The following is a 72,089-nucleotide window of genomic DNA, read 5'->3' on the forward strand; positions in this document are numbered from 1 at the left end:
TCCCGTTTTCTAGTACACGTCATGGTAAAACCAATGATGTCATTCAAAAGTACAACTCGTCCCACAAAAAATAAGCCCTCACATGGCCAAATTGACGGAAAAATAAAAAAGTTATGGCTCTGGGACGAGGGGAGTGAAAAACGAACACGGAAAAACGGAAAATCCCAAGGTCATGAAGGGGTTAAAAGCCAATAAAAAAACACCAGAACACAGGCAGAGATGCTTACCTGTTCAGGGCCTCCAACAATTGCACTAACCAGGGTGCACCAGGCCCAAGTAGAGATAGCAAATACACAGGTGCAAATAATACTAATGCAGCCAACCTACAATCGGGAATTGGCCGCATGGAGCACCCGTGCAAAAAATAGTCTGTATGTGGCATGTTCACACAGGAATGCAAAGTATATGATGCAAAGCCTATTAATGATGCCATATGTATAGCGGGCTAACCATGATGCATCCTGTGTGAACAGAGGCCACAGTGTACAGAGCCATCTAGGGCCCAGTCGCACCCTGGAAAAATATACAGTGCACCAAAAACATAAAAGCCAATAACAATATCATCATCAAACCAGCAGACAAATGACTCAACATTCGCAGTGGGTCATTTTCACAAATTTGTCAAATATTTTTTGTTTAGCGCAGAATGCGAAGAAAAGACTGAAGTAAGCTGACTCACAATAAATCCTTCTAAATATAAAAATAATTGTTTATTATAGTATTTTATCAATGTCATCAGTCAGCTGTCCTTCATATGTTTCAGACCCCTTCACTATCTTCTTGTCACACATATTTTTTTAAATGGTAGGCTTATCAAGTGTCTGGAAGAGTAACAATCTCTTTGATCATAGAGACAAATGACAGCTCAGCTTTCATTCTACTAGATCTGTCTAGAGACATGTTTTTGTTCATTTCTTTAAATGATGATTCCAGGATATAAGCAAAACTTAATCCACAGTGACTCTGTCTCCTTCAACTAAATGAATGGCTACACCAGGATTCTTGTTGGAACACAGTGTTTTGGGGATTCCTATAGAAACCGCAATGCAATTATCAATGGAGAACACTCTATTAATGTGACCTAGCCTACTACTCTACATACTCTATTTTTACGTTGTCATTTATGATTTTTTTTTCCCCTGGCAATTAAGCACTAATACATTTGTTGGATAGATCTCTCCAATATTTTAACATATGCACAATAATTGCCATTGACATTCTAGGAAATTATATTATTCCCTTCTACAAGTGCAGGTTTGTCATCATCATTTCTATTGCTGCCAGTTTAAGAAGAATCCTGGTCTCCTTGTGCCCTTCTACTGGTTTCCACTGCTAGATTTACCCTGATTCTGAGTACCAGTATCATCATGGCTCCCAATTCCTCTACAACCACCATACTCGCTGCCAGTGTCCCACCACCCTGGCCTACAGTTGCACCCCTATTACCACTAACAACAGAGCTCAATGCTTGTGTCATGTCTTCCTCCTCCAACGCCTCTGCTGAGTCAAGGTGCAAAAGTTTTTAGTTCTTATCCAACTCATCCTCTGTTGTGAAATATCATCCTTAGCATCAAGAGTGCTGTTTCTTAAGAGACAAAGCACCTCATAAAAACTAGAAGTAACAAAAGACAAATACAGCTGTGTGAAAAAGTGTTGGCCCCCTTCCTGATTTCCTATTCTTTTGCATGTTGGTCACACTTAAATGTTTCAGATCACCAAGAAAATGTGAATATTAGACAAAGATAACACAAGTAATCACAAAATGCAGTTTATAAATGAACGTCTTTATTATTAAGGGAAAAGGAAATCCAAACCTACAGGGTCCTGTGTGAAAAAGTGATTGCCCCCTAAGCCTAATAACTGGTTGGTCCACCCTTAGCAACCACTACTGCAATCAAGCATCTACAATAACTGGCAATGAGTTGTTTAAAAACCCTCTGGAGGAATATTGGCCACTCATCGTGGTGGGGGTGGAGTTACACAAAGCAGGAGGACTAGGAGGCACAAAAACTAGTCCTCCAGTGATAATCTCCAAATACTGATTTTATTGAATCTACAACAAGCAGCCCAACAAGTGACACATAGCTGAAATCAGGGTCTCAGCCCCTACATCATATTGCTCTCAGATTGTAAGCAAAAATCTGATGGAAGATTCCCTCTTGGAAGAAGATAAGGCAAAGTGTAAACTGCAGTCAGTGTTCAGGTTTGGCTGCACTCATTGTTGTTGTCTAATAAATATAGATATTCTTCTGTGACGGTGATAGATCTCTTATACTTTAAGCCCAGTGTAGATGTCCTCAGTTTTGAACTGCAAATCCTGCAAGATAAATAGGTAGACATTTTGATTTGCCATAAAAACATCACAAAATATAAAAAAAATCTACAAGAAAATATATAACAAAACAATTCATACTAAGAAGATTTACGAGCAACGAGCGGATAAATTGCTGTCTGATTTTTGATCGGATAGTACACTGACCCATGTTATTCCATAGGGCTGTTCAGATGAAGAATTTTTTTTTCCAGCACGACTGTCTTTGAAAAAATAATCGCAGCATACACCACTCTTTTTTCTGAGTCTAGGATAAGACTCAAACATTAAAAGTCTATGGGTGCGTAAAAAAAAATTGGATCTCACACGGAACATCAAAATGGCATCCAATTTTTACGAATACATTTCTACTATAAAATATGTTTATGCCTTATATCGAGCAAACATCTGGCATCATGCATTGGATATCCTCCTGATGAACTGCTAAAGCGGGGAAACGCGTCGAGGAGAAGAGAAACTGACACACGCTAAGTTATCCTTATAACAAGGAATTTTCTACCAGCATGCCATATGCCCATTTGTTGTTGGGGGATGTATTGTTAGAGATGGATCGTTGTTATCGATCCTGTGAACATCGCTTTTTAGGCCATATTGCTTTTGTATAAGAGTATACTCCTTGTATATATTAATTTTATATGCAATATATGCGGTATGTAGTTAAGGTTATCTAATTAGACACACACCGAGAATAGGAATTATCCATTTGCATGCTAGAGACTTCTCTCTCTTTTTTGAGACGGGGGATACTCTTTCAATATGGGACCTCTCTAACATAATTTGTCTAGGCAATTGTCTGGGAATAAGAGGATATTAACGTATGCAATATATGCGTTGTGTTGGTTATACATTTATGATTATTTATGATGCTTTTTGGAGATCTAGGTTTTGATTAACTGTGTTTTCACCACTACTCCCACCTATATTGTTTTCCCACGTTTTATCTAAAGGGAAAGCGTAGGGGAGTAAGGGACAGCCTACGTTGAGCGGGGGCGCCAAAAAATCGCCTCTTAGGGTGCCAACCCCCGCAGCAAGGCAGGTGTTAGTGGTAGGTGTACCTAGAATCTTAATAGGTTATCAGGACATTTGGTGACTTATTTATCTTTGGTAAAATATTTCGTTAGTGGGTTGGGATTTTAATACAATATCAATAAAAATTGTTTTTAAGGGAATACATGTACGCAGATTTGATATAGATTCCTCTACATATATTTTTTTTTGAACTTACTATAAAATATGAAACTGTATTTGATCATTTACATTTTTTAGTATTGATGTATTAAAACATATCACACACAGACGTAAAAAAAAATAAAAAACACCCGGATGGAAATCGAATGGATGAAAATTAGAAAAAAATTGTCTGTGTTTTCTGGATGAAACTTGGCCGATTTTTCATACGGCCATTAGTAATAATGATTTAAAAAAACACAGTAACTTACAAATGTTTTATTTATTTTACTCGCTTATATAGCGCCATTGATTTCCACGGAGATTTACAGACATCAAAACTTAAAAAGTGTTTCTCTACTCACCATGTATGAAGATTCTTCCTTCGATTGCGCTGCCTGCAAAAGTAAAGTTACATACATGTGAAAGGGTAGACCACAAGTCATCACGTGTCTCTCTTACAGGAAGTTGGTGGGTATGTGAATGCTTATGGCTTAACAAATGTTTCTTTTAGTTGCTTATGTTTTGTTTTACATTATGTTCAATTATTTGTAGGCTTCATGCCCCCAAGGAGTCCGAACGGCTGCTATGTGTATGTGTGGCACCCCAAGAGTCCGGTTGCCACAGTGGCATTGCCTCCCTCACAGGGGGTAATGTCATGCCTGGAAGCAAGAAGGGATACCCTTAGCAGGTACACTGGCATCCAACACCTTTCCTGACTCCTGACCAGAATGGAGAGCTTTAAACACGGTTTCAGGGTAGCTTCCGTATAAGTTCTGGCCTGGAGGCAGGGTTCGTCAGTCAGTCAGTGAGAGACAGTGAAGGAAGAAGCAAGTGAGGAGAACCTGAGGAATTGGAGCTGCGACTGAGCTCACCCAAGGACTAAGCGCCAAAGACCGGACACCAGAGTCCGTGGTTGTGTGGGTACTGCAGGCCCAGCAACTGAATCCGGAGGACAGGAGATTGCAGGTCTCCTGGCCATAACTGACATCCTGAGGCACAGCAGCGAACTAGAGCCTGGAGTCACCACGAGGGAAAAGGCTCAAGCTGCCTGCCATGCAGGGAGTGTTCTAATTTTATGGACAGACAGCAATAGGGACTTGTGGAAAGCTTAAGGCACCAAGGACCTAGAGAGCAGCACAGAGGGAAGACCTCTAAATCCACGTGGCTAAGTGGATCCTGAAATGCTTCCAGGCTGCCCGGACCTCCATGATCACCTGTCACCAGTGCCCCGGACTGCACCTGCAATTAAAGGTAAAGAAACTACAGTCCATGTGCCCTCCAATCATTCCTTCACCCCAACGTCCACATCCCCTCATAGACTGTTCTGGTAGCCCTGGGGCCCTGCTCTGCCTGTGGAGAGCAGAACCATCTCACCTGCATCATCATTGACCCCAGTGGTCTCGTTAAGCAGCGTCGGCCATTTATAGCCAAACACCACAGGTGGCATCATGAACAATCCCCCACAAACATTTCCCTCATTCCTTTTATTGCGCGCCCAGGGCCACGGACAGGGTCATCGCTGCCATGACCACCCCTTTAAGACCCATTCGACCTGGTTCCGAGTACCCCGCAGCCCTAGCGGGTGCTACATATGTAGACTACACCAGTTGTGTCATTCTCCCAGGGAAGGTGGAGGTGTTGGTCAAGCACTGACTCAACGGTGAACATTGAGGCAATGTCAACGCTGAGCTGCAGTGTTGTGTGTGCACTATCTGCAAAATTGGATATTTATAGGCTTCATGTGCCCATGGAGTCCGAACAGCTGTTATGTGCATGTAGACTTCACCAGTTGTGTTATTCTACCAGGGAAGGTAGGGGTGCTGGTTTGTAGGGCCATGTTTTGGTGTCTTGCACTGACTCAATTGTGAACGTTGAGGCAATGTCAATGCTGACCTGCAGTGTTGGTGTGAGGACTATTTGCAAAATTGGATGTCTTTATAGGCTTCACGAGCCCACGGAGTCCGAACGGCTGCTATGTGCATGTAGACTACACCAGTTATGCAGTTATGTCATTCTGCCAGGGAAGGTAGAAGTGTAGATTTGTAGGTCTTTGTTTTGGTGTCTTGCAGTGACTCAATCATGAACATTGAGGTGATGTCAATGCTGAGCTGCAGTGTTGGTGTGCGGACTATCTGCGAAATTGGATGTATGGGTTTAAGCGAGTGAATGTGTACTGTTAATAAGCGAGGAGGTGGCCTACACCAGTAAATTAGTTGGGGGCATCTCAGAGTGTGATACCGATTAAAGCTTTTACAGATCCCATGCAGTTGCCATTGCTGATGGTGCATGTTGGTCTCAAGACCAGTGAAAAGAATAAAATTGTGAGACCTCACTGGAGATATCTGTGAGTCTGACTGGGGCTGTATATGCACAGGATATGGGGTGTGTATTGTGGATGAGGTCTTGGACCGATATTCACAGGGTCTGTCCAATTACTAAAGAGTTGGGATAGCTAGGAATGGAAGAACAAGGTCTGTGGTTGGTGGAAAGGGCTGAGACGAAACCAGAAGATTATTTTTTTTTCAGAGAATTAGCAGCCTAATGGTCAGGACAATAGTAAACAAGCAGAGGAAATATACTTTGAAAAGCAAGCTTTGCTAAGGGGTAGTCACTAGTCACCTATATGCCCAGAGAGGCACCATTGTTTGACTTAACCCATCATCACCTATCTTGATTGCAACATGACCAGCTTCTGGAAAATGAATGTTATGATGCACTGTCTTCTGGACCTGAGCAATAAATCAGCAAGCATTTCCAGATATGTTGGATCATTTCAGAGAAAACATACTTTGAAAGGCTGGCAGGGATTGACGTGTCTTGGATGACTGGTCCAATAGGCCAGTCCTCAGTGGCCTCACCCCACCAATGTGTCCTAGGTTGATAGACACATATTGAGAGAGATCTGACAGTCTAAGGGAGTGGAAAAGAGCAAAGTACCTAGGATCCAGCTTCTCTGACTAGTCATGCAACTCCACTGGATTTTCAAAAACATGGTCGCAATAACAGAGAAATATTCTTATTCTTGTTACCTCTGGTTAGACCTGGATGAACCTTCTGTCTCTGGACCTGTCAGAAACATTAACCACACATCCTACCTTCCCCCCTAAAAAATCATTTATATAACTGTTTTGCCCTTTAAAAGTTAAGCCAGTTGATTCTTTTATACCCCAAAGTGCTTCTTCAGCAGTGAGAAATCAAAATTTGAAGTTGTGTTTGGTGCATTGGGAAATGATGATGCACTTACAGCTTCTCAGCCTCATACTGTATTTCAGACTGAGCAAAACCCTCCCCCAACTGAGTGACAGGCCAGTGGCCATGTAACAGACCAAATGACCTTTCAAACAGCCGGAGGAGGGTGCTGCTAGGTAGGGAAATATTGCTTGAGACTAAAGGTACCTTCACACGAAACGACATTATAACGATATCGCTAGCAATCCGTGACGTTGCAGCGTCCTCGCTAGCGATATCGTTTCGTTTGACACGCAGCAGCGATCAGGATCCTGCTGTGATGTCGCTGGTCGCTGAATAAAGTCCAGAACTTTATTTGGTCGTCCGATCGCTGTGTATCGTTGTGTTTGAAAGCAAAAGCAACGATACCAGCGATATTTTACACTGGTAACCAGGGTAAACATCGGGTTACTAAGCGCAGGGCCGCGCTTAGTTACCCGATGTTTACCCTGGTTACTAGCGTAAAATGTAAAAAAACCAAACAGTACATACTCACATTGCGTCCCCTGCAGTCTGCTTCCTCCTCTGACTCAGCTAGTGATGTGTCGTTCGTGAACGAGCCGACACAAAGAGCCGGCTCCCTGCTGTGAACGATGGGAGCCGGCACACCAGTGAGAGCCACTAAAATCCCTGAATGGCTCTCACTGGGCGTAAAATCCCGGACTTCGGGAGGCGTAACTCCGCCCACCTGTGCAAAACCCCACCCACACTTCAATCTAATTGGGTAAAAGGAAGTGGGTGGAGTTTATGAGTTAGGTGGGCGGAGCTTCAGACGCCTGAATAGATATCCATTTAGGATCCAAAAAGAGCCGATTCAGGAGCCGAAAGAGCCGGCTCTTTTTGGTGAGCGGAGCCATGAGAGCCGGATCACCAAAAAGAGCCGGACTGCCCATCACTAGACTCAGCGCCGCAAAGTGAAAGTGAAAGCAGCACAGCGGTGACGTCACCGCTCTGCTCTCACTGTACGGCGCTCAGTCAGTCAGGAAGTGGACGCAGGGGGACGTGAATGTAAGTATGTGCTGTTTGTTTTTTTTAGATTTTACGCTGGTAACCAGGGTAAACATCGGGTTACTAAGCGCGGCCCTGCGCTTAGTTACCCGATGTTTACCCTGGTTACCAGGGGACCTCGGCATAGTTGATCGCTGGAGAGCGGTCTGTGTGACAGCTCTCCAGCGACCAAACAGCGACGCTGCAGCGATCGACATCGTTGTCGCTATCGCTGCAGCGTCCCTTCGTGTGAAGGTACCTTAAGAAGCTGTAAGTGCATCATCATGTCCCAATGCACTTCCACTTACATGTAGACACAACTTTGATACGTGATATCTTGTTGCTGGAACATCATATTGGGGTTATAAGGGGATCACTTAGTTTATGGTTGGGGTGGTAAAAGATTCTTGCAGGTTCATTTTAAGACTTAGCTTATTCTAAAAACATCTGTGACATTCCAGAGTGGTTGCACAATATTTTTTTAAGGGAACATACAAATACAGAGACTAGAGGTAACGATATTACAGCTATTATATTTGCCCAGGACTTGGGGAGCCAGGCACAAAAAAGGGGAACAGGACGGATTTTCAGTAAATATTTATGTAATTATGTTTCTATGATAACATTGTTAGGACATTGTTATCTACCGTCACATTCTCATAAACATTGACGTGATCCTGTCTGTTCTCCGATGACTCTGGGGAAGAAAGAACAGATATAATATGAAGACAGCATCAAGATATCAGACTATACATTAAGCTAATGATTTTTTATCATTATGAATCACTTTAAGGTAAACCTCCATCTGTCTATACTGCATTGTTAAAAGCCACGGGGACTCAAACATATTATTCGTGCATTCCGAAGACACTCAGTTAGCACACAAGCATGCTAGATAAGACCAAATCCAAGCACATTCGCTCATCACTTTTAAGGACTAATCAACAGATGTATCAATAAATGTCAGGACTTGAAACCGAGCAGCGGTCAAGTATGTGCCCCACCTATGTAGAGCCCTATTAGAATGGAGTGCTGGTCCAGCATTTACACCGGTTCTCCATTTATTGTTTATAGGACTGTGGGAGATAGTTGAGTTCTTATTTTACCAGCAGTCCCATATACAGTGAATGAAACAGTGGTGATTTTCAAAGTTGACTACTACTCTTTTGGGATGAGGCTTTACAGAACCCCGTCCCCTTGATCTGTGGGGCACCCCTAAATGTCCCAATTGTTAAAAGTGTACATGTGTTTTTTTCTAGTTTCTATATACTGGAATAAATACTTGGGCTCCATCTTTATAGGGGTTCACTGTGATGTAATGCTGCAACACTTTATATCCTCATTAATTTAGTGCCAAAAATGCGGATTTGCAAAAATGCATGTAATTCGCGCATGTACAGTATGTATCAATAAGATTTTGTCAAAGCCAAATACCTGGGAAACTCAAAAACAAAATTAATTTATTTAAAGCATGACATGATACCAACAAGAGACATAAAAGGCAGCATGAATAACGAGAAAAACTGATTGTAAAAAAAACGCAAGTAACCTAATTTAAATAATAGGTGCAAAAATTGAGAAAATCTGCAACATCCAAAAGTCACCAAAAGCTCATTGCAGGAATGTAGCCTTACAGCCAAAATTTGAATTGCAGCTGCGACTATTTTTTTTTGAAAAATTTAATTTGTGTGCATGTATCCCAATGGTTTGGTTTATTATTTGCTCCCGGCACTACAATTCTTAGTATGAGAAGTGTTACATAAAGTGGCAACAGGTAAAATTAAGTGACGAACCTTGTCTACACCTGCAGTCTCCCATCCAGCTTCAGTCCCTGTGGGTACTGCTTAGCTTAGAAGTCAGTCCCAGTATCTTGCTTAGGCTGATACTTTCGTCTGGTTACTGCTGGATCTTCAGCCAAGCCTATGGTAACCAGCGGTAGTCAGCGACGAGCGAACACTGGAGACTGTCCAGAAATCACCCTACTGAGCATGCTCATGATCTGGTGACGTCTCATTGGTGGCCGGTCGTCAGCCGCTCTAGTGATGTGGCAGTTCCGAATTGATCCACGGACAAGGTCCTGTCTGATTGCACTTGAACTGTAGGTATAAAAAGGTTCTCAGAGGTGCATGCTGGTGTGCTAGTTTCAGCCTAATCCCATGTGTGAGTGTACTTTGCAACTGTGTGGTCTGTGTCAGCATGTGCTCAGTAGTGGCTGATAGCCGTTAGAATTCTGGCAACCTCCGGAGAGGAGTTTTTCGTATGGATTCACGGCTGAAGTATAGCCACCATAATTCCGGCACCTCGGGAGAGGAGTTGTATGAGTGCTTTTACTGACTGTCTGACCACTGTTGCTATCTGCTCTGTTGGTGAGCTTCCATCCTCTGTGAGGTTAACAGGGATCATGCCTAGCGTCATATCTTTCGTTACTGTGTGCGAGTGACACAGCTCTATTGCTGAGCATCTGCTTCGTTACTGTGTGCAAGTGACACTACTTCATGTGCTGCTCACTGAGTGACTTTTAACTCAGTGCGAGCAAGCAATTTCTCACTGCATTCTCCGCCATTGTTCACATTAGCTGCAGTTTTACACCTCTGTACGGTGGACCCTGGGTTGCGATTGCACTTCCTCATTAAATCTGTTTAGTGCAATCCGCCAACCCTAATGGTATACTAACGCTAGGGTCTGCCTAGCAATGGCGGATGAGCAGCAACTACAGCAGTACATCCAGCAGCTGGGGGGCAGGTTGTCCATTCTTGAGAGGACAACTTCATCAGTGGATTTTACCACAATTACGGCACAAGCAGCCAGTGAGGCTGCTACCAGGGTCGCTGCTACAACACCTGTTCCATCTTTCCCACGTGTCCCACACCCCTGATAAGTTCTCGAGTGATAGTAAGGCTTGCAGGAGATTCGTGAATCAGTTGGATCTCCTGGTCTCACATTTCACACCTGAATGGGCCAAAGTGGGATTCGTAATATCTCTATTGACTGGCAGGGCATTGGAGTGTGCTACGCCACTGTGGGAGTGTAATGACCAGCTGATTCAGGGTGTTTCTCGTTTTCTGGATGCCCTGAAACAGGTCTTTCTGGGTCCCCAAGTGACTCACGACACCGCACTCCAACTCTTGGCGTTGTCTCAGGGCTCTTCGATGGTCCGCCAATTCGCCATCCAGTTTCAGACCTGGAGCTGGATTGGTCAGATAAGGTCCTTATCCTCGTATTTTGGAGGGGCCTAGCTGACCATGTAAAAGATGCACTGGCAACTAGTGAGATACCTACCACACTGGAGGACCTAATTACAGTGTCCACTCACATTGATCTTCAGCATGCCGAACGAAGATTGAAGCAAGCTCAGTGTAGGCAAAGGAGTCGTTTTCCAAACGTTTGCAATTTCTGGCTCAGACTTGCGAGTCTGTGGAGTCCATGAGGGTATCTCAGCCGAAATTTAAATCCCGTCCACTGTGCGCCCTACCAACCTGCTTTGCTTGCAAGCGAGCTGGACACTACGTCAATAAGTGTCCCAGACATTCTAAGAGACAACCACATCCGGTGGCTGTCAGGGAAGGTTCTTTAGACATGGCAGATATATCCTCTAAGGTACAGTTTAAGGTATCTTTATCCTAGGGGCCAACTATCCTCTCTGCAAAGGCCTGTGTGGATTGTGGAGCTGAGAGCAAATTTTGTGTCTTCTGCCTTTGTTTTGCGGCACGCCATTCCTTTTGTCAGGCTCTATAGCCCTGTCACCGTTCGTGTAGTTAATAGGTCCACACTCCCCAATCAAATTACACATCAGACAATACCCCTTACCATTAAGGTGCCCCCTGAGCATCAGGAGAAGATCTCGTTTATGGTGCTCTCTGAGGGCATAGATGAGGTACTGTTGGTCATACCCTGGTTGCGCCATCATTCATCTCATACAGATTGGGCAAGTAGGAGTATATTGGGATGGAGTAAGTCTTGCAAGGGACACTGTCTTAGGGCTCACGTTGAGGTTGGGTTGTCTGAGATCCCTTCAGACAGAACTGCTCTTCCTAAGCACTATGGCAATACACAGACGTGTTCTCTAAACGGAGACTCTTCCACCCCATCGTCCCTACGATTTCCTTATAGAACTTATTCTGGGAGCAGAGCCTTCTTGGGGGGGGGTGTTTACCCGTTGTCTATCCCAGAGACTGAGGCTATGTCGGAATATATCAGGGAGAACCTGGTGAAAGGGTTTATTAGGAAGTCAGTGTCTCCTGTGGGGGCTGGATTCTCTTTCTAAGAAGAGCAGAGAACTTTGTCCTTGCAAAGACTATAAAGGTTTGACTGCCATTACCAACAAAAATAAATACCCTTTGCCACTCATCTCCAAGCTCTTCGATAGGCTATGGGGTGCTAGGATTTTTAGTAAATTAGATCTGTTTGGGGCTTATAAATTATTTAGTATATGAGAAGGGGATGGATGGAAGACTGCATTTAATACTCGGGACGGTCATTAGGAGTACTTAGTGATGCCGTTTGGTCTCTGTAACGCTCCCAGTTGTTTTCCAGGATTTCGTTAACGACAGCTTTCGGGAGCTGTTATCCACTTCTGTAGTGGTGTATCTGGATGACATCCTTATCCACTACCCTGCCCTTGACACTCACTGAAAATATCTCTGTAGGGTCTTCGAGCTCTTACACGCCAATTCCCTTTACGTCAAATTGGAAAAGTGCGTGTTTGTCCCTACCATTTCTAAGGTATTTTATTTCTACCCAGGACTTAGCAATGGACCCTGCCAAGCTATAGTCAGTGATGAACTGGCAGGAACCATATTCCCTTAAAGCGTTGCAGTGCTTCATGGGATTTATCAACTATTACCGCCAGTTCATTCCCCACTTTTCGACCTTAGCAGCTCCATTGGTAGCTCTCACCAAGAAGGGAGCTAAATCTAAGCAGTGGTTTGAGGAGGCTTCTAAGGCCTTTATTTCCCTAAAGTCCCACTTCACTAGGGCACCTGTGCTACATCGGCCCAACATGTATAAGCCCTATACGTCGCGGCTTGTGATTGGTCGCGTGACCGCTCATGTGACCGCTCACGCGACCAATCACAAGCCGCGACGTCATCGCAGGTCCTACACTCACTGCATTCTTAGGAACGGAGGCTGCCGGTTACATCGCTAAGGTCCAGGGTCCGCCGGAAGGGTGAGTATATCCATATTTTTTTATTTTTATGCTTTATTTTTTACATGAATATGGATCCCAGGGCCTTAAGGAGAGTCTCCTCTCCTCCAGACCCTGGGAACCATACACTGGGAACTTCCGATTCCGATTTCCGATATCACAAAAATATCGGAACTTGGTATCGGAATTCCGATACAGCAAATATCGGCCGATACCCGATACTTGCGGTATCGGAATGCTCAACACTATTCATCTGGTTCCTTTTCCATGACTTCCATCAACATGGGCCTTGGTGGTATTATTCGTGAAACATATTTTGCGCCTTCATGGGATGCCTGACAAGATTGTCAGTCCTCAGTTCACGTCTCGGTTCTGGAGAGAGCTTTGTCGGCTGTTTAGTATTGAGCTCGATCTCTCCTCTTCTTACCATCTCGAGACGAATGGGCTGGTGGAGAGGGCCAACCAGACTCTGATCGCATACTTACGGCATTTTGTGTCTGCCAGGCATGATGACTGGTTGTCTTTGCTGTCTTGGGCAGAGTTTGCTCTAAATAATGTTGTCTCTGACTCTACGGATCAGACGCCATTTCTCTTAAATTACGGTCAGCATCCGCGTGTCCTCATGCCCATTCCCGTCTCGTCTTCGGACTCTAGGGTGGTTGGATGGGCAGTGGAGGCTTGTGAAATCTGGGATCACACGCAGGATGCCATCAAGATTTCCAAAGAGAGAATGAGGGCCTCAGCCTACACGCATTGTCATCCGGCCCCGGTCTATGCCCCTGGCAAAAGTGGCTGTCAGCTCATAATATCAAGCTGAAAGTAGAGTCCACTAAATTTGCTCCCCGCTATCTGGATCCTTTCAAGGTCCTTGAACAGGTGAATCCTGGAGTATATCGAATCAGTCTTCCACCACATATCGCCATTACACCTTCCATGTGTCTTTGCTAAAACCCGTATATATGTCTCGGTCTTCAGGGACTCCTGCTAGGAGTTCGGACACTTCCTCTGATGATTTTGAGGTTAATGCCATTGTCGGGTCCTCGGTGGAGCGTGGCAAAACATTTTTTTGGGTGGACATGAAGGGTTATGGGCCTAAGGATAGGACCTGGGAACCTGTAGAGCACATTTGTGCCCCCCCAGCTTATTAAGGCTTTCGAACATGGCGAATATTGCTGGAGGGGGGATGCTAGCGGGGGGTAATGTTAGGTGTCGGGATTCTCCCACTGCACAGGGTAGATCTCAAGCCTTATCTACAACTGCAGTCTCCCATCAAGCTTCGGCCACTGTGGGTGCTGCTGAACATAGACGTCAGTCCCAGCGTCTTGCTCAGGCTCGTGCTATTTGTCCGGTTACTGCTGGCTCTTCAGCCAAGCCTTTGGTAACCAGCGGTAGTCAGCGACTAGCGAATATTCTGGAGACTGTCCAAAAATCACCCTATTGAGCATGCTCATGATGTGGCGAAGTCTCATTGGTGGTCGGTCGTCAGCTGCCCTGGTGATATGGAGAGGAGCTGGCGACCGACCGGAGAAGAGTTTGTTGTATGGATTTAGGGCTGGCGTATAGTCACTAGAATTCCGGCACCTCCGGAGAGGAGTTGTTTGAGTGCTTTTACTAACTGTCTGACCACTGTTGCTACCTGCTCCGTTGGTGAGCTTCGATCCTCTGTGAGATTAACAGGGATCATGTGTAGCGTCATATCTTTTGTTGCTGTGTGCGAGTGACACGGCTCTATTGCTGAGCATCTGCTTCATTGCTGTGTGCAAGTGACACGGTTCTTTTGCAGAGCATCAGCAAGTGACACTACTTCATGTACTGCTCACTGAGTGACTTTTAACTCAGTGTGAGCAAGCAATAACTCACTGCATTCTCCGCCATTGTTCACATTACCTGCAGTTTTACACCTCTGCACGGTGGACCCTGGGTTGCGATTGCATTTCCTCATTAAATCTATTTAGTGCAATCCACCAACCCTAACAGGCGATTTTGGCAACTATTTTTCTTTTGTTGGAATGCCACTAAATCTGCCCAATGTAAACAACAGGGATTTATACGTTTTAATGATATTACATGGCTATATAATGAAAGTACAGTAAGATGTAGTTCTCCTGATAATTAACATAAACATTGGTGATGATTAGCAATTCTTAGTAATTATTTCCTCTCTTTATGTAAATATATGCCAGAACTTTTCTTACCACTTCTCCTCTTTGTCAAAAATTTCTTGTACAAGCAGAAAATTCCTATAATAATTAGTACAACACCTAAGATTAGACCAAAGGCAAGTCCAAGTATAAGTTCAATAGGAACTTCACATCGATGAATTAGAAACTCTAAAATTGAAGAAGCAAAAAAGGTGGGAAAAAAAAGCAATAATATGAATACACTATATGGAGAAAAGTATTGAGACACACATCATAATTATTGAATTTAGGCTTTTCATTCAGTCGCATTACAACAGGTTTATAAAATAAAGTCAAAATTGACCTTTTAATGAGCTCGGCTACATAACTTAAGATAAGAAGCCAAACCAAGGTTTCCATTTGCAGACACATGTTTCAGGATGTTTGCCCCTTATCAGTTTAAATGACAGGGCTGGTCGATATTGAGTTTTAAGAATGCTGCATCCAATAGGTGAAGTTAAAGTTTATATCCTTATCCTCTCTTATGAGGCTATTTGTGCAGCGCCATAGAGTCCTGGTCGTTGCAGTAATGTCATTCTTCCACCAGGGGGAGTGATATTGCGTCTGAAGGCAATAAAGGAGATCTTCTGTCCAGGTATCACAACCACACACAACACACTTCACACTCCAGCCACCAGGGGGAGCAAAGGTTCTATCTACTAGGCCACTCCTCACAGTTAGGTAAAACTGGTAGTTGGAGGGAAAGTTAGAGAGTTCCTTGCTGGAGACCGAGAGAGAAAGGTCTCTAGACCGAGCTGGCTGGAGCGAGGTCCAGTCAGATCCAGACTGAGGTCTGAGGAGGACGAGGGTCCACGGAGCTGCGCCTGCCCCACGTGTGGCAGCATTCTAGGAAAGAGACATTGAAGAGAAGTGTATTGCAGTGAGTGAGAAACGAAGTCATAGCAAAAGGAGAGGAAACCAGAAGGAGTTCTGTCCTGTGAGAGGCTGCCTCCTTCTGAAGCGCAGGAATACTGGTGGCCAGAATACCGAGGGAGTAAGGATCTCTATGCTTTACTTCAGAGACTGGCAGGACAGTCAATTCCAAGTTGGCTGCCCGACCTTTATACACAGGAGACACGGTGGCAACTTGTGGGGGCCGGAGCATCTCTAGGGTCCCTATAAAAAGCCTCAGGCCGCCAGTCATACGTGTTTTGTTCTGTCCGACCATGGGGAACAGTGAGAGGAGTAATAACAGTGAGGACCTCATTAGAGCTTATGCAAGTGGGAACCTACTGTGTTACTGTGCGCATAGGAAGGCTATTGAATTCCACCTGGATAAGGGGACTCTGGATTTGCCTTCAGACCGGCCGGACTCTGCCTACCCTGTGATCCGGTGCCCTGGACTGAGGACACTGAAGCCTTCAGTAAAGGTAAAGAGAATGAAACCTCGTGTCCTCGTTATTCACTGCGCCTCACACCATCCACCATCTACACCTCTGGGAAGCCCTGGGATACACTTCACCTGTGGGAAGGTATACCATCAAGCTGCCATAACATCACCCCAGCAGACCCCTAAGCAGCGTCGGTCACCCTGACCGAATACCACAGGTGGCGTCACGAACTACCCCTTTAAAGACCTTTCCCCCTTTTTAATACAGACGTCCCTAGGGCCACGGACCGGGTCAGCCACCGTGACATCCCCGCTGAGAACCGAAGGACCCGGCTCCGAGTACGCCACGGTCTTATGGGGGCGCTGCAAATCTTGGCGTCACGAACAGGATCTACTTAAGCCTGAAAATAGGGTCATGTGCGCCTAAGAACTGTGCCAGAACTGTGTTTGAACTGTGAATTGCTTAAGGACTGTGTATTGCCGTTTACCACCAAAACCGCCGCCATTACCGCACCATGTGGCGTGCAGGAGGAGTGGGGCGTGTCATCGTGGCGAAATTGGAGCCAGCCGCCCCACAGATACTACTATGTCCGAGAGATATGCCCGTCAACAAGAAAGGTCCGCCTCCTGGTCTGGGATGGTGGAAGAAGGAACCGCCCTCTGGAGGAGGAGGAGCAAGAACCACTGGACACCATTAGGCAGAACCTGGTTGGCAGCATGGCGAGCGGAGGTCGCCCGGAAGAGGGGGAGAAAACGGCACCAGCCCCAGCCAATGGGAGCCGAGCGAAACCCTGCCAGGTTGCAGGAACCAGGAAATCCTGGGAGCAGAAGTGGAGGAGCTGTGTCGGCAGCTGCGAAGCATGTGCCAAAGTGTGACCATCGCCAGTGAGGAGCAGCGATGCCGCCAGCTGTCAGAACCCCAGCCTGCAGAGGAGGAGACCGGCACTGGAAACGCCGCGGAGGCAGGTAAAGACACCGACCCTGCCCCGGTAGCCGAGGAACCCCTGCTTGTGGCCGTAGACTCCCCTCCACCACCACCACCTGGCCGGGTGTGTAGCCGCATCGAATGCTAGAGGCCCTGGGAAACCTTAAGAACCTCCAAGAATCCGCTGCAGCCCACCAAGCAGACGGTGAATGTCCAGGGAGAGTGAGTGACATTCAAGTGGACCCGTACTACCACCGACTTGATCGGGTTCCCTGGGGAGGCCCAGCCAGAAGGAGAGAGCTTAAAGGTCTTCTCCCAGCAGGATTACCGTCAGCAGCTACTCCGGCAGCAGGAGGAGTGGGCTAGGAAGAAAGAGCTCAGGCATCAGGCCGACAGTGAAAGAGACCTGCGTGCCAAAGCTCAGGCTAGACAGATGAGTCTGGAGGATTGTGGCCCCCAGCATTACGGCACGGTCGTGACCTTCCGCTTACAAGGGGGTTGGGGCTTTATAAAGGAGCCCGGCTCGCTCTTGAGGTATTTGTAAACCGGCAGGATGTGGAGGCACACCTCATCGAGGGACACCCAGGCCGGGATCTGTACCCTGGTGACCGTGTTCGGTATACGCGCCATTGGGGAGACAAGGGGTGGTATGCCCTTCATGTTTACAAATATAAGCCGGAAGTCACTGTATCACCGTCCTACCACTCTACACCCGAACAGGTGAATCTTGCACCGGTCACCACGTGCTCGAAGTGCACTCAGACCTCAGTGGCAAGGAGAACAGTGAGTACACAGACCCCTATCCGGAGTGCAGACGCACTCTACGTAGTATCTGGTGGTAGCCGAAACTCAGCAGGACTACCTCCACCGGTACTACCTCCAGAGTGGCACCAATAAACCTCGAAGGATCTGAAGATTGTATATAGTTTAAAAACTTTTCCTGTTTGTTTTCCTGCTTAAAAGCCTGTCCTGGGTTATGCCTTTAAGGGGTCCTCAGTTACAGGAGGATTCCAAGTTGGCACCTGATTTGCACAAGTTATCATTGCCTTTAAAGAACTGTGAAATCATGGACTGTGCATGAACACAAACTGCCTGTACATAGTTTGCACCTTCTTAAAGGTGCTCTCTACTGGTTTTACAAGAAGAGCTTTTCGAAGAGACTGTTCCCGATGACATCGTGGAAATTCTTGCTGTTTTACAAGTTGATGATTGACTTGCATTTTGATTGTTTGCACTACCTCATTGAGAGACTTGAGTTACCCTTAAAGGGAATGTTCGTTTATTGCACTTTCCTTAAAATTGATAATGTTGCCTTAAGTAGTTAGATAGTAATAATGTTTACATAGCTGATAGTACGTAGCCAAGAATAGAAAATGTTAGATAATGATGTACTTTGAATAAAATTGAAGTTAAAGTAAATGTTAGGTTTTATAGGAATAGACTGAAGGAAAATGCAGTGAGCCCATGGGGGTAGACAGATAGTCCTGCATACGTGAAAGTGAAAGAAGAATAAGGGAAATGTTGATTTGCACTTTGAAGTTTTATAGTACACCCTTAGAGGGTACTCACACTTAACCCCTTCGTGCCATGCGCCGTACTAGTACGGCACTGCCGGCACTGCATTAGTGCCAGCCGCAGTACTAGTACGGCGCCCCGATCACCGCGGTCTCACGCTGAGCGCCGCGGTGATCGGGTGCGGGTGTCAGCTGTATATGACAGCTGACACCCCGCAGCAATGCCCACGATCGGCGCTATCACCGATCGCGGGCATTTAACCCCTCTGATGCCGCTGTCAATAGTGACAGCGGCATAGAGGGGGATCGCGCAGGGACGGGGGCTCCCTGCGCTCTCCCACCGGAGCAACGCGATGAGATCGCGCTGCTCCGGTGACCTGGAAGGAGTCCCCGGATCCAAGATGGCCGCGGGACTCCTTCCGGGTCATAAGATGACCCTGCTTGCCGGCTTCTGCTGAGAATTCCTCATAGCAGGCGCTGGCAAGCCTCTGGAACGTGCCTCTAAGCTCGGTGATCTGACAGAGTGCTGTGCACACTGTCAGATCATCGATCTGTGATGTCCCCCCCTGGGACAAAGTAAAAAAAAAAATGTCCACATGTGTAAAAAAAAAAAAATATTCCCATAAATACATTTCTTTATCTAAATTAAAAAAAAACACACAATAAAAGTACACATATTTAGTATTGCCGCGTCCGTAATGACCCCATCTATAAAATTATATCACTAGTTAACCCCTTCAGTGAACACTGTAAAAAAAAACAACAAAAAACGAGACAAAAAACAACGCTTTATTCTCATACCGCCAAACAAAAAGTGGAATAACACGCGATCAAAAAGACGGATATAAATAACCATGGTACCGCTGAAAACGTCATCTTGTCCCGCAAAAAAAAAGCCGCCATACAGCATCACCAGCAGAAAAATAAAAAAGTTATAGCTCTCAGAATAAAGCGATGCAAAAACAATTATTTTTTTATATAAAAGTTTTTATTGTGTAAAAGTGCCAAAACAAATTACATAAATGAGGTATCGCTGTAATCGTACTGACCCGAAGAATAAAACTGCTTTATCCTTTTTACCAAACGCGGAACGGTATAAACGCCCCCCCTAAAAGAATTTCAGGAATTGCTGGTTTTTGTTCATTCTGCCTCCCAAAAATCGGAATAAAAAGCGATCAAAAAATGTCATGTACCCGAAAATGGTACCAATAAAAACGTCAACTCGTCCCGCAAAAAACAAGATCTCACATGACTCTGTGGACCAAAATATGGGAAAATTATAGCTCTCAAAATGTGGTAATGCAAAAACTATTTTTTGCAATAAAAAGCTTCTTTTAGTGTGTGATGGCTGCCAACCATAAAAATCCGCCCAAAAAACGCTATAAAAGTAAATCAAATCCCCCTTCATCACCCCCTTAGTTAGGGAAAAATAATAAAATTTTAAAAAATATATTTATTTCCATTTTCCTGTTAGGCTACTTTCACACTAGCGTCGGTACGGGGCCGTCGCGCTGCGTCGGCCCGACATACCGACGCATACTGTGCAAGCACCGCACAAAGGGGGCAGCGGATGCTGTTTTTCCACGCATCCGCTGCCCCATTGTGAGGTGCGGGGAGGTGGGGGCGGAGTTCCAGCCGCGCATGCGCGGTCGGAAATGGTGGACCGTCGGCACAAAAAAAGTTACATGTAACGTTTTTTGCTGCTGGCGGTCCGCCACAAAACGACGCAACCGTCGCACGACGCTTGCGACGTGTGTCAATATGTAACTAATGTTAGTCTATGGGGAAAAAACGCATCCTGCAGATGACTTTGCAGGATGCGTTTTTTCGCCAAAACGACGCATTGCGACGTATGCAAAAAAACGCTAGTGTGAAAGTAGCGCTAGGGTTAAGACTAGGGTTAGGGCTAGGGTTAGGGTTGGGGTTAGGGCTAGGGTTAGGGCTGGGGTTAGGGTTGGGGTTAGGGTTTCAGTTAGAATTGGGGAGTTTTCACTGTTTAAGCACATCAGGGGCTCTCCAAACGCGACATGGCGTCCGATCTCAATTCCAGCCAATTCTGCTTTGTAAAACTAAAACAGTGCTCCTTCCCTTCCGAGTTCTCCTGTGCGCCCAAACAGTGGTTCCCCCCAACATATGGGGTATCAGCGTTCTCAGGACAAGTTGGACAACAACATTTGGCGTCCAATTTGTCCTGTTACCCTTGGGAAAATAAAAACATGGGGGCTAAAATATAATTTTCGTGGAAAAAAAATATTTTTTATTTTCACGGCTCTGCGTGATAAACTGTAGTGAAACACTTGTTGGTTCAAAGTTCTCACAACACATCGAGATAAGTTCCGTGGGGGGTCTAGTTTCCAATATGGGGTCACTTGTGGGGGGTTTCTACTGTTTAGGTACATCAGGGGCTCTGCAAATTCAACATGACACCTGCAGACCAATCCATCTAAGTCTGCATTTCAAACGGCGCTCCTTCCCTTCCGAGCTCTGCCGTGCGCCCAAACAGTGGTTCCCCCCAATGTATGGGGTATCAGCGTACTCAGGACAAATTGGACAATAACTTTTGTTGTCCAATTTCTCCTGTTACCCTTGGGAAAAAAAAAATTGCGGGCTAAAACATCATTTTGTGGAAAGAAAAAATGATTTTTTAATTTTCACAGCGCTACATTCTAAACTTTAGTGAAACAATTGGGGGTTAAAAGTGCTCACCACACATCTAGATAAGTTCCTTAGGGGGTCTTCTTTCCAAAATGGTGTCACTTGTGGGGGTTTTCACTGTTTAGGCACGTCAGGGGCTCTCCAAACACGACATGGGTTCCGATCTCAATTCCAGCCAATTTTGCATTGAAAAGTCAAATGGCGCTCCTTCCCTTCCGAGCTCTGCCATGTGCCCAATCAATGGTTTACCCCAACATGTGGGGTATCGGCGTACTCAGGACAAATTGTACAATGACTTTTTTGGTCCAATTTCTCCTGTTACCCTAGGTAAAATAAAACAAATTGGATCTGAAGTAAAAATTTTGTGAAAAAAAAGTTAAATGTTCAATTTTTTTTAAACATTCCAAAAATTCCTGTGAAGCACCTGAAGGGTTAATAAACTTTTGAATGTGGTTTTGAGTACCTTGAGGGGTGCAGTTTTTAGAATGGTGTCACTTTTGGGCATTTTCTGTCATATAGACCCCTCAAAGTCACTTCAAGTGTGAGGTGGTCCGTAAAAAAAATGGTTTTGCAAATTTTGTTGCAAAAATGAGAAATCGCTGGTCAACTTTTAACCCTTATAACTCCCTAACAAAAAAAAATTATGTTTCCAAAAGTGTGCTGATGTAAAGCAGACATGTGGGAAATGTTGTTTATTAACTATATTATGAGATATACCTCTCTAATTTAAGGGCAGAAAAACTAAAAGTTTGAAAATTGCTAAATTTTCATAATTTTCGACAAATTTTTGTTTTTTTCACAAATAAATGCAAGTCATATCGAAGAAGTTTTACTAATATCATGAAGTACAATATGTCACGAGAAAACATTCTCAGAATCAGCAGGATCCGTTGAAGCGTTTTAGAGTTATGACCTCATAAAGTGACAGTGGTCAGAATTGTAAAAATTGGCCCTGTCACTTAGGTGAAAACAGGCTTTGGGGTGAAGGGGTTAAAGGAAGAAAAATACTGTTTAGTACCTGCGCTTAGTAGATAGCATACCCGTATGGGTGATGGTCATTCATAGTTAATTAGTAATTGTTATTTACTTAATTTAAAGTCGTACGTACAATGTAAATATTTTTATTGTTTGTAACGTTCAAGTGTCCTTACCTCCCATAAAGGGAAGCACTGTTAAATTAATTGGTTTTATAGCATTCAAAATTTTGTATGTCTTTTCGCTAATGCATTGATGTTTTCTTTTCCCAGCCCGAGAGTGCTGGATTTAACGGAAGGGGGGGGGGGGGTGCAGCTCCCGAGAGTCCTGGTCATTGCAGTAATGTCATTCTTCCACCAGGGGGAGTGATATTGCGTCTGAAGGCAATAAAGGAGATCTTCTGTCCAGGTATCACAACCACACACAACACACTTCACACTCCAGCCACCAGGGGGAGCAAAGGTTCTATCTACTAGGCCACTCCTCAAAGTTAGGTAAAACTGGTAGTTGGAGGGAAAGTTAGAGAGTTCCTGGCTGGAGACCGAGAGAGAAAGGTCTCTAGACCGAGCTGGCTGGAGCGAGGTCCAGTCAGATCCAGACTGAGGTCTGAGGAGGATGAGGGTCCACGGAGCTGCGCCTGCCCCACGTGCGGCAGCATCCTAGGAAAGAGACATTGAAGAGAAGTGTATTGCAGTGAGTGAGAAACGAAGTCATAGCAAAAGGAGAGAAAACCAGAAGGAGTTCTGTCCTGTGAGAGGCTGCCTCCTTCTGAAGCGCAGGAATACCAGTGGCCAGAATACTGAGGGAGTAAGGATCTCTATGCTTTACTTCAGAGACTGGCAGGACAGTCAATTCCAAGTTGGCTGCCCGACCTTTATACACAGGAGACACGGTGGCAACTTGTGGGGGCCGGAGCATCTCTAGGGTCCCTATAAAAAGCCTCAGGCCACCAGTCATACGTGATTTGTTCTATCCGACCATGGGGAACAGTGAGAGGAGTAATAACAGTGAGGACCTCATTAGAGCTTATGCAAGTGGGAACCTACTGTGTTACTGTGCGCATAGGAAGGCTATTGAATTCCACCTGGATAAGGGGACTCTGGATTTGCCTTCAGACCGGCCGGACTCTGCCTACCCTGTGATCCGGTGCCCTGGACTGAGGACACTGAAGCCTTCAGTAAAGGTAAAGAGAATGAAACCTCGTGTCCTCGTTATTCACTGCGCCTCACACCATCCATTATCTACACCTTTGGGAAGCCCTGGGGATACACTTCACCTGTGGGAAGGTATACCATCAAGCTGCCATAACATCACCTCAGCGGACCCCTAAGCAGCATCGGTCACCCTGACCGATTTCCACAGGTGGCATCATGAGCTACCCTTTAAAGACCTTTCCCCCTTTTTAATACGGACGTCCCTAGGGCCACGGACCGGGTCAGCCACCGTGACATCCCCGCTGAGAACCGAAGGACCTGGCTCCGAGTACCCCATGGTCCTATGGGGGCGCTGCATTTGCATATTTAAATTTCCAGAGGAGCACTGCATGGCCTTTGAATCTCCATTTGCAGGCTCGGCCTTTCAACTAGTCAAAACTAGATGTCCTGCGTTACACTGAGGAGGGGCAAACATCCAAAAACACATGCCTGGAAATATACTGGCTGGTTTATCTTCTTATCCTAAGGCATGTGGCAAGGCTCATTAAATGGTTGAAATTTACTTTTAAGATTGCTATATCCAATAGGTGGCATTAGAGTACAATTGGACTATACGGCAGATGACACATCTCAATCATAACAGGCTGAGGTTACCTCTGACAGTGACATCATCAGTTTCAAATAATATCCACATTCTTCCTCAAATGTAAAAGTTAATCTTTGCAATTGTAAATTTTTCAGGTCGTCAATGACATCTCAGTTTTCTCTGAACCCTAGTCCCCTAAGTGAAAGCATTCTGAGTGCTAAGGAAGATGTTGGATCAAGAAACTCCCACATCAAGACAACTCTCCACATAATCAGGAATGACTATAATGGTGATGATAGGACAACTGAACTTGGAGAACAGATCAGGTGATGAATAGGTGATGTCATCAGATAAGGAGGGTGGTGGGATCCATGACAAAGAGTGGAGTCTAAATCCATCCAAAATATGTTCCAGGGAATATCAGCTTCTAATGTGTTCAGGTTGGGACAAAGAAATACTGCAGTAGCGGTAGGTGAATGAGGCTCAACAGTGCCCAAAAGCTCTGTTTGTGGGGTGATGGCGAATCCCATGTTCCATCATTTCTAGTGCTGACATAATTTTCCACATTGCCACTGGACAAATCTTTTGAAAATATGCAATGGATGGACATTTCAAAATTTTTACAGCAAATGTATTATTGAAAAAAAAGTTTTAAGTTTGTGGTTATTGCTGAGCAAAGGCATCTCTTCTTCAGTCTCTTGGTTTTCCCTCAAACACCAAAATATTTGAAATGATTCAGTGAAACTTACTGCTGCCAAAATATAAAGTAGAATTCCTTTAATTATCTCTGGATGGCTTACTAAAATAAGCTGTTTCTATTTTGCTGTCACACCGTTCTGAAGAAATTCATTATTTTTTTTCCAATCAAAAATTTTGTGCTCTGGTACTGACAAGGTATTCAACGCTGTTTTAAAAAGCAGCTAAAATAATACATTGCTTAATCATCATGTTTTTATCATAATTCTTTGCCTGGACAAGGGAAAAAAATGTTACAAACTTTTTACTGGTGCCCTCCAAAATATATTTTGTTAGAGGGCCACAGCTAAAAAGAAATAAGTCACTGATTTTTCATGGGCAATACTGGTCTGAATCCTGGACTTTTATTTTCAATTGCCTCCTTTTTGGCTATATGGATTGGGCCCTGGTGCCTCCCTATTGTTTATTCACTTTACAAACATGCACAAAACCTGTTACTACTCTACAGAAAGAGATAATACATTTTTGATGGCTAACAGAAGACAAGTCATTGCTTTTTCTAGCTTCCAAATACTAAAACGGTTGCTACTCCATAAAAAGGGATAATTTTTGGACCATAGCTTGTGACAAAACCATGGCGTCTTCCGGATACACACCATGCGTTTAAACAGCAGCATGCTAGGCATCTTCCCTCAAAAAGTATAATTTTTGGTCTGTTTTATTTAATTTTAAAGAACATAAAAATTCTGACAGTGCAGTGTGTTATTATACAAATTCATCATAAGCGGTTAACATCCGTTTAACCACATCCATATATGTTGAGGTCACTTTCATTGTACTAAGACTGTGTTTGCATTAGAAATCTGAAAATTGGTTCAATACGGTCCTAGTAGATCCAACTTTTTGGGGAAATTCTAGGCTTTGGCATGCTTTCGATTTACGGTGAATCAATCAGCCGCAAATCGAGTTTACAAGCAATATTTGGCAACGCTGGTGATGTTGAATTTCAAAATCTCAATCTGGCCATATTTCAGCAATCTGAAACTTCAAAACAGGTTACCGTAATTCGTAAACTATCAATTAAACAATTTCTTTATACCATTACCTGCAGTCACATTTACATATACAGAGGCAGTAGAATTGCGGAGAGTCACCGGGTTCCTCACCACACATGTGTACAGTCCTTCATCCTCAGTTATAGTATTACTAACAATATATTGGCTTGTACTTTCAGCTATGTCTCTGCCTTTGACTTTCCATTGGAATTCAGGAGGTGGATAAGAATCAGCAGAACATGTTAACATGATGGAGGAACCGGGCCTCACAAGTGCTGTTCCTTTTATTTGTACATTATCTGGACCATCTGTAAAACAAAAGGACAGGAGTTGCATTGGGTGAAGTTGCTCAAGAGATAATTAATTGTGATGATTCTACAACGTTTGTCCATTGTGGTTATCTTGACTTATCATTCAACTTTGTTGCACAATTTTTATAATTTACGATACTTCTTGAATTTGTACTTCTCAAGATTGAGAACCCCAATTCGGGGTTTTTGATTATATTTACCTATATAGACAATTTTTTTAAGAAGTTTAAAAGTAGTCAACTTGTTGACCTGCTGTCTACCTCTTTCCTCCTTGCTTTCTAAAGAGAATCTTACACGGGGCTTAGTTTACATCACGATGGTGGTTGTATAGAAGATGTTCTCGCTGAAGACGTAGAGTGATGTTTGTAAAGTTTTAGCTCCAGTTATTAGATCATCATGCATGGCATGTTAGTAAGCCAATCTGCTTACTTTGAGAAGCAATGAACCTAGAGCAGCATCAGTTTTTCAGATGAACCACATTCTTAAGATACAACTTCCTAGAACATTTGGGTCCACACATCTGATCGCTATAGTCCCAAGCTGAATTTTAGTGTACCACCAGATTTATTTCAACACAGAGTGAGTAATTATTGCTGAGACTTGCATGATATATTGTTTAATATTACTAAAGAGTAGTAGCCAAAATTAATGTACTATAAGTTCCTGTAAGTGTGACAATGTCCTCAACAAATAGGCCCCAACATTTGGACTTAGCTTGTTGCATTGCTACAGAAATATTATATTTTATGTTGTTCACTAGTGTGTTAGAGATGAGCAAATCTTTTTGATGCAAACCAAATTTGTGTCAAATTTGTAAGAATTTGCTGAAGTCAGAGTTAGAGTGGTCACCATGTTGTATATCCTTTTACTTCATTTTGTATACTATGACTATGTTATATTATTTTTTGCGACGTGTAGAGTTTTCTTTGATGTGATACCCAGACTTTTATCTTTCTTGTCATAATGCTGTAAATATTTACTTTTAAGAAGTTGTTAAGATTCAAGGCTACATACACAGTTGCAAAAATTAATTAACTTTTAGACAATTAATTGTCCTTTAGTATATAAGATTCTTTAGCACAAAGTTCAAAGAACTTCTTATATTTACGCAAGTACCTAATTTGAACCATAATCAGGAGATATAACATAGCCTGTTTAAAAGCAGAGGCAGGAAATGCAGCAGCCATTTTCCTGTGAATTTGGATAGTGAAAGGAGGTCACATCTCCAGGCTTAGCTGTAGACATAGGATAAGAAAGCCATAAAACACTGACGAAACTGGTCTCATCTTGTGTCTGACAGCACAGCAATGAAGACGGTTATCTTGTGAGGAACAGGCTGTTGTATACCGATGATTACCAATCCATTCATTCACACATAGTCAAGGGACACATTGGCATTATTAATACTGTTTGCACTCAAAAACTTAAAAAAGTTTGACAACAATCATAAGAGAGTATTTATTATGTTTTCTCTGTTTTTTTTTTATTTTAAAAGGTATTTTGTTTTCTAAGATGTCTTAACCTTTCATTAATGACCATATGGTTTCAAGTCTATTTGGTTATTTTATTTTAGATTATTTCTGGCTTTTATTTTACAAACCATAGCTTATTCCCACCCAGGTAGGCATTTCTTTGAATATTGGCACCCCTTTTGTTTATGTTAATCCCCCTTATTGTATTGATCTCCATATATTGTTTAATTTTGAGAAAAGGTTCAGTACCAACTTAAAAGGAATTAATAAAAGCTACTTGAAGTATTACCATACGTGGAACAACTCCTCCTTCAAAGCAGCTCAGTCTATCATAACATCTATCTCCTACTGCTCCTCACATTATATTATTTCTATCTCTTGTGTGTAATGAACTTGAATGGGGGCTTCCCAAGTTGACCACTAGCGGAAGAGGAAGACCCTTCTACATCTCTGGTAAGCTTCCAGAAAGAATTTGATGGAGCTCTACTCCATAGTGAACAGAGACCTATAAGACATCCTTGTTAATGAGATTCTGCAAAAAGTCTATAATAACCACCCCCATACAAATATTTTGGTTACTCACAGGCTATAGAAACTGTATATGGATCACTGACGTCCCTACTGGCAATATTCTGAGCTTCACACCGGTATTCTCCTGAATCCTCTCTCTTAACCCTGGAGAACATGAGAGACTTGGTTTCGGAGGACATCTTGATATCCCTCTTGGTCCAGGTTATGTATGTAGCATGTGAGGTGTCACATGTTAAGGTGAATGGATAATTTTCCTTGGGTTGGGTGATGGATGCTGTTATTTTAGGTTTAGCGACTGGTTCTGTAAATTGAGAAACGTAGAAGACAATTATTAAATAAACTATTAGATCACTAGTAGAATGCAAGTAATATATTAAAAGCAACAGTGTCTAAGAATTACATTTTTCTGTATTATAGAATTCTGAGTTAAAGAAGTAAAATCATTAAAGTGATCCTGTCACCTTCAAAAACACTATTTACCTGCAGACATAGTGATGATGTGCAGGTTAATAGTGCTTAAACCATATCTGGCTGCCTTACTGGAACAGCAGCTACAGGGAGAAAAGGGATTTTTAAACTCTCTGCAGCCGCTTACTCACTACACAATGAGTGCACTGTATTAACTCCCTGCATATTGATCGACAACCTGATCTGCACACATACCGCCTACAAATATCACTATGTCACCTGTGAGTAATGTTTGATATAGTAAATCCTTGTATTATCCTTAAAGTGAATCTATCACCAAGTTTTTTCTATGTAATCTGAGAGCAGCATGATGTAAGAGCCGAGGCCCCAATTCCAGTGATGTCACTTACTGGCCTGTATGCTCAAATTTGGTAAAATCCTTGTCTTTTGTGCTGCAGACCTAGTAGTTCTCTGAATGCTGAGCCCTGTGTAACTCCGCCCACACCACTGACTGGCAGCTTCTTGTGAACATTGTATATTGTCATAAAGCTGCTAATTAGCGGTGGGTGTGTGGCTACACAGAGCAGGATGACACAATAGTTCCTGTGGGCTGTTATCCCCCTCTACTCCTCCTTGGTCAGGCCTCATCTGGAATACTGTGTCCAGTTCTGGGCACCACATTTTAAAAAAGACATCGAAAAACTGGAGCAAGTTCAGAGAAGAGCTACCAAGATGGTTAGCGGAAAGCAAACTATGTCCTACGAGAAACGGTTAAAGGATCTGGGAATGTTTAACTTGCAAAAAAGAAGACTGAGAGGAGACTTAGTAGCTTGTGGAGACACGAAGATGAGTGGGTGCTCTCGTCCTCTGGCTTGGCTGTCTTTAGAATGACCACATGGACCAGGGCTCATCCCACTGAACATCCATACTCCTTTGCCATGGGCAAAATACCACTCAGACAACACAGGGTGAGGATAACACAATGGGGTGATCACCAACTGTCAATAATACAGAGTATAGACCCATCAAATATATAAGATGGTGCAAATGACAGTCTCACCCCTCCATTTAAGACCTTTTTCTTGGAAGTCTGTCTTGTCAGGTTACTCTGTCTTTCTTACTAGCTTGGATAGAAGCATTTTTGTATAGAGGATTATTTGATTTTACCTATGGCACTAAAGCTGCAGTATATTGAGTTGCATGATTAGACACTGTAAGGACACTCTAATTTACAAGATTTTAGCTTCTTCTTACATTTCTAGAAGAAGTAACAGAGAAATTGCACAACATGGAGTTCTGAAAAAGGAACTCCAGAATTGTTATTTCATGGCCATACAAGTATTTGCGAAAATAGATCTGGAGAGCCATCATGTCCTCTGGTAGTGAATGTTTTCTGCCTGAGATGTGTCTCATCAGTTGCAGCATCGTTTATCCAGGCCTCCTGATGATCCAGATTGGTGAAACGCGTTGAGACGTGAGGCATGGGTCCTCAAGAACATCGTTTATGATGAGTATTTCATGACTATAACTGGCACTGTTCTATATCATGTTTTGGGTGTGCGGTGTTCTATCTGTACTGCATTTAACCCTAAACCTAGCTTGCCTTTATTAATGACTGTCATTTTGTTGGTCTCCATTTGGTTATATATCTAAGAACCTAATGATTGGTATATCATGTTCTGGGTGTGTGGCGTTTTGTGTACATCACATTGAACTTTAAATTGAGCCTACCCCTATTAATGACTGTCATTTTGTAGGTTTCCATTAGGCTATACATCCAATAGCCGGGGTTTCAGCGATAGGGTCACCGTCAGGGTGAGCCTTCGTTGAGTGGGGGCGCCAATTCCGCTGTACAGTAGGGTGCCAACCCCCACAGTTAGGTAGGCTGTGACAGAACAGGGAGCAGTTTTAGTCAGACACTCTTTGTGTGTTCCATGCACTATATGTTTGCACTTTAGGTAATTGTGTCACTCTGCCTCACACTGTCTATTGAATGCTCTATCAGGCAATCACTGTCTTTTCCAATTTTTCTGCCGCGTGAGATTGGGGTATAATTGGATCACATTACCCAGAATAACTGTATAGGAGTAAGAGGGTCAGCCGTCGATGAGTGGGAGCGCCTCTCTCGTATCAATCTTAGGGTGCCAACCTCCGCTGTCAAGGCAGGGAAATTTAGTGTTCACAGTGTGAGGGACAGTTGCAGTGAGCATGGTTGTATGTACTTTTGCTGTGTGGTTAACGGTTTTAAAAATTGTTTAATAAAAATTACTTTTATCTATTAATATCCGTCAGGATACAAGGTTCTTGTTAGTGTTAGTTCTTGGATTATTATAACCTTGTTGGTCTATTCAAATTTTTCTAGTTTGAGTAACAGAGAAATTGCACAACATGGAGTTCTAAAAAAGGAACTCCAGAATTGTTATTTCATGGCCATACAAGTATTTGCGAAAATAGATCTGGAGAGCCATCATGTCCTCTGGTAGTGTATGTTTTCTGCCTGAGATGTGTCTCATCAGTTCTATATTTTATTGTATGGTTTGTGCCCCGCATGTTTAGCTCTGCTTTCTGACCGTTATGTGGTCTCTCTATGGCTGTATTAATATTTATATTTGTAAGGAAGTGGACAATAGAGAAGATGAGTGTAGTGGATGCCTAGCTGAGCAACTGCAAGCAAAAAACGCCATCTGCTGGTCAAAGCCGAAAGGGAAAGTAAAGGAAGAATTACAGTAGTAGGAACCTAATAGTTGGAACCTATTTTCAGACAGGAAGAATTTGAAGACGGCACCAGGTCAGGTGACATGTGTCTCAGTTCCCAAGTCACAGAATTCGAGATGTAGAGGCTCAAGATTGACACCCACCAAAGACCCGGATACCTGAGGAAGATGCACCTACAGATGACGGAAATAATTACTTAGGGTCTAATCCCCCTCCCCTGGAAAACTTTGACACTGTCTTCTGTGAGATTCAAATTCTTATCTGAAACTCTCCCAACAACATATTTCTGGTCAACCATTTGTGTGTAATTTAATTACTGTTCAAATGTTTGTTTAAAACTGAGCATTATAATACTTAATGAAGGAAAGTTTTGCCTTCCCCCTAGCTGGCAGTTTTATGTATCTCCCAGCTCTTTGATTCACAACATCTTTAATTTGGTTATAAGTTACTTTAAACCCATTCAATACATACTAATTTATCTCCGCAATCTTTCTATATTTCTCCCCACCCCCCTCCTTGCTCCCTCCTCTCACCCTTTCCTCCTTCAGGCACCTAGGGATGTCCGCCGTTGACGTACAATTCATCAAGATGACCGTCTCCCCAAAGGTACTCAAACTTCTAACCCTTAATATGAATGGGTTCAACTCTCCGAGCCCCAGAGGCCAAACTCTCTAAGGTTTTAGAAAAAAAAGGCATAGATTTGCTATTGTTACAGGAAACAAACTTTACTAAAGAAAAAACTCCCTCATTTGAGAAGGCTTATTATGACAGATGGCTCCATGCCACATCGCCCCAAGCGAAATTGAGAGGAGTGTTAATAGCCATAGCTAAAGATATTCCATTCCTCCTCCATCACCAACTAATAGATGAGAATGGTCGCTTTATTTTGATAAAAGGAATCCTGGCTGGTGAGGCAGTAACCATCTGTAATATTTATGCGCCAAATAAGAAACAAATGAAATGGCTTCTGGCCATATTTAAGAAAATAAGATAGTTCAGGGAAGGTATCCTCATTTTAGGAGGAGACTTTAATTTAGCTCTTGAACCTTCCATTGATACTACAAAAAAAAGAAGTTCGATCTATTTGAGAGATCTAGCAAGGTTAAAGACTGCCCTTCATTCTCTAAATCTGATAGATCTTTGGCGCTACTTTCACCCAACGAAACGAGACTACACGTTCTTTTCACACTGGCATGGTTCGTATCATCGTATCGATTATCTCTTTGCTCCCAGGTCTTTACTATCTAATGTACAACAAGCTGATATAGTTTCCTCTATATTCTCTGACCATTCATATGTGTTAGTCGAACTAATTTTGTCTAAGCAATTTTCCCCATGTAGAACGTGGCAACTAAACGATTCCCTACTAGACAACCCCTCATCCAAAACCCGCATCAAAAAGGCCATCCAAACATACTTTGAACTCAATAATAATGCCGAGACTTCATCCATAATACTTATCACATATCACATATCAGTGATGAGAGGAGAACTCATCTCCATCGCATCATATTTAACCCTCCGTCAGGGGCAACTGATCTGACAGGCGCAGCTCACTTAGTTTCATTTCTCTATTTTCAGTGGTTTGTCTGGGAAACACCCTCCTCCCAGTACCTTCCTAACTTTAAAGGCTGTATGAAACCTGAGAAGCCTCTTGTGCTGCAGAGCTGCAGGAGATCAGATATCGGTGTTTTGGCTTCTCAGGCTCATTGCCCCTGAATGCGTCACACCTTTGACGGTGAGAATTTGCTGTTTTTATTCATCCCAATTGTTTTTTTAGCTTCTTTTATGAATAGCTAGTGCTAAATTTGTGGATTTGTCATAGAAGGTTTTGTTAGAAATAAGATTGTGCTTCTCAGGCACATTGCGCCCTAACACATATTCTCTCTCTTGCTTCAGCTTTTCTTCTGAAATGGTGAGGAGAATATTTGACTTGTCCAATGCCCTTCATGTTGAGCAAGTGCAAAATATACTGCTTGATTATGATACAGACCTTTTACAGCTAGAAGATTTAGGGGAAGAAAGTGACATTGATTCAGAAGATGATGTGGAAGAATGTCCAGATGTGTCTGATACAGATCAAGATGGAGAGAGTGAGGAGGATGCTCAAGACATTGAAACATATTACTTTTCTGGTTATTAAACATTTTGTTTCCACCTGATTATGTGTATTCTCATTTATTACATTCCTATTAAGGTAACTGATCACTTTTAGAGCATTGAAATTTAAAAAAAAGGAAAATATAATCAATTTTCTAGCCTGTGCTGGACAGGCGCAATGCCCCTAAACTCGTTATGAAACATATTGCCCCTGACGGAGGGTTAAATAAAATGAAAAACAAAGAAATCAACTCTCTCCATGGAGAAATAATTAGTTTAGGAAACCAACATAAAAAAACACTACTCCCACAAACTCTTTTAGAGCTCACTTCCAAGAGGCAAAAATTAAAAGACCTTCTAAGAGAACAATTAACTAAATTTTTTGCCTCGTGGAGAAATCGTTTATTTGTTCATGGAGACAAAGCATCTAAATTGACCATGTCTTTAATAAAGAAAAGGCAGACCCGCACCTTTATACATACAATTAGAACCAAAGACCTCTAAGACCCAGAACTATTCCCAGGTTGAAAAATAATTTTTACATTTCTATAAATCCTTGTACCAATTACGCCTGGTGGAAGGGGAGGAGGGAATCTCTCGAAGAAGGCAGGATGTCCAATCCTTTTTGAGGGACCTAAATCTTCCAACCCTAAACACTGTGCAGCAACAACAACTTGCCAAACCATTCACACTCGCGGAGCTCCAGTCTGCCCTGTCGAATTGCCCAAAAGGGAAAGCATCAGGTCCCGACGGTTTCTCCTCATACTATTACAAATCCAACTCAGGAATCCTACTCCCCCACCTCCTCAATATGTGTAATTCTCTTCAAAAAGGTGGGAATGCACCGTGGCAATTTCTAGAGGCCAGAATCTCGCTGATTTACAAAGAGGGGAAAGATCAGGAACAATGTGGCAGTTACAGGCCAATATCTTTATTAAATACGGATCTAAAGCTATACGCAAGAATGCTGGCCAACAGAGTTGCGGACGTGCTTCCTCAACTAATTTCCTCAAGCCAAACGGGATTTGTGAAGGGGAGAGAGGGGAAGGATAACACATATAAGATTCTGAATCTCATACAATATGCAAAAATGAGAAATATTCCGCTGGCTCTAATGAGTACGGACGCTGAAAAAGCATTCGACAGGGTGGACTGGCTCTTCCTGCAGGAAACGTTATTAAAATTCGGCTTTCCATCATCATCAGTGTTTGCAATCATGGGCATTTGAAGGAACGAGACAGGGTTGCCCCTTGTCCCCGCTACTGTTTGTTTTATCTCTTGAGCCCCTTCTACAGGCCATTCAACAAAGTCTTGAAATTGAAGGTCTGCAAATACAAGGCACACACTACAAAACAGCAGCGTTTGCAGATGACCTCTTGTTAGTAATAACCAAACCCTTAAGTAGTATACCCGCGATAATAAAAGTTCTGGAAAGATACAGCAAATTAGCCAATTATAAAATCAACTAAACCAAATCTGAGATACTAAATTTAGGCCTGCCTAATGATATATTGGGGAAGCTCAAGGCCTGTTGTGAATTAGACTTTTTTGGCTCCCTCTTGTGGTTACTAGATATGACTCTGGGATTTCCTTCCCTCAGTTTGCACCCAGCTGGGTCGTTACTTCAGGGGTGTTGCTATATAAACCTCCTGGAACCTTAGTCCAGTGCCTGGCATCGGTGTTATCAGACACATTCTGTTTGCTCCTGTTTGCTGGTCCTGGTTCTTGCAAATTTAAGCTAAGTCTTGCTTCTTTGTTTTTTGGGTTATTTGTTTGCTATCATTTTTGTCCAGCTTGTACTAAATGTGATTCCTGACCTTGCTGGAAGCTCTAGGGGGCTGGTGTTCTCCCCCCGGGCCGTTAGACGGTTCGGGGGTTCTTGAATTTCCAGTGTGGATATTTTTGATAGGATTTTTTGCTGACCATATAAGTTATCTTTCTATATTCTGCTATTAGCTAGTGGGCCTCTCTTTGCTAAATACCTAGCTCATTCTTATGTTTGTCTTTTCCTCTTACCTCACCGTTATTATTTGTGGGGGGCTTCTATCCAACTTTCGGGGTATTTCCTCTGGAGGCAAGAAAGGTCTTTCTTTTCCCTTCTAGGGGTAGTTAGCTCTCCGGCTGGCGCGAGACGTCTAGGATCAACGTAGGAACGTTCCCCGGCTGCTGGTATTTGTGGTGCTAGGATTAGTTATATGGTCAGCCCAGTTACCACTGCCCTATGAGCTGGTTTTCTGTATTTACAGACTTAGCATTATTCCTGAGACCCTCTGCCATTGGGGTCATAACAGTATGCCAGGCCAACATTGAATGTTTAAAGCATTGCAGAAGTGGGATAAAAAGAAAGGAAATTCTGATTTTTTTTTTTTCCCTTCTCTTCCTCCCCTTTACCTTTGAGTGGCTTGTGCTTGCTGCAGACATGAATGTCCAGACCTTGATTACAAGTGTGGACCAGCTGGCAGCTCGTGTGCAGGGTATACAAGATTTTGTTACCAGTAGTCCTATGTCTGAACCTAAAATACCTATTCCGGAATTGTTTTCTGGAGACCGATTTAGGTTTAGGAATTTCAAGAATAATTGTAAATTGTTTCTTTCTCTGAGACCCCGTTCATCTGGAGATTCAGCTCAGCAAGTTAAAATTGTTATTTCTTTTTTGCGGGGCGACCCTCAGGATTGGGCTTTCTCGCTAGCGCCAGGAGATCCGGCATTGGCGAATATTGATGCGTTTTTTCTGGCGCTCGGATTGCTTTACGAGGAACCCAATCTTGAAATTCAGGCAGAAAAAGCCTTGCTGGCTATTTCTCAGGGTCAGGATGAAGCTGAAGTGTATTGCCAAAAATTTCGGAAATGGTCCGTGCTTACTCAGTGGAATGAGTGTGCTCTGGCCGCAAATTTCAGAAATGGCCTTTCTGAAGCCATTAAGAATGTGATGGTGGGTTTCCCCATTCCTACAAGTCTGAATGATTCTATGGCGCTTGCTATTCAAATTGACCGGCGTTTGCGGGAGCGCAAAACCGCTAATCCTCTGGTGGTGTTGTCTGAACAAACACCTGATTTAATGCAATGTGATAGAATTCAGACTAGAAATGAACGGAAAAATCATAGACGCCAGAATGGGTTGTGTTTTTACTGTGGTGATTCTACACATGTTATATCAGCATGCTCTAAACGCCTAACAAGGGTTGTTAGTCCTGTCGCCATTGGTAATTTGCAACCTAAATTTATTTTGTCTGTGACTTTAATTTGCTCTTTGTCTTCTTACCCTGTTATGGCGTTTGTGGATTCAGGTGCTGCCCTGAGTCTTATGGATCTGTCATTTGCCAAGCACTGTGGTTTTGTTCTTGAACCGTTAGTAAATCCTATTCCTCTTAGAGGTATTGATGCTACGCCATTGGCGGAAAATAAACCGCAGTTTTGGACACAGGTGACCATGTGCATGACTCCTGAACATCGGGAGGTGATTCGTTTTCTTGTTCTGCATAAAATGCATGATTTGGTCGTTTTGGGTCTGCCATGGTTACAGACCCACAATCCAGTCTTGGATTGGAAGGCAATGTCCGTGTCAAGTTGGGGCTGTCAGGGAATTCATGCTGATTCCCCGCCGGTGTCTATTGCTTCCTCTACTCCTTCGGAAGTTCCTGAGTATTTGTCTGATTATCAGGATGTATTCAGTGAGTCCAGATCCAGTGCTCTGCCTCCTCATAGGGACTGTGACTGCGCCATAGATTTGATTCCAGGTAGTAAATTTCCTAAGGGAAGATTATTTAATCTGTCAGTACCTGAGCATGCCGCAATGCGTTCATATATCAAGGAGTCTCTGGAGAAGGGGCATATCCATCCATCCTCTTCCCCTCTTGGTGCGGGATTCTTTTTTGTGGCCAGGAAGGACGGATCTTTGAGACCTTGTATTGACTATCGGCTTCTGAATAAAATCACTGTAAAATTTCAGTATCCTTTGCCTCTCTTGTCGGACTTGTTTGCCCGGATTAAGGGTGCCAAGTGGTTCACCAAGATAGATCTTCGTGGTGCGTACAACCTTGTGCGCATTAAGCAAGGTGATGAATGGAAGACTGCATTTAATACGCCCGAAGGTCATTTTGAGTACTTGGTGATGCCTTTTGGGCTTTCTAATGCTCCCTCAGTATTTCAGTCCTTTATGCATGATATTTTCCGGAAGTATCTGGATAAATTTATGATTGTTTATCTGGACGATATTCTGGTTTTCTCTGAAGATTGGGACTCGCATGTGGAGCAGGTCAGGATGGTGTTTCAGGTTTTGCGTGAGAATGCCTTGTTTGTTAAAGGCTCAAAGTGTCTCTTTGGAGTACAGAAAGTTCCCTTTTTGGGGTTTATTTTTTCCCCTTCTGCTGTGGAGATGGACCCAGTCAAGGTCCGAGCTATTCATGAGTGGACTCAACCCACGTCAGTTAAGAGTCTTCAGAAGTTCTTGGGTTTTGCTAACTTCTACCGTCGTTTTATCGCTAATTTTTCTAGCGTTGTTAAACCTTTGACGGATATGACCAAGAAAGGTTCTGATGTTGCTAACTGGGCTCCTGCAGCCGTGGAGGCGTTCCAGGAGTTGAAGCGCCGGTTTACTTCGGCGCCTGTTTTGTGCCAGCCTGATGTCTCACTTCCCTTTCAGGTCGAGGTGGATGCTTCTGAGATTGGGGCAGGGGCCGTTTTGTCACAGAGAGGCCCTGGTTGCTCGGTAATGAGACCATGTGCTTTCTTCTCTAGGAAGTTTTCGCCTGCTGAGCGGAATTATGATGTTGGCAATCGGGAATTACTGGCCATGAAGTGGGCATTTGAGGAGTGGCGTCATTGGCTCGAGGGTGCTAAGCATCGTGTGGTGGTCTTGACTGATCACAAAAATTTGATGTATCTCGAGTCTGCTAAACGCTTGAATCCTAGACAGGCCCGCTGGTCATTGTTTTTCTCCCGTTTTGACTTTGTGGTCTCGTATTTACCAGGTTCAAAGAATGTGAAAGCTGATGCTCTTTCAAGGAGCTTTGTGCCTGACTCTCCTGGAGTCACAGAACCTGTTGGTATTCTTAAAGAAGGAGTTATTTTGTCAGCCATTTCTCCTGATTTGCGACGTGTGTTGCAGAGATTTCAAGCTGGTAGACCTGACTCTTGTCCACCTGACAGACTGTTTGTTCCTGATAAGTGGACCAGCAGAGTCATTTCCGAGGTTCATTCCTCGGTGTTGGCAGGTCATCCGGGAATTTTTGGCACCAGAGATCTGGTGGCTAGGTCATTTTGGTGGCCTTCCTTGTCACGGGATGTACGGTCATTTGTGCAGTCCTGTGGGACTTGTGCTCGAGCTAAGCCTTGCTGTTCCCGTGCCAGCGGGTTGCTCTTGCCCTTGCCTGTCCCGAAGAGGCCTTGGACACATATTTCCATGGATTTCATTTCTGATCTCCCGGTGTCTCGGGGTATGTCTGTCATCTGGGTGGTATGTGATCGCTTTTCAAAAATGGTCCATTTGGTGCCTTTGCCTAAGCTGCCTTCCTCTTCCGATCTGGTTCCTGTGTTCCTTCAGAATGTGGTTCGTTTACACGGCATTCCTGAGAATATTGTGTCTGACAGAGGATCCCAGTTTGTTTCCAGGTTCTGGCGATCCTTTTGTGCTAGGATGGGCATTGATTTGTCGTTCTCGTCTGCCTTTCATCCTCAGACTAATGGACAAACTGAGCGAACTAATCAGACTCTGGAGGCTTACTTGAGGTGTTTTGTTTCGGCAGATCAGGATGATTGGGTGACCTTCTTGCCGTTGGCTGAGTTTGCCCTAAATAATCGGGCTAGTTCCGCTACTTTGGTTTCGCCATTTTTCTGCAACTCTGGTTTCCATCCTCGTTTTTCCTCGGGACATGTGGAGCCTTCTGACTGTCCTGGGGTAGATTCTGTGGTGGATAGGTTGCAGCAGATCTGGAATCATGTGGTGGACAATTTAAAATTGTCACAGGAGAAGGCTCAGCGTTTTGCCAACCGCCGCCGCGGTGTGGGTCCCCGACTTCGTGTTGGGGATTTGGTGTGGCTATCTTCTCGATTTGTTCCTATGAAGGTCTCCTCTCCTAAATTTAAGCCTCGCTTCATCGGCCCTTACAAGATATTGGAAATCCTTAATCCAGTGTCCTTTCGCTTGGATCTGCCGGCTTCGTTTGCCATTCACAACGTGTTCCATAGGTCTTTGTTACGACGCTACGTTGTGCCTGTGGTTCCTTCTGCTGAGCCTCCTGCTCCGGTGTTGGTTGAGGGCGAGTTGGAGTACGTGGTGGAGAAGATCTTGGATTCTCGTCTCTCCAGGCGGAGGCTTCAGTATTTGGTCAAGTGGAAGGGTTATGGTCAGGAGGATAATTCCTGGGTGGTTGCCTCTGATGTGCATGCGGCCGATTTAGTTCGTGCCTTTCACGCTGCTCATCCTGATCGCCCTGGTGGTGTTGGTGAGGGTTCGGTGACCCCTCCTTAAGGGGGGGGTACTGTTGTGAATTAGACTTTTTTGGCTCCCTCTTGTGGTTACTAGTGATATGACTCTGGGATTTCCTTCCCTCAGTTTGCACCCAGCTGGGTCGTTACTTCAGGGGTGTTGCTATATAAACCTCCTGGAACCTTAGTCCAGTGCCTGGCATCGGTGTTATCAGACACATTCTGTTTGCTCCTGTTTGCTGGTCCTGGTTCTTGCAAATTTAAGCTAAGTCTTGCTTCTTTGTTTTTTGGGTTATTTGTTTGCTATCATTTTTGTCCAGCTTGTACTAAATGTGATTCCTGACCTTGCTGGAAGCTCTAGGGGGCTGGTGTTCTCCCCCCGGGCCGTTAGACAGTTCGGGGGTTCTTGAATTTCCAGTGTGGATATTTTTGATAGGATTTTTTGCTGACCATATAAGTTATCTTTCTATATTCTGCTATTAGCTAGTGGGCCTCTCTTTGCTAAATACCTAGCTCATTCTTATGTTTGTCTTTTCCTCTTACCTCACCGTTATTATTTGTGGGGGGCTTCTATCCAACTTTCGGGGTATTTCCTCTGGAGGCAAGAAAGGTCTTTCTTTTCCCTTCTAGGGGTAGTTAGCTCTCCGGCTGGCGCGAGACGTCTAGGATCAACGTAGGAACGTTCCCCGGCTGCTGGTATTTGTGGTGCTAGGATTAGTTATATGGTCAGCCCAGTTACCACTGCCCTATGAGCTGGTTTTCTGTATTTACAGACTTAGCATTATTCCTGAGACCCTCTGCCATTGGGGTCATAACAAGGCCGCCTTTCCCTTTCCCTGGCCACCTAAAAGTTTGACATATCTGGGTATCCAGATAAGTGCTTCACATAAAGACCTCTTTGAGCTTAATTTTAAAAAGTTATTTCAAACAATATCCGCTAGCCTTCGTACCTGGAAGGATACTTTTCTATCCTGGATAGGAAGGAAGAACATATTAAAGAGCCTTATACTTCCAAAATTTCTCTATGTTTTCAATATGCTCCCAATACAAATACCCACCTCCTTCCTAACTAAAGTCCATTCCCTCTTCTTTAAATACATATGGCAAAAATGCAAACCACGCATCAACTCTAAATCCCTTACCTTGCCAAAAGACATGGGTGGAATGGGTGCCCCGGATATAGTTAAATATTATGAAGCCGCCCACTTAGCTAGAAAAATATACTGGATTAGAAACTCAGAGAATAAGCAATGGCTTGATATAGAAGGAGCAATGTCCCCTCATCCTCTGAGCGCTATTATATTAGCACATAATAAATTACAGAACCTAACCAAATACAAAAATGATCACACTTTAGCCACAATCAAAATTTGGAAGAAATTGGGTTCTGCCCTGGTTCCTACCCTTTCACCGCTAACCAAAATCACCGATTTATTAGATTTTCTTCCTCTTCGAGCCACCCAAGTTCCGATAGAGCAACTGTTTGAAAATTGGACACTTCTCCCATTACTGGAATTATGCAAGATCCCTGGGTTGTCGGGCCTCACATTCCCCCAGCATGGAAAACTTTCCCACATTCTCTGCCAACGATCCCATTCAGTCGACTTGGACAGAACTCTATCTCCCTACAAGATCTTATGCACCAGATTGAAGCCCCCAACTAAAATTCTCTCAACGATTTACAAACTCCTACTCAAAATAAATATACCTTTGTAGAGGGCATACTTAGCCCATTGGGAAAAAGACATAGGCGAACCTCTCTCTGAGCAGCAGATTAAACAAATATATAAAAATTCTCATGGTCCTTCAAAATGTGTACGTATCCAGGAAAATTCTTACAAAGCCATTACTAGATGGTATATCACACCAAAACAGATTCAAAGTTGGCGCCATAACTCAACACTGATTGTTGGAGATGCGGAACTAGTGTAGGTGACTATAAACACATCTGGTGGTTTTGCCCACGTTTAAGTCCATTCTGGAAAGAGGTGGCCTCGGTTATAAGTAAGTTGCTGGGGAAAGGTGTCACTCTGAAACCAGAAAATGTTTTCCTAAATCTGCCAATCTGTCCTAATGATGAACGTGCCACTAAACTAGCTCAATTTATTCTTGCGGCTGGGAAATCTTTGATCCCGATTAACTGGAACTCATCAGCAATACCCACGAGCCAGCAACTGTACTCTAAAATTGATCAATTGTTTCAGGTGGAGGAGCTAGTGGCAAGGGTTAACCACACCGTCACTGCATTACTTAACGTTTGGGCACCATGGACCCAATTTAGGTCTCAGTCAACCTATCTTGCGACAATCTCAACATAATCACATCCCATCCCAAGGTGTTATCTCACCCCCCCCCTCGTCTCTCCTTCCCTTCTTCTCCTCCCTCTCTATCTCTTTATATCCTCTAACTAGAGGCCTTTTTCTATATTTCTTCTTTTCTTCTCTTAATTTAGTGTTTTAAAATATGTTTGTAACCGTAAATTATAATGATACAGGATTAGGTTGAATAATACCCGACATATGATGATTATTATGCCTGTATTTCATTTAGTTGACTATTACCTGTTACAGTTATTTCATGAAAAAGTTTGTAATATGCTGATTTTCTTAATAAAAAGAACATGAAAGAAAGAAAGAAAGAAAGAAAGAAAGAAAGAAAGAAAGAAAGAAAGAAAGACATGTGTCTCAGTTACTAATTATAAAATGCCTGCCCGGACCTAGAAGATGCAGTTAACGCCAGAACCTGTACCAGGATAAGTCGTGTGGCTGCTAGGTAGGTTTACAGCCACCATCACCACAGAAGTGTCTGAGAGCGATCAGATGCTGGAGAAGGGTTAAGCTCATAGAAGATCCGCTAGCAGCACCAGTAGAAGACTGTGACCAGATCCGAACCAGGCTCAGGAGATGATCCTACTGTAGCAGAGGACCATTCCTGGAGGCCATTACTTCCAAGTTAGACATATGGTACAGGGGGTGGGTTGGGGCTGTAATTTAGGGACCCCAGATGGCCAGTGCAACAAGCACAGTGCATCCAGTGACTCGCATATATAGGACTTGCGGACTATTGGGAAATACCCCCACCAGTGCCAGTGTAAAAATCAGAGGTGTTTACATGGATTATGATGGGGATGGGCCTAGTACTGAATGGTTTAGCTAATGGAACATTGCATAGCTATTGTATTCAGGTGTAATACTGAGTCATAATATACTGTAATAACCCTATCACTGCTCCGACAATATAGTGCTTATATATATATATATATACACTCACTGGCCACTTTATTAGGTACACCATGCTAGTAACGGGTTGGACCCCCTTTTGCCTTCAGAACTGCCTCAATTCTTCGTGGCATAGATTCAACAAGGTGCTGGAAGCATTCCTCAGAGATTTTGGTCCATAGTGACATGATGGCATCACACAGTTGCCGCAGATTTGTCGGCTGCACATCCCTGAACCGTTGATACAAGGCAGGATGGATCCATGCTTTCATGTTGTTTACGCCAAATTCTGACCCTACCATCGGAATGTCGCAGCAGAAATCGAGACTCATCAGACCAAGCAACGTTTTTCCAATCTTCTACTGTCCAATTTCGATGAGCTTGTGCAAATTGTAGCCTCAGTTTCCTGTTCTTAGCTGAAAGGAGTGGTACCCGGTGTGGTCTTCTGCTGCTGTAGCCCATCTGCCTCAAAGTTCGACGCACTGTGCGTTCAGAGATGCTCTTAGGCCTACCTTGGTTGTAACGGGTGGCGATTTGAGTCACTGTTGCCTTTCTATCAGCTCGAACCAGTCTGCCCATTCTCCTCTGACCTCTGGCATCAACAAGGCATTTCCGCCCACAGAACTGCCGCTCACTGGATTTTTTTTCTTTTTCGGACCATTCTCTGTAAACCCTAGAGATGGTTGTGCGTGAAAATCCCAGTAGATCAGCAGTTTCTGAAATACTCAGACCAGCCCTTCTGGCACCAACAACCATGCCACGTTCAAAGGCACTCAAATCACCTTTCTTCCCCATACTGATGCTCGGTTTGAACTGCAGGAGATTGTCTTGACCATGTCTACATGCCTAAATGCACTGAGTTGCCGCCATGTGATTGGCTGATTAGAAATTAAGTGTTAACAAGAAGTTGGACAGGTGTACCTAATAAAGTGGCCAGTGAGTGTATATATATATATATATATATATATATATATGTATATATATATATATACTAGACTGTGGCCCGATTCTAAAGCATCGGGTATTCTAGAATATGCATGTCCCCGTAGTATTTGGAGAATGATGATTCCAGAATTCGCGGCAGACTGTGCCCGTCGCTGATTGGTCGAGGCAACCTTTATGACATCATCGTCGCCATGGCAACCATTATGACATCTACGTCGATACTGTGCCCGTCGCTGATTGGTCGAGGCCTGGCGGCCTCGACCAATCAGAGGCGCGGGATTTCCATTATGACATCATCGTCGCCATGCTGTGCCCGTCGCTGATTGGTCAAGGCCTGGCAGCCTCGACCAATCAGAGACGCGGGATTTCAACGACAGACAGACAGACAGACAGACAGACAGAAAGACAGACAGACAGACAGACAGACAGACAGACGGAAAAACCCTTAGACAATTATATATATAGATTAATAGATTTCTCTTCTGTGTTAGTGTTTGGTTAAGTACACTGTCTCCTCACTCATTATATTTGCGGTTGCATCCAAGTAACCTGCTTACATATTGGCACCAGTAAAATGGAAGTAGGCATTTATCTCTGACTGAGAGGACAAGTTTACTCCTGCCCGTAACTCTTTTATTAGTTGTTTCTATGGTGCATATGTTTTGTCCTCTTGTCTTTATATATTTATGGGAGTGGCGAGGAGCGTGACCAAGTAAAGCAAAACCTGACCCACTGTGCATTGTGGGTTTTTACAGTCCTACATTTAAAAGGGCTAAAAAAAACCTCCTTAACACTAATACTGATGGGTGTACTCACTAACAGTGCGCACTCACAATCGCATATACAAGTCCCGTTTGTTATGATAACTTATATCAGTTCCAGCGAGTGTAGAAGACTTAGATCATAACCACAAAGCACGCGTCTATTACTAAGCTATACTATTAAATTATTATTATTATGTAGAGGAAAAACCATTCTGATGTTGGATACTTAAAGGGAAGGTGCCATTAAAAAAAAATTCCAGCGATTCAGAAAACGTAAAGAATCAATGTTTAAATTTTCTTGAAAAATATTATCATCTGTTTATAATTTAGTAAAATATGAAAATAATTTTAAAAGGTCTGGCATTTCCACTTTTAAACACTAGGGTGAGCAGCTACTGAAAATTGACAAAAACCTAGTGTACAACTAGCTCACATTACTGCACTGCAGTAATTATGGGCGGAGTCTGCTGACGTGTGTGATGTCTCCTCTCCTCCCCTTCTGGGTGTTTGCTAAGGGATAAGAGAGGATGATATTTAGGAACCCAGGGAGAAGCCATTTTGTTGGTGATTGCAAAGTTATACTGACAAGTAGACAGTCACAGAGGATGGCAGGCAGCAAGGATTCTGGGGGATATGTGGTGGAGGGAGCAGGGTGACCGCAGCACAGAGTATTTCAGGAGAGCAGTGTGCAGGTCTATGGGGGGGCACCCTGTTCGGTGCGCAGAGCAGGCAGGGATTGTACATAGAGCTCTCTTTAATACACATGGATGGACTGTCTGCTCCACAGAAATCCAGGAAACATTTCTGCTGGTTGATGGTCTGTCCTGATCCAGACTTTGCATGCAGACCCCAATCCCCTCCTTAGCTCCTGTCCTGGCGATGTGTGAAAGCGAGGTGACAGGCACAGTCGGGGTGACGCTGGGAAGGAAATGTAGCCATATAGTAATGATAAAAATGAGACCCCTCTCTTCAGCTGGCTCACCAGCCCTGACTGCACCTAACTGGAGGTCATGCTGCCCCCTCTATTACCCCAGACATGTGTGCAGGTGCTCAGCCAGGACCACCATAGAATGGGTCCCCTTTCTGAAGATAATACTGCCATACAGATCACACATAATACTGTCCTATAGTTCTCACATAATACCATCATATAGATCGCAAATAACGATGCCATAGTGTTCTCACATAATACCGTCATATAGATCTCACATAATACCGCCATATACTTCTCACATAATACCACCATATACTTCTCACATAATACCGCCATATACTTCTCACATAATACCGCCATATACTTCACACATAATACCACCATATACTTCTCACATAATACCGCCATATACTTCTCACATAATACCGCCATATACTTCTCACATAATACCGCCATATACTTCTCACATAATACTGCCATATACTTCACACATAACAACGCCATATAGATCTCACATATTACCACCAGTGTTCTCACATAATACCGCCATATAAATCACACAACAGGGGGGAGAGGAGTGCATAGGAGAGGATTAGATACACGGCCCAGCAGTCAGTATCACACAGGACAGTATTAGATACACAGCTCAGCAGACAGTATCACACAGGATAGGATTAGATACACAGCTCAGTCAGTATCACACATGATACGATTAGATACACGGCTCAGCAGTCGGGATCACACGGGAGGATTAGATACATGTCTCAGCAAAGTATCACACAGGGTATGATTAGATACATGGCTCAGCATACAGTAACACACAGAATAGGATTAGATACACGGCTCAGCACACAGTATCACACAGGATAGGATTAGATACATGTGTCAGCACAGTAACACAGGATAGGACTAGATACACGGCTCAGCAGACTGTATCACACGGTAGGATTAGATACATGGCTCAGCACAGTATCACACAGGAGAGGAGTAGATATACGTCTCAGCACAGTATCACACAGGGTAGGATTAGATACATGGCTCAGCACAGTAAGGCCGGCGGCACACTAGCGAGTTTTACGGACGTATGAGCGCATAAACTGCGTCCGTAAAATACGCATTACACACGGCCCAATGATTCTCTATGTCCCAGCTCCTATCAGCCGTATATTACGGATCCGTATTATACGGTCTTGTACGGCCGTAGAAAATCGCAGCATGCTGCGTTTGTCACCGTATTGCGCAAAAAAATCACCAATGAAAGTCTATGGGGGCGAGAAAAATACAGATTCCACACGGACCAGCAGTGTGACTTGCGAGAAATACGCAGCGGTGTTAGTGAAAAGCCGGTAATTCAATTGCCGGCTTTTCATTTCTCCTTCACAAACCCGACATGATATGATACATGGTTTACATACAGTAAACCATCTCATATCCCTTTTTTTTTTTGCAAATTCCACACTACTAATGTTAGTAGTGTGTATGTGCAAAATTTGGGCACTGTAGCTTGTAAAATAAAGGGTTAAATCGCGGAAAAAATTGGCGTGGGCTCCCGCGCAATTTTCTCCGCCAGAGTGGTAAAGCCAGTGACTGAGGGCAGATATTAATAGCCAGGAGAGGGTCCATGGTTATTGGCCCCCCCTGGCTACAAACATCTGCCCCCAGCCACCCCAGAAAAGGCACATCTGGAAGATGCGCCTATTCTGGCACTTGGCCACTGTCTTCCCACTCCCGTGTAGCTGTGGGATATGGGGTAATGAAGGGTTAATGTCACCTTGCTATTGTAAGGTGGTGACATTAAGCCAGATTAATAATGGAGAGGCGTCAATTCTGACACCTATCCATTATTAATCCAATAGTACTAAATGGTTAATAAAACACACACACATGATTACAAAGTATTTTAATGAAATAAAGACACATGTTGTTGTAATATTTTATTAGACTCTTAATCCACCTGAAGACCATCGTCCTGAAACAAAGTTAAAAAAACAAACAACAATATTCCATACCTTCCGTCGTTATGTCCCACAATGTAAATCCATCTGAAGGGGTTAAATCATTTTACAGCCAGGAGCTGTGCTAATGCACTCGCTCGTGCCTGTAAAACCCCGGGCACTGAATGGAAAGCAGGGTGACCTGTAGTTACCTTGATTCGCGGTGATGCGCCCCCTGCTGGATATCCTCATGAACTGAAGCCTTGGAAAAGTTCCCACGCTCGAGTTCTGCTGTGGTGTGGACAGCCCAGGGGGCGTGGCCAGATCACAGCAGGGAGCAGCTAAATGTAAACTATACGGTCGGACGCCGACTGCAGATCTCTATGCCCAGGGCTGCCGTATTTGCAGAGTGTAAGTATCGTGCAGCTACACTTAGGGTATGTGCACACGTTCAGGATTTCTTGCTGAAATTTCCTGACAAAAAACGGACATTTCTGCCAGAAATCCGCATGAGTTTTTTGCGCGCATTTTTTACGTGTTTTTTTGCGCTTTTTTTCCGCGCTTTTTTCCGGAGCTTCCCAATGCATTAAATAGCGGGAAAAACGGGAAAAATCCGCAAAATTAATGAACATGCTGCTTTTTTTACCGCGATGCGTTTTTTTTCGCAGAAAAAAACACATCGTGCGCACAAAAATTGCGTAATGCATTCTAAATGATAGGATGCATATGTATGCGTTTTTTATGTGTTTTTATCGCGTTTTTATCTCGAAAAAACGTGAAAAATCCTGAATGTGTGCACATACCCTTACACTCCTGCAAAGCAAAATGGCGGTGCCCAGTGACTGAAAAAATAATTAATAATAAAAAGAAGTTAAAGTTAAAAAAATGTAAATTTGTATTAAAAATAATTGTTTATATAAACAATCATTTTTAATACAAAAAATAAAATGCGGCACCTTCCCTTTAATTGTGCCTCATGTATGAGGAGTTTCTCTGGCAGCCAATCAGAATCCAAGATTCATTCCTCCGATGCAGGTTGGGAAATAGAAGCTGACGTCTGATTGGCTGTGATGGGTAATTAGGACACTTTTGTGTGAAACAGTTCTCATACATGATGCACAGTGTGAACATGTAACAGACGGAGAGGGAGGAACAGAAAGTGATACTCACCATAGACGGTCAGGGTCACATTTACGTCCTTTGCTGATGACACCATCTGTACAGCCACTATATAATTCCCCCCATCTGTGACACGAAGATCTTTGATGTGTAATGATCCGTTTTTAAAAACTGAGATCCGATCATTGTACAGAAGTGCGGGAACTAATGTGGGAGGACTACTACCAGGAAAATATACCAGGATCTGATACTGAGTACTTGTACTCGGTCCTTTATACCAGTTGACAACCTCTAATTTGTTAGTAATCCCAGTAACGCTCAGGGTGACAGGTCCATTAATAATCGGATACTGAGGGATCGGCTGGATACTGATCTGTCCACTGGTCACATCCATCGTGAGGACGAGGAGAACTAAAATAAAAAATAAAGCTTCTTTATACTTTTTGCATCAACTCAAAACCTTTAAAAAAAATAGAAAACAATCATTATTAGCATAGCTGTTTGCTGTATATACACTCAACACCCCCGATCGCAGCCCCTGATTTGCACCACTGTATTAAAACATTAATTTTGGCATCATGGTTTCTGGGTATACATCAGGAGCAGAAAAATCATTAATCTCAATTTTGTAAGTTTGCTTCTTCAAAAAGCTGATGCAGCAGATTTAAAGAGAATTTGTCAGTAACCCCTTGACTCCTTCCATCCAACCGCATATATTGGCATGGAGGCCATGAAAGCTAAATCCATCAACACCTTTATGTCTTCTATCTGTTGCTGCATTCCCAAGAAATCAGCCTTATAATTTATATGTAAATGAGGCATTAAGTGCTCAGGGGGTGGCAGAGCACTTCCCAATCATCTGTCTCTGGATGTTATTTCCCTGCCCATGGCCAGATACTTTAACTTAATTGATAGCTCACCGTCTGTGTGACATTAGGGACCAATTAACAGCAGGTAACCTTTTGGCAGCAAAGCATGCTGGAATGTGAAGGAATGAAAGGGTTCTTATGGTACCTAGAGTGCTGGCAGAATACTGATGAAGAGGAGCTGTTCTCTCAAAAGCGCATAAATAGTATGTTATGGAACAGGAGACTTGGGATAGTTCCCTGATTAATTATACTGTTAAGTGCACCAAAAACAGATTTAGGTTTTAAAAGATAAGGGCAGCAAGACATATATAAAAGAGTGACTTAGGGAATAAAAAATATTTTCAAAAAGGCTGAGACTGGTATAAAAATATAAGGAGTAATAAACTTTCTCATCAATTCACTGTAACTAAAGCTAACACTGTCTACTCTATGGCCCACACCCAAAATAACTGGCTAACAATTACACTTGTATGTTCTGTCCGACCAGCTGAACACAGAGCGCCATCATTATATTATTACCATATAGACATAAAACGTAATTATTTATAGGAAAGATATGTAGCTAGAGGCAGAACAGTCACTTGCTAATTATCATTATATTAAGAAGGTAATATAGTGTGTGTATAATTCTTACCTGCTATTAGAAACCTCATTGCAGATAATTGCTGCGTGTCTCTCTTTTAGTTCTTTTACAGAATAAGGAAGTTGCCTGTGAGAAATAAAACCCAACACCCTTTATTGTAACTGTGATTGTGCAATGAAGTAACATCATGATGTGTTAACTACTTGAATGCCCTGCTTAACAAATTTAAATATATAGTCGTGGAAGTCTGAGATTACAAGAGTTTTTTGTTTTAGATATTTTCTAGATGGCTCATCCCAAATTTATGATTGGAATGGATCCCTTCCAAACAGCATTACACTTCCTGTAAGAGCATCCCATAATCTTCATCATAATCATCATGATGGCTGACAGTTGTCTAAGTTTGAGAAGAATCCTGGTCTCCTTGTGCCCCTCTCCTGATTCACAATGCCAGAGTTACCCTGATTCTGAGAACCACTATCCACATGGCTACCAATTCCCCTACCACCACACTCATCTCCGCTAGTGCCCACCACCATCACTTCCAATGCCAACCCTACAGCTCAATGTTTGTGTCATGTCTACCTCCTCCTCCTCCTACACCTCAGCATAATCACAATCCAAAAGCTTTAAGTTCTCATCCAACTCATCATCTGTCATGAAATATCTTCTGTAGCATCAATAGTGCTGTCTCTTCAGACACAAGGCACCTCAAAATAACTAGACATAACTGAAGAGAAGTATGTCATTGATGGAATTGAAAGTACTCAATTATAAAGATTAACTGGTATGGTGATGAAGGTAACTGCAGAGCATTGACTCAAACTGATGGTGTCGGTGTCAGAGGTAACCCTCCTGCTGTGACTCAGATGACTAATGTGTGATATGGACCACAATATCCTCTGATTCTATCCCATTAACATGTTTTTGTAGGCAAAGTAGGAGGAGGACAATTGTGGCTGGTTTCTAATACTACTACTGGCCCAACTGCTGGTGCCAACAGTCCTGCCACGGCTCCTTGTTGTGGCTTTTGCATTCCATTTGCCAGATAACGTAATACAGATTGTTTGGTTTCCTTTTATCTGACCCTGTCCATTACCGCACTTACTTTTACCAGACATTTTAATACACTAGAAGTAATGGTGTTGGCTTTTTTAATGAAAATTTGCTCATTTCCAATTAATGATGACTAAAATCTGTAAGATAAACACCAAAACAATTAAAGGGAATATTGGGGTCGAGTTCATAATTTGTACAAATAAAACAGGTTCAAAAATTAGTACTCTAACACATACTCTGTCTCAGCTACTGTATATATAGTCATGGCCAAAAGTGTTTGCACCCTTGATATTTTTCTAGAAAATTGAGTATTTCTCCCAGAAAATTATTGCAATTACGGTACTCATGTTTTGTCATACACGTTTATTTCCTTGGTATGTATTGGAACAACACAAAAAAATAGAGAAAAAAAAGCAAATTGGACATAATTTCACTCAAAACCCCCAAAATTAGCCTGACAAAATTGTTGGCACCATCAACTTAATATTTGGAATAAATAACGGCAATCAGTCACTTCCTATAGCCGTCAACAAGCTTCTTACACCTCTCATCTAGATTTTTTGACCACTCTTCTTTTGTAAGCTGCTCCAGGTCTCTCATATGTGAAGGCCCCTTCTAACAAGAGCAATTTTAAGATCTCTCCACAGGTGATCTATGGGATTTAGATGCAGACTTATTGCTGCCACTTCAGAACTCTGCAGCGCTTTGTTTCCATCCATTTCTGGGGTCTTCTTGAAGTATGTTTGGGCTTATTGTCCTGCTGGAAAACCCATGACCTGGGATGCAAGCCCAGCTTTCTGACACTAAGCACTAATTGCCACCCAAAAACCATTGGCAATCTTCAGATTTCATGATGCACACAGTTAACAAAAACAATGCAGTAGTACAGTAAGACAGACATTTTGGTCTATGATGACCTTCTTCAGTGTAAACACTGCTTAAGAGAATGGAGAGAAGAGGAGGACATGGTATCCAGCAGAGTGTGTCTTTGAAATATCCAACGTGCTGAGATAAGTAGCTCGACGTAAACACAGTATCCACCGCTGGTTCTGTTGTGTGCCATTTTCTCCATGCCTAGTGTGGCACACAGACACACAATGCAAAAATTGTGTCAGCTTCTCCTCTTTTTATTTTGCTTCAGCTGTAGTGTTGAGCATTCCGATACCGCAAGTATCGGGTATCGGCCGATACTTAGCGGTATCGGAATTCCGATACCGAGATCCAATACTTGCCGCGTAACGGATACCGGAATCGGAAGTTCCCAGGATTCAAACTGCACAAATTTGCACGAATTCAGCCAATGAGAATGATTCCAAGTGTGGGCACATCCTGTTCAGCATGGAGGGCATGAAACTACTGGCAAGTTTAGAGATAGCGATTTGCTTCATTGTTCTTTTCCAAGGCTAATTTAGCAACCGCTGTGTTCACCTACTAATCACCTTGCTTTTGCCTTGCAGCGCTGTTTTCACAGCGATCTGCAAGGTCTCTGTGTGTGTGTGTGTGTGTGTGTGTGTGTGTGTGCAGCCCACTCTCTAGTCTGTGTGCAGCCATAGGCCATAGCTGGTTGTATTCAGTTCAGGGAGGGTGGTTCATTGCCTCATACTGTTCTATTTTTTTTTTTTTTTCAAGTAGTGTAGTCTGCTGCTCATTTTTTCTAATAATTCCTATTAGTGACTTTCCACCCGTATCCAGCTAACTTGTGGAAAAACACTACATAGGATAAAGTAGAGGAGGTTTTTTGGACCTTGCAGCGCCGTTTACGGCTGTCTGCACGGTCTCCGTGTGACTGCAGCTCGCCCTGTAGTCTGTGAGCAGCCATAGCCTGGTTGTATCCAGCTCAGGGTTCTTCACTGCGTCATACCGTCAAATCAATTTTCCTTTTGTTTTAAGTAGTGCAGGCTGCTGCACATTTTTTCAAAAAATTCCTATTAGTGTCTTTCCACACGTCTCCAGCTAACTTGTGGAAAAACACTACATAGGATAACGTAGAGGAGGGTTTTTGGGCCTTGCAGCACCGTTTACGGCTGTCTGCACGGTCTCCGTGTGACTGCAGCTCGCCCTGTAGTCTGTGAGCAGCCATAGCCTGGTTGTATCCAGCTCAGGGTTCTTCACTGCGTCATACCGTCAAATCAATTTTCCTTCTGTTTTAAGTAGTGTAGTCTGCTGCTCATTTTTTCTAATAATTCCTATTAGTGACTTTCCACCCGTATCCAGCTAACTTGTGGAAAAACACTACATAGGATAACGTAGAGGAGGGTTTTTGGGCCTTGCAGCGCAGTTTATGGCTGTCTGCACGGTCTCCGTGTGACTGCAGCTCTCTCTGTTGTCAGTTCAGCCCCCCAAAAATAAATAAATAATAAAGTTCACCAAAAACACCACTTTACATTTGTGTAGGCCACATTAGCACTTATTAAAGTCTAGTCCACACTTTAGAAAATTAGTGTTTCTTATACCTGTTAGGAGCTGTTCAGGAATAAGCACACAAAGCCGTTAGTACTTTTCTGCTTATCTTTATCAGTCAACCAAGATGAAGAAGGCAGGGAGTAAGGCACGTGGGTGTGGGCGCGGAGCAGGGAGAGGACGTGGGGATTCTGTGCCTGCTGCGGGCACCGGTGACTCCGCAGCACCCACTTTCAGCAGGGAACAGTCGTTCATGCGCAGCTTTGTCGGAGAGCGCCGTACACCGCTGCTGCGTGAAGACCAAATTGAAGCCGTTGTCAGATGGATGGCAGCTAATGCATCGACTTCAATTAGTGCCACATCCTCTCAGACACAGAGCACTGGAGAGCACCCATCTGTCTCTTCACCACCTGCCAAATTGCCCAGGCAGACAGAGAGCCCAGGACAGGAGCCGTCTCTACTTCTGTTCTCTGAATCTCTTGGCTTGGAAACAGGGGGCCAGCCAAGCAGCATTGGAGAAATGGAAGAAGAGGCAGGGTGCAGTGATGCCCAACAGCTTTTTCTCTCTGAGTCTGAAGAGGCGGGTGGGCCAGTGCCTCCGGTCACCACATCGCAGGACGCATCCGCTGGTGATGACACTCAGGTGCCACTTTCTGGTTCGTGCTCTGCTGCTGAGACTACCCAGGAGGAGCAGTTGGTGGCAGAGGGTAGTGTAGATGATGAGGTCCTTGACCCATCTTGGCGTGAGGGACAGGAAGGTGGTGGGAGCAGCTCTGAGGAAGAGATTCCCCGAACGGGCCAAAGAGGGAGAGGGAGGGGGAAGACTGCGGATCCTGCAGCCTCCACTTTGGCACCCGTTAGGAGCGTGTCTCTTTCAAAAGCCAAAAAGGGCGCTCCCAAGACTTGCAGTGCCTGGGCCTTTTTTGACACAGTTGCAGATGACATTTGCTATGTCAAATGCAAGGTGTGTCATCACAAAGTCAAAAGAGGTCGAAATGTCAGCAGCCTCAATACCTCCAACATGTGGAAACATGTGCGGACCAGGCACGCGGCGTTGTTAGAAAAACACACTGAAGAGCTAGGCCAACCAACAGCGGCAGCTACCACCTCTTCAGCTCGTGTTGCCTCTTCCTCCAGCTCACACGCAGCTGGTTCGGCTTCCTCCCAGGATCGCCGTGGAAGAACCTCTGGCCCTGTTGTCCAGAGACCCACTGTAATTCCACCAGCAGCACCACGTTCCCAGGCATCCTCACACTCCCAGCCCAGTCTACAGCCATCGGTAGCACAGGCATGGGAGAAAAGGCGGCCTTTCTCGTCAAACCACCCACGAGCACAGGCTCTGACTGCAGGCATTGCCAAACTTCTGTCACTGGAAATGCTGTCATTCAGGCTGGTGGAGACTGACAGCTTCCGTGACTTGATGTCATTGGCAGTCCCACAGTACAATGTGCCCAGCCGCTTTTACTTCAGCAGGCAAGCTGTCCCTGCCCTGCACAAGCATGTGGAGGGACACATAAAACACGCACTACTGAACGCCGTCAGTAGCAAGGTCCACCTCACCACCGATGCGTGGACCAGTCAACATGGACAGGGGCGATACCTTTCCCTCACAGCCCATTGGGTTAATGTTGTTGAGCCAGGTACAGATCGTGCGAGTGGCGCAGGACGTGTCCTGCCCACTCCAAGGATTGCAGGAATCCAGTCTGTACGCATTGACTCCTCTTCCTACACCAGTTCCTCAGAATCATCGCTGCAGGAGCCGTCACAGTCCACCTCCACATGGACCCGTGAACGTTTACCTGTTACGACCGACATGAGCACAGCCGTGGCCAAATGTCAACAGGCCGTCTTGAAATTAATTTCTTTGGGGAATCGAAGCCACACAGCGCAGGAGCTCTGGAATGCCATCAAGCAGGAGAGCGATGTGTGGTTTGTGCCAGCGAATCTCCAGCCAGGCATGGTAGTGTGTGATAATGGCCGAAATCTGGTGGCAGCTCTGGGCCTCGGCAACCTCACTCACATCCCATGTCTGGCACATGTGCTCAATTTGGTCGTGCAGAGTTTTTTGAGGGACTATCCGGATCTTGATGCACTGCTGCACAAGGTCCGCCTAGAGTGTGCTCACTTGCGGCGTTCCAGCACGGCAAAATCGCGCATTGCGGCTCTGCAGCGCCGATTCCGCCTTCCGGAACATCGCATCATATGTGACCTACCTACCAGGTGGAATTCCATGTTACATATGTTGGAGCAGTTGTGTGAGCAGCAGCAAGCAGTAATGGAGTACCAGCTGCATCAGGCGCAAAGAAGTCGCATTCCGCGCCGTTCAGACTTCACAACCACAGAGTGGGCCACTATGAAGGATGTCTGCCAGGTTTTGCGTCCCTTCGATTATTCCACGCGGATGGCGAGTGCAGATGATGCACTAGTCAGCATGACTGTCCCCCTTATCGGCCTGCTTGAAAAATCACTGCAAGCGCTAAGGGATGATGTTGTGGAAGAGGTGGAGGATGAGGATTCACCATTTCCATCATCTTCTGGACAGTCAGCGCCACGTGGTTCCTCACAAACGCGTAGGCAGGGGACAGTTTGTGAGGAGGATGAGGAGGAGTCAATGGAGGAGGAAGACATCTGTCCAGAGGAGGGAGTTACACAATTGTCCAGTAGTCAGTGTGTACAGCGAGGGTGGGGTGATGACGAGCGGGCAGAGATCACGCCTCAAGCAGGGGACAGCGTTTCTTGGCCAGTTGGCAGTCTGCAGCACATGGTGGATTACATGCTGCAGTGCCTGAGAAACGACCGCCGCATCGCCCACATTCTCAACATGTCTGATTATTGGGTGTTCACCCTCCTCGATCCTCGCTACCGGGACAACGTAGAAAGCTTCATCACACCGTTGAATCGGGAGCGAAAAATGTGGGAGTACCAAGAGACACTGGTGAATTCCATCATCTTCTCCATTCCAACTGAGAGAAGTGCTGCTAGTGCATTACAAAGCAGCTCAGTGCGTCCAGGCAGTGGAGGAGGCTCTGCACAAAGAGGGAGCAGAAGCAGTGCCTCTGCCCAAGGCAAGACCAGTATGGCCCAACTGTGGCACAGTTTTGTGTGCCCGCTACAAAAGTCTACACCATCACAGACGGCTCCAGTCAGCAGGAGGCAACAGTTCCGTCAGATGGTGACAGACTACATGTCTTGCCCTCTTGCTGTACTCCCAGACGGCTCTTCCCCTTTCAAGTTTTGGGTCTCAAAGCTGGATACATGGCCAGAGCTATTGTGAACTATACTTCTTGGCTCCCTCTTGTGGTCACTAGTGGTTGGCACTCGGATTGTCTTTCCCCAGTTTGGTACTCACCTGGTTCGTTAGGCCTGGGGTGTTGCTATGTAAACTTCCTGGATTCTCAGTCCAGTGCCTGGCATCGTTGTAATCAGTTCATTTCTGTTTGCTCCTGTCTTCAGGTCCTGGTTCCTTGCAAGATAAGCTAAGTCCTGCTTTCTTATTTTTGTTTATTTGCATTGTTCTTATTTTTGTCCAGCTTGTACAAAATGTGATTCCTGATTTCGCTGGAAGCTCTAGGGGGCTGATATTCTCCCCCCTCACTGTTAGTCGGTTCGGGGGTTCTTGGATATTCAGCGTGGATATTTTGTAGGGTTTTTTGCTGACCGTATAAGTCATCTTACCATCTTCTGCTATTAGTCAGTGGGCCTCTCTTTGCTAAAATCTAGTTCATTCTTACGTTTGTATTTTCTTCTTACCTCACCGTTATTATTTGTTGGGGGCTTGTACTATAACTTTGGGGTCTTTCTTCTTGAGGCAAGAGAGGTCTTATTTTCCCTGATAGGGTTAGTTAGTTCTCCGGCTGGCGCGAGACGTCTAGGATCAACGTAGGTACGTTCCCCGGCTACTGTCAGTTGGTTGTGCTAGGATCAGATATACGGTCAGCCTAGTTACCACTTCCCTGTGAGCTGGTATTTATGTTTGCAGACTTTGCTGAAATCTCTGAGATCCTCTGCCATTGGGATCATAACAGTATGCCAGGCCAAGTGAATTGTTAATGCATTGCAGAAGCGGGATTAAAAGAAAAGAAGTTCTGAGGTTTTTTTTTTGTTTGTTTGTTTTCTTCCTTCCCCTTTTTCTCTGAGTGGCTTGAAGCTTTGCTGCAGACATGAATGTTCAGACCTTGATTGCTAGTGTGGATTAGCTTGCTGCACGAGTGCAGGGCATTCAGGATTTTGTTGTTAGCAGTCCTATGTCAGAGCCTAAGATACCTATTCCTGAGCTGTTCTCTGGAGATCGATTTAAATTCAGGAATTTTAGGAATAATTGTAAATTGTTTCTATCTTTGAAACCTCGTTCGTCTGGAGATTCAGCTCAGCAAGTTAAAATTGTTATCTCCTTCTTGCGTGGCGATTGGGCTTTCTCGTTGGCGCCAGGAGATCCGGCATTAGCAAATATTGATGCGTTTTTTCTGGCGCTCGGATTGCTTTATGAGGAGCCTAATCTTGAAATTCAGGCAGAAAAAGCTTTACTGGCTATCTCTCAGGGCCAAGATGAAGCTGAAGTGTATTGCCAAAAATTTCGGAAATGGTCCGTGCTTACTCAATGGAATGAGTGTGCTCTGGCCGCAAATTTCAGAAATGGCCTTTCTGAAGCTATTAAGAATGTGATGGTGGGTTTCTCCATTCCTACAAGTCTGAATGATTCTATGGCGCTGGCTATTCAGATTGATCGGCGTTTGCGGGAGCGCAAATCCGCTAATCCTCTGGCGGTGTTGTCTGAACAGACACCTGTCTCAATGCAATGTGATAGAATCCTGACTAGAACTGAACGACAAAATCATAGACGTCAGAATGGGCTGTGTTTTTACTGTGGTGATTCTACACATGTTATATCAGCATGCTCTAAACGCCTAACTAAGGTTGTCAGTCCTGTCACCATTGGTAATTTGCAGCCTAAATTTATTTTGTCTGTGACCTTAATTTGCTCATTGTCTTCCTACCCTGTTATGGCGTTTGTGGATTCAGGTGCTGCCCTGAGTCTTATGGACTTGTCGTTTGCGAAGCGCTGTGGTTTTGTCCTGGAGTCTTTAAAAATTCCTATTCCTCTTAGAGGAATTGATGCTACGCCACTGGCGGAAAATAAACCGCAGTATTGGACACAAGTGACCATGTGCATGACTCCTGAACATCGGGATGTGATTCGTTTTCTTGTTCTGCATAAAATGAATGATTTGGTCGTTTTAGGTCTGCCATGGTTACAGACCCATAATCCAGTTTTGGATTGGAAGGCTATGTCTGTGTCGAGTTGGGGTTGCCAGGGAATTGATTGCGATTCTCCGCCGGTGTCTATTGCTTCCTCTACTTCTTCAGAAGTTCCTGAGTATTTGTGTGACTATCAGGATGTATTCAGTGAGTCCAGGTCCAGTGCTCTTCCTCCTCATAGGGACTGTGACTGCGCTATAGATTTGATTCCTGGTAGTAAATTTCCTAAGGGATGATTATTTAATTTGTCTGTACCCAAGCATGCCGCAATGCGTTCTTATGTCAAGGAGTCTTTGGAGAAGGGGCATATTCATCCATCCTCTTCCCCTCTTGGTGCGGGATTCTTTTTTGTGGCCAAGAAAGACGGGTCTTTGAGACCTTGTATAGACTATCGGCTTCTGAATAAAATCACTGTTAAATTTCAGTATCCTTTGCCACTATTGTCGGACTTGTTTGCTCGGATTAAGGGTGCCAAGTGGTTCACCAAGATAGATCTTCGTGGTGCGTACAACCTTGTGCGCATTAGGCAGGGAGATGAATGGAAAACTGCATTTAATACGCCCGAAGGTCATTTCGAGTACTTGGTGATGCCCTTTGGGCTCTCTAATGCTCCTTCAGTATTTCAGTCCTTTATGCATGATATCTTCCGGAAGTATCTAGATAAATTTATGATTGTTTATCTGGATGATATTCTGTTTTTTTCTGATGATTGGGATTCTCATGTAAAGCAGGTCAGGATGGTGTTTCAGGTTTTGCGTGATAATGCTTTGTTTGTGAAGGGCTCAAAGTGTCTCTTTGGAGTGCAGAAGGTTTCCTTTTTGGGGTTTATTTTCTCCCCTTCTGCTGTGGAGATGGACCCAGTTAAGGTCCGAGCTATTCATGATTGGACTCAACCCACGTCTGTTAAGAGTCTTCAGAAGTTCTTGGGGTTTGCTAATTTCTACCGTCGTTTTATCGCTAATTTTTCTAGCGTTGTTAAACCTTTGACGGATATGACCAAGAAAGGTTCTGATGTGGCTAATTGGGCTCCTGCAGCCGTGGAGGCCTTCCAGGAGCTGAAGCGCCGGTTTACTTCGGCGCCTGTTTTGTGCCAGCCTGATGTCTCACTTCCCTTTCAGGTTGAAGTGGATGCTTCTGAGATCGGTGCTGGGGCTGTTTTGTCGCAGAGAGGCTCTGGTTGCTCTGTGATGAGGCCATGTGCTTTTTTCTCTAGGAAGTTTTCGCCTGCTGAGCGGAACTATGATGTTGGTAATCGGGAGTTGTTGGCCATGAAGTGGGCATTTGAGGAGTGGCGTCATTGGCTTGAGGGTGCTAAACATCGTGTGGTGGTCTTGACTGATCACAAAAATCTGATGTATCTCGAGTCTGCTAAGCGCCTGAATCCTAGACAGGCTCGTTCGTCATTGTTTTTCTCTCGTTTTGACTTTGTGGTCTCGTACCTGCCTGGGTCAAAGAATGTGAAGGCTGATGCTCTTTCTAGGAGCTTTGTGCCTGACTCTCCTGGAGTCTCGGAGCCAGCTGGTATTCTTAAAGAGTGAGTAATCGTGTCGGCTATATCTCCTGATTTGCGACGTGTGTTGCAGAGATTTCAGGCTGGTAGACCTGACTCTTGTCCACCCAACAGACTGTTTGTTACTGATAGATGGACCAGCAGAGTTGTTTCCGAGGTTCATTCCTCGGTGTTGGCAGGGCATCCGGGGATTTTTGGTACCCGAGATTTGGTGGCCAGGTCCTTTTGGTGGCCTTCCTTGTCACGGGATGTGCGGTCATTTGTGCAGTCCTGTGGGACTTGTGCTCGGGCTAAGCCTTGTTGTTCTCGTGCTAGCGGGTTGCTTTTGCCCTTGCCCGTCCCGAAGAGGCCTTGGACACACATTTCCATGGATTTCATTTCTGATCTTCCGGTGTCTCAAGGAATGTCTGTCATCTGGGTGGTGTGTGATCGTTTTTCCAAGATGGTCCATTTGGTGCCCTTGCCTAAGTTGCCTTCCTCTTCCGATCTGGTTCCTTTGTTTTTTCAGAATGTGGTTCGTTTACACGGCATTCCTGAGAATATCGTGTCCGACAGAGGATCCCAGTTTGTGTCCAGATTCTGGCGATCTTTTTGTGCTAAAATGGGCATTGATTTGTCGTTTTCATCTGCCTTTCATCCTCAGACTAATGGCCAAACGTTGCGAACTAATCAGACACTGGAGGCTTATTTGAGATGTTTTGTTTCTGCGGACCAGGATGATTGGGTGACCTTCTTGCCATTGGCTGAGTTTGCCCTTAATAATCGGGCTAGTTCCGCTACTTTGGTTTCGCCATTTTTCTGCAACTCTGGTTTTCATCCTCGTTTTTCCTCGGGTCATGTTGAGCCTTCTGACTATCCTGGGGTGGATTCCGTGGTGGATAGGTTGCAGCGGATTTGGAATCATGTGGTGGACAACTTGAAGTTGTCACAGGAGAAGGCTCAGCGTTTTGCCAACCGCCGCCGCGGTGTGGGTCCCCGACTTCGTGTGGGGGAGTTGGTTTGGTTGTCTTCTCGGTATGTCCCTCTGAAGGTTTCCTCTCCTAAGTTTAAGCCTCGCTTTATTGGTCCTTAAAAAATTTTGGAAGTTCTTAATCCAGTATCATTTCGTTTGGATCTTCCGGTGTCGTTTGCCATTCACAACGTGTTCCATAGGTCTTTGTTGCGGCGGTACGTTGTGCCTGTGGTTCCTGCTGTTGAGCCTCCTGCTCCGGTGTTGGTTGAGGGCGAGTTGGAGTACGTGGTGGAGAAGATCTTGGATTCTCGTCTCTCTAGACGGAGGCTTCAGTATCTGGTCAAATGGAAGGGCTATGGTCAGGAGGATAATTCCTGGGTGGTCGCTTCTGATGTTCATGCGGCCGATTTGGTTCGTGCCTTCCACGCTGCTCATCCTGATCGACCTGGTGGTCTTGGTGAGGGTTCGGTGACCCCTCCTTAAAGGGGGGTACTGTTGTGAACTATACTTCTTGGCTCCCTCTTGTGGTCACTAGTGGTTGGCACTTGGATTGTCTTTCCCCAGTTTGGTACTCACCTGGTTCGTTAGGCCTGGGGTGTTGCTATGTAAACTTCCTGGATTCTCAGTCCAGTGCCTGGCATCGTTGTAATCAGTTCATTTCTGTTTGCTCCTGTCTTCAGGTCCTGGTTCCTTGCAAGATAAGCTAAGTCCTGCTTTCTTATTTTTGTTTATTTGCATTGTTCTTATTTTTGTCCAGCTTGTACAAAATGTGATTCCTGATTTCGCTGGAAGCTCTAGGGGGCTGATATTCTCCCCCCTCACCGTTAGTCGGTTCGGGGGTTCTTGGATATTCAGCGTGGATATTTTGTAGTGTTTTTTGCTGACCGTATAAGTCATCTTACTATCTTCTGCTATTAGTCAGTGGGCCTCTCTTTGCTAAAATCTAGTTCATTCTTACGTTTGTCTTTTCTTCTTACCTCACCGTTATTATTTGTTGGGGGCTTGTACTATAACTTTGGGGTCTTTCTTCTTGAGGCAAGAGAGGTCTTATTTTCCCTGATAGGGTTAGTTAGTTCTCCGGCTGGCGCGAGACGTCTAGGATCAACGTTGGTACGTTCCCCGGCTACTGTTAGTTGGTTGTGCTAGGATCAGATATACGGTCAGCCTAGTTACCACTTACCTGTGAGCTGGTATTTATGTTTGCAGACTTTGCTGAAATCTCTGAGATCCTCTGCCATTGGGATCATAACACAGAGCTAAGCCAGTATGCATTGGAGGTGCTGGCTTGCCCTGCGGCTAGTGTACTATCGGAACGCCTTTAGTGCTGCAGGTGGTGTACTAACTGACTGTCGCATGCGACTATCCTCCGATAACGTTGACCGGCTTACTTTCCTGAAAATGAACCAGGCCTGGATCTCGCAGGAATTTGCCACTCCTCTTCCTGATTAAATAATTAGGTGACTGTCTACAGTATCCAGGTCTCCAGTTGTGTTCATCTTTCTACCACCTGAACTTTAATTCCTGGGCTCCAACACCACCAGTTGAGGCTCAGAAGTGCCGTCTGCAAAGTCAAAACATACGACCCAGTGTTATTGGGTGTCAGTAACGTCAGCTGATCCCCAGCTGTGTAGCCGGCAATGTGTCCTGCGACCGCCACGCTGACACAACAACTGAAATGTAAGGGAACCTGTCCCCCCCCCCAAGGCGTTTGTTACTGAAAGAGCCACCTTGTGCAGCAGTAATGCTGCACAAGGAAAAGGTAGCTATTTTTGTTTAGCTCCTTGCAAACGCAGAACTTAACACTTATTATAAAATGTGTTCACTGATACCGTAAAACCGTCCCGGAGGTGGGACTTTCCTTCGTAATGTGACGCAGCACAGCCGTCATTCTTACCCCCCCGGTGCCGTGCGCCGGCTCCTCAGCGATGTTTGATTCTGTCTCGAAGCCTGCGCTGTTATGTTATCCCTTGGCCAGGCACACATCGCTGCCCCTCTTCTGACATCATTTGGTGTCATGCTGACTGCGCCTGTGCGGCCGCGCTGGCCGAGATCCCGCCTCGCAGTGTCTTCTGATTTAATCACACTGCGGGCCTGGGATCCATGGGCATGCGCAGTGCATATCTTCACCTCCGCCTCTCACTCATCTCCCTTCGCCTTCTTCAGACTGTGCGCCGTCAGCTGATCCCTAATAGCATGCCACGGCCGTGACACCGCACAGTCTGAAGAAGCCGGAGGGAGAGGAGTGAGAGGCGAGGATATGCACTGCGCATGGCCACGGATCCCAGGCCCGCGGTGGGATTACATCAGACGACACTGCGAGGCGGGATCTCGGCCAGCGCGGCCGCACAGGCGCAGCCAGACTGACACCAAATGATGTCAGAAGATGGGCAGCGCTAAGTATGCCTGGCCAAGGGATAACATAACAGCGCAGGCTCCGGGACGGAATTAAACAACGCTGAGGAGCCGGGGCACGGCGCCAAGGGGGTAGGAATGACGGCTGTGCTGCGTCATATTACGAAGGAAAGTCCCACCTCCGGGACGGTCTCACGGTATCAGGGGACACATTTTATAAGTGTTTAGTTCTGTGTTTGCAAGAAGCATAATGAAAAGAGCCACCTTTTCCTTTTGCATCCTTTGTGCTGCACAAGCTGGCTCTTTCAGCTACAAACGCCTTGGGGGGGGTTAAAGGTTCCTTTTCGACTTTCTCCAATCAGGCTTCGGCCTACACTGTGTTCCTCTGCTCCTCCTGCTGTCCCTGGGCTCCAACACCGCTAGTTGCTGTCTAGAAGTGCTGTCCGCACAGTCAACAGTCGCTCCTCTGTTATTGGGGTTCAGTAACGTCAGCTGTTCCCCAGCTGTGTGTGTAGCAATCCCTCCTATCTCCTCCACCTCCTCCTCCTGCTGTCCCTGGGCTCCAACACCGCTAGTTGCTGTCCAGAAGTGCTGTCCGCACAGTCAACAGTCGCTCCTCTGTTATTGGGGTTCAGTAACGTCAGCTGTTCCCCAGCTGTGTGTGTGGCAATCCCTCCTATCTCCTCCACCTCCTCCTCCTGCTGTCCCTGGGCTCCAACACCACTAGTTGCTGTCCGGAAGTGCTGTCCGCACAGTCAACAGTCGCTCCTCTGTTATTGGGGTTCAGTAACGTCAGCTGTTCCCCAGCTGTGTGTGTGGCAATCCCTCCTATCTCCTCCACCTCCTCCTCCTGCTGTCCCTGGGCTCCAACACCGCTAGTTGCTGTCCAGAAGTGCTGTCCGCACAGTCAACAGTTGCTCCTCTGTTATTGGGGTTCAGTAACGTCAGCTGTTCCCCAGCTGTGTGTGTGGCAATCCCTCCTATCTCCTCCACCTCCTCCTCCTGCTGTCCCTGGGCTCCAACACCGCTAGTTGCTGTCCGGAATTGCTGTCCGCACAGTCAACAGTTGCTCCTCTGTTATTGGGGTTAAGTAACGTCAGCTGTTCCCCAGCTGTGTGTGTGGCAATCCCTCCTATCTCCTCCACCTCCTCCTCCTGCTGTCCCTGGGCTCCAACACCGCTAGTTGCTGTCTGGAAGTGCTGTCCGCACAGTCAACAGTCGCTCCTCTGTTATTGGGGTTCAGTAACGTCAGCTGTTCCCCAGCTGTGTGTGTGGCAATCCCTCCTATCTCCTCCACCTCCTCCTCCTGCTGTCCCTGGGCTCCAACACCGCTAGTTGCTGTCCAGAAGTGCTGTCTGCACAGTCAACAGTCGCTCCTCTGTTATTGGGGTTCAGTAATGTCAGCTGTTCCCCAGCTGTGTGTGTGGCAATCCCTTCTATCTCCTCCACCTCCTCCTCCTGCTGTCCCTGGGCTCCAACACCACTAGTTGCTGTCCGGAAGTGCTGTCCGCACAGTCAACAGTCGCTCCTCTGTTATTGGGGTTCAGTAACATCAGCTGTTCCCCAGCTGTGTGTGTGGCAATCCCTCCTATCTCCTCCACCTCCTCCTCCTGCTGTCCCTGGGCTCCAACACCGCTAGTTGCTGTCCAGAAGTGCTGTCCGCACAGAGCCAAACACCTCGCCAATGTGTTAGTGGGGTTCAGTAATGCCTGCTGCTCCCCTGCTGTGTATACGGCAACGTGTCATGCGAACGCCACGCAGGCACAACAACTTAAATTTAGGGGAACCTGTCCCCCCCCCCCCAGGCGTTTGTTACTGAAAGAGCCAAGCCACCTTCTGCAGCAGTCATGAATGATGCAAAAGGAAAAAGTGCCTCTTTTCGCGGTGCTCCTTGCACATGCTGAACCTAACACTTATGAAATGTGTCCCCTCGCACCGTTAAACCGTCCGGTCTGTGGAACTTTCCTTTGTCATGTGACGCAGCACAGCCGTCATTCTTACCCCCTTGGCGCTGTGCGCCGCCTCCTCAGCGTTGTTTGAATCTGTCCCGGAGCCTGCGCTGTTAGGTTAGCCCTTGGCCATGCACACATTTTGCGCTGCCCGTCTTCTGACATCATTTGGTGTCAGGCTGGCTGCGCCTGTGCGGCTGCGCAGGACGAGATCCCGCCTCGCAGTGTCTTCTGATTTAATCCCACTGCGGGCCTGGGATCCATGTACATGCGCAGTGCATATCTGAACCTCCGCCTCTCACTCATCTCCCTACGCCTTCTTCAGACTGTGCGCCGTCAGCTGATCCCTAATAGCATGCCACGGCCGTGATGCCGCACAGTCTGAAGAAGCCGTAGGGAGGGGAGTGAGAGGTGAGGATATGCACTGCTCATGCCCATGGATCCCAGGTCCACAGAGTGATTACATTAGATGACACAGCGAGGCGGGATCTTGTCCAGCGCGGCCGCACAGGCGCAGCCAGCCTGACACCAAATGATGTCAGAAGACGGGCAGCGCAAAATGTGTGCATGGCCAAGGGCTAACCTAACAGCGCAGGCTCCGGGACAGATTCAAACAACGCTGAGGAGGCGGCGCACAGCGCCTAGGGGGTAAGAATGACGGCTGTGCTGCGTCACATGACAAAGGAAAGTTCCACCGACCAGACGGTTTAACGGTGTGAGGGGACACATTTCATAAGTGTTAGGTTCAGCGTTTGCAAGGACCATAATTAAAAGAGCTAAGTTTACCTTTTCCAGCATTAGTGCTGTACAATATGGCTCTTTCAGCTACAAACGCCTGAGGGGGGGGGTTAAAGGTTCCCTTTCAACTTACTCCAGTGCAGGCTTCGGCCTACACTCTGCTCTCTCTCCTCCTCCTGCTGACCCCGGGCTCCAACACCGCTAGTTGCTGTCCGGAAGTGCTGGCTGCACAGAGCAAAACACCCGCCACTCTGTCAGCGGGGTTCAGCACCGCCAGCTGTTCCCCTGCTGTGTAGCCGGCATCGTGTCCTGCAACAGCCACGCAGACACAAAGCTGCCACCAGTGCAGGCTTCGGCCTACACTCCGCTCCCTCTACTCCTCCTGCTGACCCTGGGCTCTAACAACGCCAGTTGGGGCCCGGTACTGCTAGCTGCACAGAGAAAAACACCAGCCAATGTGTCAGTGGGGTTCAGCACCGCCAGCTGTTCCCCTGCTGTGTAGCCGGCATCGTGTCCTGCAAAAGCCACGCAGACACAAGAACTGAAATTGAAGGGAACCTGTCCCCCCCCTAGGCGTTTGTATGTATAACAGCCACCTTGTACAACAGTAATGCTGCATTTGTACAAGGTAGCTCACTAAGTTATTCTCCTTGCACATGCCAAACGTAACACGTCTAAAATGTGTCCCCTGAGACCATTAAACCGTCCCTGAGGTGTGACTTTCCTTTGTAATGACACGCTGCAACCCCCTTGGTAGCGCTGCCCGTCTTCTGACATCATTGTTTGGCTGGCTGCGCCTGTGCGGCCGCCCTGCCCGACACAACGCCCCTCGGTGTCTTATTTATTTTGACTGCGAGGGTGTGATTGACGGGCATGAGCAGTGCATATCTTCGCCTGTTGTCACTCATCTCCTTCCGCCTTCTTCAGACTGTACGGCTTCATGGCCGTGGCATGCGATAAGGGATCAGCTGATGCCGCACAGTCTGTAGCAGGTGTAAGGACACGAGCGAGAGGCGAACATATGTACTGCGCAAGGCCATGAATCCCAGCCCCGCAGTGTGAAACACTGTAAAGGCACGGCGGGGCTGGGATTCATGGTCATCGCGAACCGCACCGGCCGACATTAAATGATGTCAGAAGACGGGCAGCGCTAACAGCGCAAGGCCAAGGGATAACACGACAGCGCAGACTCCTGTACAGCAAATAACGACGCTCAGGAGGCCGCGCCCAGCACCAAGGTGGGATTCTTGACATCTGTGCTGCGTCTCATTAAGAAGGAAACTCCCGCCTCCAAGACAGTTTTGATTGTTTAAGGGGCTAAATGTCATACGTGTTTCATTCAGCGTGTGCAAGGAACAGAATTTAAAAGAAGAACCTTTGACTTGTGCAGCATTACTGCTGCCCAAGGTGTGGCTCTTCTAGTTTGTAACCCCTGAGGGGGGGTTAAAGGTTACCTTTAAAATTGGTTCAATTAGGCTTCGGCCTACACTCTGCTCCTCCCGCAGAGCCTGGGCTCTAACACCGCCAGTTGGTGCCCGGAAGTGCTGGCTGCACAGAGCAAAACACCCGCCACTCTGTCAGTGGGGTTCAGCACCGCCAGCTGTTCCCCTGCTGTGTAGCCGGCAACGTGTCCTGCAAACGCCACACAGACACAACAGACCTACAAATGCCTCCAGTGCAGGCTTCGGCCTACACTCTGCTCCCCCTGCTGACCCTTTGCTCCAACACCGCTAGTTGGGGCTCTAGGAAGACAAGCTTGAATAGGTCCCCATCCTGGTTCCAGCACCGTCAGCTGGTTCCGGGCAGAGCCTTTGGCTTAGGTGCCTCCTTCTGGGTATCCGAGTTCCACCAACGTCAGGTGGTCCTTGGTAGTGCTTTCAGGCACGGGTACCTCCTGCTTAGTAACCGGGTTCCAGTAACGTCAGCTGGTCCTCGGCAGTTCCATTGGCTTTTGGACCTTCGGCTACCCATCCGGGTTCCAGTACCGTCAGCTGGTTCTCGGCAGTGTCTTTTGCTCTTGTACCTTCTGCTCCCCATCCTGGTTCCAGTACCGTCAGCTGGTTCCGGGCAGAGCCTTTGGCTTAGGTGCCTCCCTCTGGGTATCCGAGTTCCACCAACGTCAGGTGGTCCTTGGTAGTGCTTTCAGGCACGGGTACCTCCTGCTTAGTAACCGGGTTCCAGTAACGTCAGCTGGTCCTCGGTAGTTCCATTGGCTCTTGGACCTTCGGGTAGCCATCCGAGTTCCAGTTCCATCAGCTGTTTCTCGGCATTTTCTCAGCCTTCTTGTACCTTCTGCTACATTTCCAAGTTCAAGACCCTAAAGACGACAACCCGCAAGACCACCCCTAAGATGACGACGACACCAGAGACGACAACCACTGAGATGACGACGACCCTGGAGACGATGACCCTGAAGACCACCCCGATGACGACGACCCCGGAGACGACGACCCTGGAGACGACGACGACATGGGAGACCGAGAAGCAGAAGAACAAGAGGCTGCAGAACAAAGAGCAGAAGAACATTAAGCATAACACTAAATATCAGAGCAAAAGATATTATCTAAATTATAAGCAGAAGAAGACTAAGCACTGCAGTGTATGGGGGTGAGTCCGTTCCTCCTCGTGGTGCCCCTGGATAAAGCCTGATGCTGCAGGCCAAACTGAACGCGGACAAATGTAACTCTTTTGTGACAGGCAGAACGGAAGGTGTAATCTTCAAACTTTTATAGATAACAACTACGGGAATGCCTGTCACAAATAAGAATATGATGAAGAAGTTGAATATGAAGAAGAATAATAGTTAAATAAAAAGAATATGAACAATGTAAAAAAAAAAAATTATAGGTAGAAGATGAAGAAGATGAATAAGGTGAAGAAGAAGTTGATGTCAAAGATGCTGATGATGATGAAGAAGAAAGTGTGGGAGAAGTAAAAAAGAGGGTGAAGGGCGTGGAAGTAGTGAAACATCAATATCTGACAAAATAAAAAAAATCTTAACATAGTCAATATCTTTGTAACTCCGAACGTCTTTAAAAAAAAATAAAATTCCTGCTATTCTATTTGATTGGGCTAAACCTCTATGCCTTTAATGTCTCCGCCACGTCCCCCAATACATCCTACATTATTCTTAGTTGTTTTCCTTCATGTAGAATGAACCTACAAGGAAAGAAAGGGTTTATTTTAATTCCGATATTTTCGTCCCATTGACTTGCATTGGGATCGGGTATCGGAATCGGCGAGATCCGATACTTTGACGGTATCGGCCGATACTTTCCGATACCGATACTTTCCGATATCGGAAGGTATCGCTCAACACTAGTAATGAACTGAAAGGTGGGAGAAGACGCTGTCAGGGACTTGTCATGAATTGGGAGGTCGTGGAGGATGCTTAGTACCAGATAGCATCTACCATCCCCCACCCCTAAATTCATTATGATGCTATCAAGTACTTAGAACGAATGGGGGGGTTAGGACAGGGGCTAAGGCTATGTGCACAGGTTCAGGATTTGCAGGAGAAAACTCTGCTACATATCTAATGTGTTGGCAGGAAGAACGCTGTGTAAAATACATTTATTTTCTTCCACATTTTTGCCATGTTTTTGTTACGTATTTTCCCCCACTCATTAGTACAGTTGAAATGAGCTGCAAGAATTGACATTATGTAGATTTTAATCTGCTGCAAATCTGCAAGGAAAAAATATGCAACATGTGCATGAGACTTCAGGTATCTTATTCACTTTGCTTGTACTGTACGGTAAAACCTTGTATATATTCCGTGTGCACATAGCCTTACAGTTAATTGGGGGGAGTCACAGACTGAATAATTTATATTATTGGGAGTGAGAGATTATAGTTAATGGGGGCACAGTGCTGCTTATCACTTTATATTTTTAATGGTGGGGTACATATCTGTATTCAGGGGGAGACACATGTATGTACACAATGTATGTGACCTTGTTATTTTCAGGGCTGCAACGATCATCATGACAAGACGAGTTGTGGCTGGGAGATGTCGACATGAGGGTCTGACCAGATAGAGAAGAAACAGCAGAAAAGGACTCTAATCAGACAAGATGCCAGCGGTAAGGGTTCGGATTTAAAAATGATTCTGTATCTGCACTGTGTGACGTGGAATGATAATGTTATAAGTAAAAAATCTTATTCCACATTCTCACATTTGTGTGAAATGTCCAGATGCTACGCATCTGTGAAAATCAAGGATCGGAGAATGACATCCATGAGGGATAGAGAAAGTTTTGCTCTGATCCGATTTTGTGGACCAGAATGGGACATGCTCAATGTGTCTGTAAAAGAAGTAAACCAACACTGCATGGAATGTAGCCTTATTATGTACAGTATTTCACAGTCCATTATGATACACTGTACTCACTTATTATGTGTAGCACAGTTCCTTAGTATATAGTGTACTCACTTATTATGTATAGCAGTTCCTTAGTAATAATAATCTTTATTTTTATATAGCGCTAACATATTTCGCAGCGCTTTACAGTTTGCACATATTATCATCACTGTCCCCGATGGAGCTCACAATCTAAATTCCCTATCTGTATGTGGGAGGAAACCGGAGAACCCAGAGGAAACCCACGGGGAGAACATACAAACTCCTTGCAGATGTTGTCCTTGGTGGGATTTGAACTCAGGACCCCAGCGCTGCAAGGCAGCAGTGCTAACCACTGAGCCATTAGTATACACTACATTAGTATATAGTGAACTCACTGATTGTGTATAGCACCATCCTTAGTTACATAATTTCTTCTTGTGTTATGTATAACACCATCCCTTATTGCATACCATCCTCTCTAGTTATAAGGTATATGGTGCCGTACCTTATTATATAGCTTCCTCTGCTGTTATGTACAGTGCTGTCTCTTAGATAGTGTATTCTTGTTATTTTTGTTATTCCAGCGCCCTCTTTTATTACAGTGTCCTCTTTTGTTAGATATCTTTGTGTCTGAAAAATCACAGTGACAGGAGAAGCGTACTGGTGCATCCCCCATACACCAAGAGGACTTTCTTATGGTCTATGGCCAGGTCAGTGGGAACATAAGGACACAACCAGGAGAAATTTCAGGAGCTCCTCATGCACACATCCAAAGTACATAGCAAATCAGTGTGAAAAGTGCCGTGCAGCGCTATTATCAGGATTATTGAGATATAAGTTTTAGCATCATAAAAATTATTAATCTTGTTTTTCACATGTTGCAGATTTTAAAAACACAGCAGTACTCATATGCAAAAAAACGCCATCTGCGTCAGATTTTTCAAATCTCAAAGGTTTTGCAGTAAGTATAAAAAGCAGCTTTTAATTTGCATAAAAAAGCTGCAATAATGCCATATGTGATCATATGGCCACGTTCACACGTTCAGTATTTGGTCAGTATTTTACATCAGCATTTGTAAGCTAAAGCGAGGAGTGGAACAATCAGAGGAAAAGTATAATAGAAACATGTCACCGTCACCACTTCTGCATTTATCACCCACTCCTGGTTTTGGCTCATAAATACTGATGTAAAATACTGACCAAATACTGAACATGTGAACCTGACCTAAGATCAAGTCCCTGATTCATCAAGCAGGCATTGTTCAT

General features: G+C 44.9%; 1 protein-coding gene across 4 annotated transcripts; it reads right to left on the bottom strand.

Annotated features, from left to right (window-relative positions):
* Positions 1-1,765: 1,765 nt before the first annotated feature.
* Positions 1,766-50,438, bottom strand: LOC143770330 (cell adhesion molecule CEACAM1-like). 4 transcript variants are annotated; one of them, XM_077259850.1, is made up of 8 exons: positions 50,314-50,438; positions 48,862-49,221; positions 28,300-28,548; positions 25,984-26,241; positions 15,059-15,193; positions 8,365-8,414; positions 3,865-3,897; positions 1,766-2,317 (listed from the first exon to the last, which is right to left on the bottom strand). In XM_077259850.1, exons 1-8 carry the CDS (start codon positions 50,330-50,332, stop codon positions 2,270-2,272), a joined length of 1,152 nt encoding a protein of 383 aa, XP_077115965.1. In that variant the 5' UTR covers positions 50,333-50,438; the 3' UTR covers positions 1,766-2,269. The 4 variants fall into 4 exon arrangements, with proteins under 4 accessions (XP_077115965.1, XP_077115967.1, XP_077115966.1 ...); XM_077259852.1 differs by having other exon boundaries at positions 1,775-2,317; positions 15,059-15,103; positions 50,314-50,404; XM_077259851.1 differs by having other exon boundaries at positions 1,775-2,317; positions 48,862-49,270; positions 50,314-50,377.
* Between the last annotated feature and the right edge of the window lie 21,651 nt (positions 50,439-72,089).

The sequence above is a fragment of the Ranitomeya variabilis genome, chromosome 4 (genome assembly GCF_051348905.1).
Source record: "Ranitomeya variabilis isolate aRanVar5 chromosome 4, aRanVar5.hap1, whole genome shotgun sequence".
NCBI lineage: Eukaryota > Metazoa > Chordata > Amphibia > Anura > Dendrobatidae > Ranitomeya > Ranitomeya variabilis.

Excerpts from the sequence above, each read along its gene's own strand:
- LOC143770330 (XM_077259850.1), bottom strand. Across the intron at positions 28,549-48,861 it reads TGTGACCCTGACCGTCTATG|AACCAGTCGCTAAACCTAAA; the intron begins GTGAGTATCACT and ends CTCAATTTACAG. Across the intron at positions 15,194-25,983 it reads ATATGTAAATGTGACTGCAG|AGTTTCTAATTCATCGATGT; the intron begins GTAATGGTATAA and ends CTTCAATTTTAG.